At 42.8% G+C, this 72,089-nt stretch overlaps 1 protein-coding gene and 1 long non-coding RNA gene across 2 annotated transcripts; both read right to left on the bottom strand.

The window, feature by feature from the left end:
• Positions 1–15,631: 15,631 nt before the first annotated feature.
• On the bottom strand, positions 15,632–31,174 carry LOC140002230 (uncharacterized). The gene is made up of 5 exons (XR_011808483.1): positions 28,865–31,174; positions 24,866–24,967; positions 20,371–20,430; positions 16,913–17,094; positions 15,632–16,039 (listed from the first exon to the last, which is right to left on the bottom strand). It is a non-coding gene; the product is annotated as an uncharacterized lncRNA (long non-coding RNA).
• A 7,511-nt stretch (positions 31,175–38,685) lies between these two features.
• On the bottom strand, positions 38,686–71,649 carry ELOVL4 (ELOVL fatty acid elongase 4). Its single transcript, XM_027454956.3, has 6 exons — positions 71,347–71,649; positions 56,059–56,246; positions 52,923–53,003; positions 46,436–46,607; positions 44,565–44,692; positions 38,686–43,597 (listed from the first exon to the last, which is right to left on the bottom strand). Exons 1-6 carry the CDS (start codon positions 71,444–71,446, stop codon positions 43,322–43,324), a joined length of 945 nt encoding a protein of 314 aa, XP_027310757.1. The 5' UTR covers positions 71,447–71,649; the 3' UTR covers positions 38,686–43,321.
• Positions 71,650–72,089: the final 440 nt, after the last annotated feature.

Here is a 72,089-nt window from a genome sequence, read left to right as displayed (position 1 = left end):
ATGTGCTTTCTTACAAGCCAAGACACCTAAAATACAAGTTCTTTTAAAGTAAACCATAGCCACAGCACCATTTTCAGTTATTTAAATATCTAAATATTAGTTACCTTCCTTCAAAATTAGCAGTGTCATAGAGATCATAGCAAATCTGTAAATACCTTCTCAACCCCACTACCTCATTAGTTGGCTTTCTCACTGAATAAATACACCATCACTTTATTGATGTTAGTTCCAATCCAGCTACTGAATGCATCCTTTGGCTTTATTGTTTCTGGTTTTTGTTTTTAATTAAAGATGTTTTGGTTTTAATTAAAACAAAGCAAACAAACAAAACAAAAACAAAAACAAAAACAAAAGCAACACTGATAGACAGACAGGAATGCAATTTAGCTCCACATGAAGATACCCAACTGCATGTTCTTACATGTGAGCAAGGTACGCAAGCTCCATCACAGCCAGAAGAGTCCTAGGGAAGGCTCAGTTCAGCTGCCTGTATCTAATTACCTAAACCTGGATCCAAATCCTATCTTCCATGGGAAAGATAGCTAATTACTGTACATTATCCCATGATCATCTCTGATGTACCAGCTATCACAGTTTCCAGACCTCCAGGGATGCATTTTCTTTCTGCTTGTCCTCCTGTAGATGACTCCAGTTTTAATACAGTCACTGTGAAGGGGATTCTAGTCACTGTCTTAGATGATCGAGGGAAATGAGAAAAAAGTCTGCTTTAGGTCATTTAGCAGTGGATATATTTTAGAGAAAAGAACTTATTCCAACATAAAATAAAAGGACAAAGCCTAATTTTGTCTTACGGGAACTCTGAAAGTCCGAGGTATGTTCAAGAATATTCTCCCCAAACCTGTAGGTTTACATTATATTAATCAAACTAAAATTGATCAATAAAAATAAATAAGATCAAAAATAATAATAATGATAAAAAATGAAAAGATTTAACTTTATACTTATTTTTACTGATGTAACTAAATCTCAAAGGTGATTCATAAACAGGCCCCAAGCATCATTATCTACTTCAAATAAGTATTTGTAAAAAACATAGGTGGCCTAAGGAAGGGTATTGGGCAGCAAAATCCACAGTTGCCAGGTGCAGAAATATTTCCCCATAACGCAGGGAATGACTCTGACTTTTGCCATCTTTACAGCAGAACAAACAATGCATGAGCACGAGCAAAACAGGAGCTGTGGCATCAGTGGTGAGCAGCACAGTTCCCAGCTTTTGAGTCCTAATACAGCACCAAAAAAATGCATAATGAACACATCCCTCTGCACAGGGCTGAATTTCTATTTGACTGAACATCTACTTGGTTCTGATAAAGTACTAAGGTGGTTGTGCCTGAATTCACCTACCAGGAGCAGAGCATCCTTGAAATGTTCTTGAGGGAAAGACAAGAGAGCCAGGGAACAGACGGATGTCAGCATTCCTTGAGAAGTGGCTTTTAACGAAGAGCATTTAATGAACAGCAAGCAGTGTGTGTTACAGACTCTGTGTGGTTTAACTAAAAGAGGCCATAACCCTCTGGAGTTTACAAGTGCTTTGTATGAACTGCAACAATTTGGCTGACATCTGCCTTTACAGCAGAGTTCCCTTAGCATCCAGCTATTCCAGTTTATTCATAATTAAATGACATCAGAGACATCTGCTTTAAAAGTGGAAGCAAACCTTCCAGAGCGGTTACAGCTGCATGGTCTTTATTTTATTTTCAAAGCAGTGGGACCATCTTCTTTTCAAATGACCTTTAATTAATCTCCTTTTTCTAACTATCTCTACAAATAGTGCCATTGTCCATGTCTTGTTACCACAGTGAATTACTGAACTAGAAACAATACAGAATGACCTTCTTTTTGAGATGAGATTACTGGGGATGGAGCTGCTTCTTCATCAGGACCAGCAGCAGGAAGGAAAGAACAGGAGAGGCAAGCAGAAATAACATCAATATTGGCAATGATAACCTTTAAAAGTCTTTCCTATGTGGAAATGGAGATCAGGCAAGAAAATAATGAAGTCTTTATTGATACCAGATCATAAATAAATAAATGAATAAAAAATCTTACATTACTCATCGATACTGTACTATTGAGCTGCCATTTCACCTGGTTTTACTGTTGGGAAGGAAGATCAAGTAAAAGGATCAAGTGACTCTTTTCCCACTGGCCAACTCCTTTTGTAAAATGTTTTATAAATGATATAGAATATAGAATCATAGAATATCCTGAGTTGGAAGGGACCCTTAAGGATCATCAAGTCCAACTCTTGACACCGCACAGGTCTACCCAAGTTCAGACCATGTGACTAAGTGCACAGTCCAATCTCTTCTTAAATTCAGTCAGGCTCGGTGCAGTGACCACTTCCCTGGGGAGCCTGTTCCAGTGTGCAACCACTCTCTCTGTGAAGAACTTCCTCCTGATGTCAAGCCTAAACTTCCCCTGCCTCAGCTTAACCCCGTTCCCGCGGGTCCTGTCGCTGGTGTTAATGGAGAAAAGGTCTCCTGCCTCTCGACACCCCCTTACGAGGAAGTTGTAGACTGCGATGAGGTCTCCCCTCAGCCTCCTCTTCTCCAGGCTGAACAGGCCCAGTGCCCTCAGCCGTTCCTCGTACGTCTTCCCCTCCAGGCCTTTCACCATCTTCGTAGCCCTCCTCTGGACACTCTCCAACAGTTTCATGTCCTTTTTATACTGTGGTGCCCAGAACTGCACACAGTACTCGAGGTGAGGCCGCACCAGCGCAGAGTAGAGCGGGACAATCACCTCCCTCGACCTACTAGCGATGCCGTGCTTGATGCACCCCAGGACACGGTTGGCCCTCCTGGCTGCCAGGGCACACTGCCGGCTCATATTCAACTTGTTGTCTACCACGACCCCCAGATCCCTCTCTTCTAGGCTGCTCTCTAGCATCTCATCGCCCAGTCTGTACGTGCAGCCAGGGTTTCCCCATCCCAGGTGCAGGACCCGGCACTTGCTGTTATTGAACTTCATGCGGTTGGCGATCGCCCAGCTCTCCAACCTATCCAGATCCCTCTGCAAGGCCTTTCCACCCTCATTCGAGTCCACAACTCCTCCAAGTTTGGTGTCATCAGCAAACTTGCTCAAAATACCTTCTATTCCTACATCCAGATCGTTTATAAAAATATTGAAAAGTACCGGCCCTAAAATGGAGCCTTGAGGGACCATGATGATGCATGGAAATAAAGTTTCTCCCCAGGCACAGGACCTGTCAAACATAATTTTGCCTGCCCACATTCTGGAAATGAAATATCACTGTTTTTGTTGTTGGTGGTGGTCGTTTTGTTTTTCTCAATACACTTTTATTTCAAAGCTAGACCAGGTTTCTTCTACATTTTCCTCTGCTCTTCCATTGACTATCCTGGCAATAACATTTCAGCTTCATGTAACTGCTTGTCTCAAATTCGCAGTCAGTGGCATCACTCCTCTAAGAAGGCCACTGTTCATCTGTAGGGATGAGAGAGGGCACCCAAAGCTTGTACTCGTACTGGAGTTGCTAAAATAAATTATTTACAACCTTTGAGGAAAATAACTGCACATAGCAAGTACTTTTCTCAGAGCCTTACAAAGCAAAATTGCATTGCCCCCATCAGATGGCAAGAAATGTGCCAAAATGTTTTGTCTTTTACTCTTCCCTTTAGCCAAACCCAGACTTGGCCAGTTCTCCTCAGAGATGTACCCTCCATAAAACGCGTTTCTCCCTGAAATGAAGCTGCAGTGCTCACATCCACACAACAGAAAACCTCCAAGCAGGTTAAAACCCTCCAGCAGCCTCACCTCCAGGCAGACCTAGGGCCCAGAGGCATTTTGTGTAGTTTCCCATCAACAGGAGGTTGCACCTGCCCCATTTCCCTACCTGTCCTTCAATGCCCGTGCCGATGTCCATGGATGGGGACCATGGCAAGACAGCACATCTGCATGGAGTAGGATGGTGTCCCAGGAACATGTCCATGGCAATAGTTTGTGATGAAGCAACTACGGGAGAGCAGGACACACTGTGAGCACGAGAAGAGTGAGAAAAACATGCTGCAGGGTGAGCTTTGGAACACAGCTGGTTTGTGTATGAGAAAAGACAGCGCTTGAACTCAACTGGAGCCAACCAGAGGCACCAAGGCTAAAGTACAGTGCCGTGTCTCAGAAAGCATGCAAGGTAATCAGTGCGAAATCAGCTAAGTCAAGGGGAATTTGGAATTTCTTTTTGGTGAGCAGAACCTTGCAAGAGCACCTGTGCCTAGGAAACCAGACCATTAGTGCCATGTAAAGTTGAGTTTGCATAAGTAATAACATCAGAAATACTGAACTTGGAAATGGATACAGCAAAATAGGGTAACTGTGTTGATATATGGGGAGGAGACTGGGTGGAGAAATGAAAGTAAAGGTGAAAAAGAGACAAGGAAGGAAAAGAAAATGGAGAAAAAGATATGAAATAACCATTGAACAACAAATAGTGTGACATTTCATGATAGGATTGTGGACACCTACAGGTAGCACTGAAGCTGATGAGCATATCCCAATCCTTTTATCCCAAGATACTGGAGGAAACACCTTGGAAAACATGCTGGACTCTCCATCAGGTCTACGTCCAAAAGACTTGTGTGGGAGGGTAGAGAGGTGGAACCAAACGGCAGAGCCCATGGCATGGAGGGCACAGGGAGGGGTGGCAGAGCTGGATCCAGTGGTGGTTGTGTTTAGAGAACAAGCATGCAGGTGATTAAATTCTAACTCAGAAATCATACCTAAAAGTGTGAAGAATGATAGAACTGCAAATTGGTGAAAGTGCTATGCTCTTATTTAATTAGTTTATTGGTCAAGTAATTGGTTTATTAGTATGGTGATGGTTAACCAAGCCAGTGACCTAATGGGGAGAGCTGGCCCTTGAGGCAGCGGTAGGCCACCCAGCCCAGTGTTAAAGCATCGCCACAAAAAACAAAAAGATCAGCAGTACAGCCATGCTATTTAGTTCTTTATTTCAGGGCAGGAGCCATTTGGCATCAGCAGGATGGTGGCAGGTAGTTTCTGTTAGATGAAGCTGGGACATAGAGTTGAAAGAAAACTGACACATGGAGACCAGGGCTGCTGAGGGGAAAATGAGAGTCTCAAAAGTTTGGGCAAGCTGGAATGGAAATGACCAAGGTGTTATCTGCCAGGCAGCTACAATTTACCATTAGAGTTTTCAGTCTTGTAAATAGGTAAATAAAACTGCAGCCAGTCACTGGAAAATCACAGTGCTACCACCCACTCTAAAAAGTAAATATCCTAAAAAAGTATAGTATCACCTATTCTAATAAATAAATAAATATATAAATAATATATATATATATATATATATATATATATATATATATATATATATATTACATGGGGTTTTGGATATTGTTGTTGCTGAAAAGCCATCTTTCATTCAACAGGCATTGCTTAATGCATGTTCAGTTAAGGTGAAATACTTGTTGAGAGGTGTGTAGTTAACTTGGATTTTCCTCTTTACGATGAATGGTGATGAAACACAGATGCTTTTAGAAACTCGCAAAGTAGTGTTCATCATTTATGAGCTGGCTGGTACTCTAATAACACTGAGTATTTTCCCATTTGCTGTCTGCTCTGGCAGACAGTGTTTCGTCGCTCCACACCATCATATCAGCAATGCAAAGGTCTCCGCAGTCTTGTGCATCAACCCCAAAATACATGTGCTGCAAGGCTCTCATTGGGTTAAGCAATCAGAAACTCTCCAAGCACGCCTGTAATCTGCTTACTGGTTAAGCTGGTCTGGAAACAGGCAGATGAGTTCTTTCTGACCTTGCCACGGGGGTCATTTCAGTACACACAACTTTCGGAGGGTCTCACGCCATGCAAAGGAGGCATGCAGGCCCTGCCCAGAGCTGCTACTGGTGCATTATCCAGAGACGGGTGATCTTTTGCCGGTGTAAGAGTTGAGAGGAAATCTGAGTAGATGATAGTAATCTGCTGTTAACTTGAAGAGGCTGGCAAAATCAACTAAAGGCAAACCATTGTTTTAGGAAAAAGGTGCATTTTCTAGCACTATTAATAACACTGAATTCAGACAAAAAGCAGGGGTTTATTTTCCATGGTTCTCATTTAATCATGGAATCATGGAATACACCGAGTTGGAAGGGACCCTATAAGGATCGTGGAGTCCAGCTCCTGGAACTACACAGGTCTACCCAAAAATTCAGACCATGTGACTAAGAGCACAGTCCAAACGCTTCTTAAACACCAATAGGCTTGGTGCCGTGACTACATCCCTGGGGAGCCTCTTCCAGTATGCAACCACCCTTCTCAGGGATTGAGGTGAATGACCTGTAGTTCCCTGGACCCTCTTTCTTGCCCTTTTTAAAGACAGGAGTGATATTTGTTTTCTCCCAGTCCTCAGGAAACTCTCCGATTGCCATAACCTTCCAAAAATAATCATGACATTGCCATGACATTGGCCAATGTCCTCAACACTGGTGGGTACATCTCATCAGGTCCCATAGAGCTGTGTATGCCCTGTTTGTTGAAATGTTCTCTAGCCTGATTCTCCTCCACAGAGGTCTGCTCCAGACTTTCCCTCTGGTCTTGAGGACATGGGACTGCTAAAAGCTGGTTTTACCTGTAAAGACCAAGGAAGAAGGCATTGACCTCAGCTTTTTCCATGCCGTTTGTCACCAACTCTCTTGTCCCACTCATCGGAAGACCTGCATTTACACTAGTATTGCTTTTGCTGTTGATACACTTTAAAAAAATGCCATTTATGGCTTTTGTTTTGTCCCTCACCAGATTCAGATCTGGAGGGGTTCAGCTGACCAGTTCTCTTTCCATCTGGATTGTAGATCCCTCCCACAAAGACCACCTGCGTTTAATATTATCAAAATCTTTTACTTGTTTTCAGTAATTCTGTATCATTTTCTATAATATTTTTTCTGTTACTGACATCCTCCACATTACATTTTGTCGACACTGTACTGTGGGCAGATACTTGTACATGACTGAGAAGATTCCTCACTCATTTAGAAGATAAGCAAGAATAAGCAAGCTGTTGCAAGTTAAAAGGCTCCAAGTTCATGTTATCATCATTTATGCCTAACACATTTTTTTTTTCCCTAAGGGAAAAGAAAGGGAAGATGAGAAAAGTTGGAATTTCTTCCTGCATGTGTACCTTCATTTTTTGTGAAGTTGCTCAAAATGGATTGGAAGTACTCAGCAGAAATATTTGCCTACTTGAACTCTTTTATTTATTTATTTATTTTCATGGATTTGAGTGCCGTTTTGCTTTGTTTTGTTTTGTTGCTTTTTGTTTATTTTTATTTTATTATCCCTGGGGAAATATATTCTTGCAGTTATCTTTGTTATACATTCTCTATGTGGACACACAGTATTACAGAGGCATGAACTTCACACTTGAGGGAGATCAGTAGAATAAAACCCTCAGATATGTTTGTGTCCCTGTGTTGCCCTGACCGTGTGATGATGACCTTCACATTGCTGTTGCTCTTGAAGGGACTTAGAGTTTTTTTGCTGTCTCACAGAGTTTTGTACAAGATGCATTTCTTTTTGCTGTGATGCTAGCTTGAGAAATTCTCACCCAAATGCCTTTGCCTGAGGCCATTTGTTCACCTTCTTGGTTTATTCATCCAGCCCCCAGGCACTACAGTTTGTTGCCACTTCAGCAGTGCTGCTATAAGGCTTATTTTTAGCTCTCCCTCATCTCACATTTACAGTTTGGACCTCAGTGAATAATGGAAGAACTGGGGACAGAACATGAATTGGAAAAAGGGAATATTGGCACAGACAAGTGGTTTTAGGCTCGAGCAAGAGTGACTTAATCCAGCTTTGCATAAAGACAGTCTATTATGCAATTATGACTTTGGAGGTCAGCTACTTCTTCAGAGGGTGATGAAGTATACACAAAACTTATATTCTGAAGGATTGTTGTTAAGTCTTTACCCTACCAAATCTCTCAGTTTATCTTAAGAAAAAAATAATGCTCCTGTGAAATGAAATCATACTCTATTTCTCATCATATTTCACATACAGAAATAAGAAATCAGCATGCGTGGGATGTGGAGAACAAGGATAGAGTCCCATATGTTGGGACCCAAGAATGCTTGAATTTCTGTTTGTTTTTAAGCTGGATTTGGTAAAGATTTGAGCAAGATTTATTCACTGTTTTTCAAGAATTACACTCCATTCCCAATTTAAAAACATTCCTGTGTCTTATCTGTTCAGCTTTGGAAATAGATTGAATTATTTATGCCAGTAGCAAACTTCATCCATTCCCTCTCTGCTGACTTGCCCAGACATTGACACAGAGCACAGCTCCTTACAGGTCTCCCCGGGGAAAAACTACACATGCATCCATCAGAGAGGTTCAATACATCTCAGTATGTGGGAACAGCCATCTGCTATGATTTCTGGTGTTTAAACAGACCTCTATCCATTCCAACATTGCGTTCCTTTCTTTGGGCTCTATTCTTTCAATAGCTTCTCAAGAAAAACACAGAAAGCTTTTGAGAAGCAAAGTAGAGAAGACTGCCTTGCTGACTTTTGAGACACTCCCTTTTAAAAATCATTTACTGGGTTTTCTCCTAAAGAATCCTCACTTCTCTGAAAATACAGATTTTTATTTTTCTCCTCAAGCTTGTGGTATTCTGGCTTGATGGGACAGCTTGGCCTTGGCTTGGTTGCCCACACAGAGGTGTCTGGCATGATAGGATGCCCCAGGCACCCACCTGCCTATGTCCTGGGCCACTGCCAACAGCACCCCACAGCATCTCAGAGAGCCTACAACATCTTGAGTGACATGAGGCACTACTATGTGGGCAAACAAATCGTGCCATTACTGTTCTTTGGGCACTGAGAGATGGCACATAGTCCTTTGGTACTTCTCTGTTGAGAGGCCTGTGATGGACCAAACACCACAAGTGCGTACTCCAAGCAATCCCCAGAAGGTCCTCATTAAGACTTCTCACAGATTTTCTTTTCCCCAGCATGATGGGAATCTCTGATTTCACCAGCTGTATACTGACCCAGAGTTAGTTTAAGATTCACACTTGAACAGAAGCATATGGATTAGTTCTTTTTAGTCATTTATTTTTATCTCTAGAGGTTCCAGTATTCTGATGTGCTGGTTTCTAAGTCCTGATGCGATAAATATGCCTTAGCTTGCAGACAGCCCACAGTTTTGGCTTGTTTAGTAATGTTCTTCCTAAATATCCACTGAGAAGAAAGAATTGTCCGTCTATGAGTCTAGTTTATTTGAAGTCTGCTAACAGCTTCATTTCAATATTTTTTTTTCTGCTCCAAAAATCTGCAAATAGATGTTTATTTTTTTATATAATTTCTCCAATAATGTTTGTATTTTTACTTCTTTTCTAGACTTCATGAGACTATTTATCAAGTTTATATTTCCAGCTTGACTTCACTAAGCTTCGCCCATGTAAACCTCATAAAGTTAAACAAGGCCAAGTGCAAACTGCTGAACCTCAGTCAGGGCAATCCAAAATGTCAATACAGTCTGAGGGATGAATATGTGGAGAACAGCCATGTGGAGAAGTACTTGGGGATACTGGTAGATGAAAAATTGGACATGAGCTGGCGATGTGCTCTTGCAGCCCAGAAGGCCAACCTTACCCTGGGCTGCATCAAAAGAAGTGTGGCTAGCAGGGCAAGGGAGGTGTTTGTCCACCTCTGCTCTGCTCTCATGAGACTCCACTTGGAGTGCTGCATTCAGCTCTGGGGTCCCCAGCACAAGAAGAACATGGGCCTGTTAAAAGATGACCAGCAGGCTGGAGCATCTCTCCTGCGAAGAGAGGCTGAGGGGGTTGGGGTTGTTCAGCCTGGAGAAGAGAAGGCTCCAGGAAGACCTTATGGTGGCTTTCAGTACCTAAAGGGAAAGCTGGGGAAGGACTCTTTGTCAGGGGGTGTAGTGACACAATAAGGGGCAACAGTATTAAACTTAAAAATAAAGGTTTAAATCAAATACTAGGAATAAACTACTCATTATGAGGGTGGTGAAACAGGTTTCTCAGAGAAGCTGTGGATGCCCCATCCCTGGAGGTGCTCAAGGCCAGGCTGGATGGGGCTTTGGGCAACCTGGTCTGGTGGGAGGTGTCCCTGCTCATGGCAGGGGGTTGGAAATAAGTGGGCTCTGAAATCCCTTCCAACCCAAAACATTCTGTGGTTCTACGATTCATACACTTGTACTTCACTTCCTTGGCATCAGGAAGAAATGACATTCAACATGGGTTTGTTTGTTTCGTTTTGTTTGTTTTTATTGTTTACTAAAGCCAAAAGTATCTCAAAAGTGGGTGCCACTGACTGCATTTCAAAATGGAGAAGGCTGCAGAAAAGCAGGTCTGTCTGAAACCTTTTCTCAAAACATTGTGTATATATATATATATTCTAAAAAACGATTGTTCACTTCAAGTTCTAAATTAAACAAACCTTACTTTAGAGTAGAATTGATTTTCTGTATCAAGATAAGAATTAACTGCTAATAGCACGGTGTGGAAGACTAATTACTCCAAAGTAGATACAGGATAATCAATCTGGACATCTTTAAAGAATGTTGAAATTTATTTAGCCTTGGCCAATTTATTCAATTAGCTAAGAAAATACAGCAATTTAATACAAAATGTAAAATAGTGAAAATTCCATAAAAGGTTTTACATCCTAAAATATCATTTTCTGAAGAAAAATGTCACTCAGAGCTGAATGGTAGATGAAAGGTGATCATGAAATGGTTTACCAGAGGGGATTGGCCAAGAACATGCGCTGCAGCAGGACATGCATGAAGTTGGATGCCCAAACGACGTATTTTAGAAAGTTACAGCAGAAATTTAAATCAGCGGGCACACAAGAGCAGAAATGCTATCTAATGAGAGCTCATATTATTATGTCTACCCCTGTGTTTCTTCTAATCCTCTGTCTCCTCTCTGTCATTTGTTCTCTATAACCATTTTTATATCACCTAAAAAAAACGATACTGTGCTTTATATCTTATATCTTATAAGCAATATATATTTATATCTTGCTTTATATCACCTAAAACAAAAACAAAACAAACAAACAAAAGAACTGCAGAGGGAGATTAGGCATCTAATTCCTTCCTTCAGGTGATAACGGCTGGATAGGAAAGAGAATTGTGAGTTCTGCCCCTCAACAGCGTGGGAAAGATACTTCATGCTTAACACAGCATGTAGCAGGGCAGCCTGTTTAAGAATTATGTTTCAATATTATTCACAATTTATATTTGACCACCTTACATCCAAAAAGCACAGAGGTGAAATGACTGGCCTACACTCCGTGTGGAGGTAAGATATGGCTGTGTCCCAGGCAGTACTGCACAGGCTGATCTCCAGGACCTCTGCTGCTGCTACTGTGAGTCTCTTGCAAGGAAAAAAGGTTTTGGCTCAGTCCCATCTCTCACAATTGAGTATCAAATGAGTAGCCTAAATGATCAGGTACCAGATCCTAGGTGGCTAAATTAGATTATATTTTGTTACTTTTTATTTCCAGTGACATATTAAGATTTATTGTAATTGAGGAAGATTATGAATATACAGCTACAAAAATTTTATCTTGGAAGACCATTTAATCCACCCTCCAGCATATAATCCAGCCTTGTCTCAGTAACCTACAGACCTGCCTATGGCACAGACCCCTCCTACTCCCCTGGTGACCCACTTTCCTAAGGGCATCCGTCTTTTATAATTGCAGCTTTCAAATCTTAAATCCCATTGTCGTTTACAGCTTCTTCAACCTTCCATTTCTTGGCAAGTAACTCAAAAATCAACTTCTCGTTTGGAACATGTGCCATTCTTCTAATCCATTTTGCATGATTTTTCGTTGACTGCCACAGATAAAGCAGCATGAAAGTAAGCTGCGTGATTGAAAGGTATCTTTCATAAAACCAGAGGATACAACCCGTGCTCAGCGTTTCACTGAAAGCTCCACTCTATTAGCACATGTTATCTCTGCTGGAAAACAGTTACCTTGCTTCTCTGGGTGATTTGCTCCTGTGAGGGATTCTTAGTGCAGTCACAAAGAAATGGCAACGCTGGAGCCTGCTTTTCCTTGAAAGACAAAGTTATTTCAAGTAAAGGATCTTAGTTCTGAGACAGGTTCAAAAAAAAAAAAAAGTTTACTCGGCAGTGCCTATTCCAACACCAATCTTCATTCCCATTCCAAATGCTTTTATTTCAGCTATTTCCCCTGATCAGCCCTAGAGTATGAGGAAATCTGTATCCCATTTCACTGTGATTTTAGATGCACTTCTGAATTCTCCTGTTTTCTTTTCTAGTCAGGGAAGTAAAACTAAGATCAGAGAATTGTAGAGGACAGTTAGCCTTCTTTAGCCTGGAAGACATGTACCCAAACCTTGCTGCACTTACCAACGAATATAGAATTAGAATAGCTCAGTTGTCAGGGACCTACAAAGATCATCAAGTCCAACTGCCCAACCACTTCAGGGCTAACCAAATGTTAAAGCGTATTAGTGGGGGCATTATTCAAACATCCCTTGAACACTGACAGGCACAGGGCATCAACCACCTCTCTAGGAAGCCTCTTCCAGTGTTTGACCACCCTCATGGTAAAGATTTTTTTCCTAATGCCCAGTATGAGCATACCCTGGTGCAGCTTGGTGTCATTTCTGCACGTCCTGTCATTGGTGAATGAATTGGTGGAGATTCTTTCCACTTCAGCTATAATAGCACTACATCCTCTGTGCATAGCCCATACTTTTTTTCTCTTTCTTTTGGATAAGTTCCATGTCTCAGCTCTAATTTTCAAATTACAGGGAAGCAGAATTATTCAAAATACATATAAGAGCAGATTTGGAAAGCAGCGTAATAGCATGTGCAATTTTGTTTGCATGATAAACATTAGCTGTTTGCTTCTTCCATGAAGACTAGAAAATCTGTTCTAGCTGAGGAGGAGACATAAGGCACGATACCTTAGCTGAGTGGCTGAGGTGCTGAGGATCCGTGTTTTGCATCCCACTTACATTACTGTTGGAGATGCTGCTGGAGGTAGCACTGGAAGCTATGACCCTGTGTGCAATATTCAGCTAGGAAGATAGCTTCGAGCAGTCCAGTTTGGTATAACCTACTGGTCTGAAAATTTGCCAAGGAGCCGATGCACTCCTGTGGGTTCAAAGCCTCTTAGGACAGCGATGGGAACCGAGCTCAGGAAGGGTGGTCTCCTACAGGACACTGGGCACTCCTACAGTGTTTTTTTTCAGGGTCTCAGAGCATCTGTTGTGCTCTGAAATGCCTCTGGGACAGGCCTGGTGGGTGAAATAGTGAACAATTTTTCCATTTGCCAAGTGGTGAACACCCAAGGTGGTGCTAGGTGTTATTAGCAAAGATGATGCTACAGAAATCACTGTGTCCCAAAAGCAGGTGGTAGAGGTGTGGTCATCATCTGAAGGGCCAATATCTGTAATTAACCTGCATCTACTTGTAGTTAGGCAGTGCTTATGTGAGCCCTTGTTAGGAACAAGTTCATGTGCCAAATCAAAAGATATTTTTTTTGTACCAAACTGATTCATGATGAGTTGAAAATCATATCCCGTATGTCTGTGCTTACAGGGACATGGAAATAGGGGTCTTGGGCTGTCTTCATGCCCTTTCTCTCCCTTATTTGTAACGTTTATTCTGACAGACTATACTGATAAGAAAAGCCTATCCAGGAACATCAGTACCTGAACCTCCTAATACTCAAAGCCTTCTTTTTCCAGCCCTCTCATCTACAGTACCTGTTATAGGCACAGGTGCCTATAAAGTGCTGAAGGAATCCCTGGCCATGGGAGGGCGGTGCTTCTAGCGCTTCCACAAGTCACATCAACAGAATAGTCAACACTTTCTACCCAATAGGTTAGAGGGAACAATCTGTTTCTGGACCACAGAGAGGTTTTGAAAAGTAAGACTTTGGCTATACATCCCCATACTCCTGAAAAACACTGGCAGTCATAGTGCTGACCTCTTGAAAGACTGTAATGTACTTTTATTGTTTTCTTTCAGCAGTTTTTTCAGACGTGGTTAAATGGAGCTCTTTGCATATAGACATTTTATAGAAGCTCTTCTTTAAGTATGTTTTTGGTACAACAAATATAACATCAAAATTAGTAACCAGGACTAACCCCATCCATCCTTCTGCTAATGGAAAATTAGAAGTGTTGGATGACCTGGCTGCATGAAAGAAACAACAGATCTGGAACGACTTTTATTTTCATAATGGTGAACCACATTACAAGGTAACCTTTAAAATTTGGGGGGTTGGGAATTACAGGACAGTTCTGTCCCTTCCAGGGTCCCCTATTCTTCCTACACCAGCGTGGGGGCTGATGCAGCAGGAGGCTCGGTGGCCTCCATGGTCCCGTCCCCTCCTCAGGGATGTGGTGGCAGAGCAAGGTGCATCCTTGAGCTGCCTGGAGGGCAGCGCTGGGTTTGGGGGCTCAACACAACCCTGTTGTTGTAGTTTGAGGTGCTACAGTTTTAGCTGCAGGTGTGGTGCCTGGTAGTGGGTGTTTTTCATCACAGTGTCCTTCCTCTTCTGAGAGCCAAACAGAGGAACAGGGAGTGCTGGAAATAAGCGTAGGCGACGCTTGCTGCTATTTTTACTTATATCCTTACCAGCCTGCCTTCTTTGTCCTGCTGAGCCCTTTGAATTAACAGGAGGCTTGGTGATGCAAAAGGCAGAACTGCAAGTCACAGCAGTTCTTATGAGCCAGCGCCCCTAAGCCTCACTGCCGAGTAGGTAAAGGATGGTGCCGCTTCCCACAGCCAGCTGCCAGAGCAGCACTGCAACATTAAAGGCTGTTTACTTCTGACATGAATTTTGGAGCGACGGTGTACTGTTCCTGAGCATTATTTAAATAATACCCAGTGGTTTGTGTGAGCAATGTGGGCTCGTGTGATGCTCACAGTCTCTGTCATCCCCTGATACCTGCTTATGGGAATCATTAGTTCACATGGGGGAAAAAAGAGCCTCTGACTTAGCTGACTTTATTTTCCATCTACAGCTACAAACTCCCACCTAGACCCTGCCATCTTCTGCCTATCTGGGATAATATTTCTGTCCAGCAATGTGCATATGAAAATGTAGATGACCCCTTCAAACTATCCCCAAATTACCCAATGGACCACCTCTGCCAGGTACCTCCTCTAGGCCAGGACCAGTGGCAGCTCCCAGGGGTAAGAGCTAAGCCCACGGGGAGGTGCTGGAGATGGGACACGCACCCCTGACACCCTGCTCTTCAGGGACATGCTGCACCCATCGTGTACATGGACTTCTTGGGGGGAAACGGCCCAAAGAGCATCCCAGCACACAGCTGCTTGTGAAGCAGAGTGTAAGCAGTAAACAAGAGGGATGAGATAAGGTAAGTATCTAAGCTGCCTTACTTGTGAGGACGTACAAGGTAGAATTTATCTCTCATGGGATAGTCTGAATGACAGTGACGGGGGCATGGAGCTGGCCCCCATCAGACACCTCCTGTGTCCATGGTCACTCGTGCATGGCAGAGCACCCCTGGGCTGGGATCTGCACTGCAGTGAGTGACCTGGGGGACAGGGTACTTTTCAAGGACAAGATTTTCAGATTGACGTGGGTTTTAGAAAGACACCTGTGTACTTCGGGTGAGCACCTGGGCCTTCTGCTTGGCTCAGCAGACAGGCTCTGAAAAAGGCTCTCGGGTCAGTGGGACCTTGCAGGGTTTGAAACCTGTAGATGCCAGGTTTGAAAATCCTCCTGCAGATGAATAAGGAGATAAACTCTGAGCAGCTTAGCAATGCCAGGCTTCCCTGGGATTGGGGAAGGGAAAACAGGGGTGGGTGAGGGCTTCCCCCTCCCTTGGGGCAGGGCCTTGGGGTGCTCGGGGCTCCTGCGACCTGTAGACCCCAGGCCGTGGACACTGACAGTGATATCACCTGCACTGCAGGTACTGGTCCTTCCCTCTCCTCCATTCATCAGGTGGATAAGGCAGAATCGTGTTTCCTTTACGTTCTCTTAATGGCACTAATCCCTGCAGGAATAAAAATAAATTGTTTGGTAGATTAATGCAAACACTTCATTATACGACCGCGGTATTTATGTTTGGACCTAAATGGTTGTTTTTCATCAGTGGGAAAATACCTAACACATCCCTGCCTATTATTAATCATCTTTATGTTAAGAAAGCCTTTCCTTTATGGATATCATGTACATGTTGTGTGATTAGGCTGTTTTGAAATGTGATGAATGGAAATTTTACCTTCATTCTGCCAAGGAGGTGATTTTTATACCCAGGTGCTATTTATTTTCCATCATGGATAGCAGGGGCTGGCTGCATGGATACTGATGGGATTGTGTTATTGCTCTCAGCACTCCTTGTGCTCCTCCAGCACCTCCTCCTCATCAAAAGTGTTGCCCCAGGCCTTATTTACTTCATGCTAGCCAAACACTCTGCCAAAATACTAATTTCCTAATACTTTTTTTTTTTCTCCCGTGGCAGTCATTATCCTATAACGTTGCTGCAGCACAATCACTAATTAACTTATCTCCACGACATGCTTGTGGCAGCGTAGTGGTGCCTCTGTCCTTGTTTCTGGTCCTCCTGGGGCCCAGCATGACCAAAGCAAACAGGCACCCACCAGCAGCCAGCCCTGGGCACGGTCACAGGGTAGGGAGGAGGAGGAGGAGTGAGGAGGAAGCTCTGGTGAACTTCACTCAGGCAAATGTAGGCTATGGACCACCTCTTTTGGCAAGATCCTGTGCTAATGCAAGTGTGGAGAAGATGCTTTATGTGGGTGCTCTCCATTTCGGACTGGGAGCACTGGTTTTGGTACCATGGGACTCAGCGCCGTAACAAAACCCATGGGGACATCTCCATCCTCCTCATAGCTCCTGCAGCACTCACCTGCAACCATCACAAACATCAGAGCAGTGAATTAGATTGCTGGTGGCAGCAGACGACATCTGCATCATCCCGAACAAGATGCATCTTGTTTTATTAACCAGCAGAGCCAATCTCCACCGCTCCGTCGGCAGAGTGCACATGAGGTGCAGCTGGCAGGACACTGCAAATGGGCAGCAGCAACCCTGAAATCAGCAAAACCACCATGCCCTGTAAAGCTCTGCTTACCAGAATTGTGCCCACATCCTCATTTTATGGATCCTTGCACATTTGGACTCCAGCCACTGCATTTCTTTAAAATATTTAGTTTTATGTGTATAGATGCTCAGCTACAGTCAGATTCTAATTAGATGGCATTATTTAGAAATGCAATATTTCCCAAAAGATGGCATATGAAGTGTCTTGCTATGGTAATTGGTGTTTTTGCTCATTCCTAGATTACAGACATTATAATTATTTCACATCACCATCCTGCTAGTTGGAAAAATCTGTTTACTTTTTTTTTTTTTTTTCCTTTTTTTTTTTTTTGAGGGGGGAGTGAAGGGGTATGAGAGGGGAGCCACCAGCTGCTTATTTATATATATATGGGTTTGTTATGCTGGGAGAAAGAGCAATAGAACAGCATAGCATCTCATTTCACTTTTTTTGTCTTCTTGTCTTCTCCCAGGATATGCAGTAGATGCCACCAATAATAATTATGTCTCTGTCCCTTCCAGGTGTTTCAATTTTTTCCCTTAATACAGTTGATATACAAACAACTTGCATTGCATAATCAATAACTTTACAATGTCTTAGGGTTTGTGTGTTTGATTGTTGTTGTTTTTTTTTTTCTTCTTCTTCTTCCTTTCCTTTCCTTTTTTTTTTTTTTTTTTTTTAATATATAATTATTTTCTGAACGTATATTTCCACTGTTTTAACACTGAGTCAAGCTGGTTGGCTTTTGAGGTGATATCACTAACCTGGCTTGTACAGCTGCTAAAGTAAACTTGGAGAATTATAGTTGCAACTTCTCTAAGATCTTTCATGTTGTTTTTTGGGATCCATTAGGATAACAGTAAAAAAATACCCTTTAAGATGTTACCTCTGTTCTCTACATTGTGGTTTTCAATGGAGTTAAAGATCAGTGTTCTTGGACCGTTACTCCATGGTGTGTTAGATTGCTTTGGGGATAAGCTCTGAGCAATGAAACTTCGAATAAATCAAACATATCCTGCAAAATCCTCTCATTCTCCTAACATGTTATTCTCTTCCAAATCCTCAGCTTGATTTCATGGTCACAACTGCACTATCAGGATGTCTCCAAATCCAGAGTTTACACCATTTTCAGCCACAAAACATAGCTTCTCCTTTTTTTGACACTTTTTAAACTGTCTTGCAGTCACCTTCAGCTCCCCAGTGTCCGTAGTTTTTCTTAAGGGCAGGGATATTTTGTCCAATGTGTACAGCAACTCTCACAAATCCGGTGTCCCAAAACACTCCTGTCCCGTGTGTCCTTATTAATAAAATAGCTGTGCATACAGATAGGCTCTGAAAGAGATTTTTGGCAAGGCTGTTGGAGGTTGCAAGAACTTCTTTGTAGCAAATCCTTGCTGTATAAGTAGAAATGCAGCACTTTGCTGAAATCCATGAATTTTAAATTAAGCACCAACCTTCTCATCTGTCATCAAAATTGTAGTTCATAGAAACTCATCTGACCAAATATTTCAGATGTGGTTTCATTCTCCATTTTATCACTGCCAAGCAAGAATAACAAGCTTTGGAAGCTTAAAAAATGAGATTCCCCAAGAATCTTTTGGGACTAGAGATGGGTAAATCTTGAGATAAGATCTAAGCAACAGTTTTGAAAGTGTCATTATTTTTTTTCCCTGGAAGAGCTCATTTCAGTATAGCTACGTGTTTTGATGGCTGCATTCTGGACCCGAGGTGTGTGGATATTCAAAAGAAGCAAACAGGTAAAATACAGCACCACGGCCTTAAAACAGGTCTCCTTTACCTGCAGCACCGATGTCAGATGAGGAGGGGTTTCCTGCACGAGGATTGAGGAGGGCAGAGCTCTGCTCGTGAGCCCAAAGTGTCCAGGTCATAGAATCATAAAATCATAGAATCGCAGTATGGTTTGGGTTGGAAAGGACCTTAAGGACCATCTAATTCCAACCCCCCTGCCATGGGCAGGGACACCTCCCACCAGACCAAGCTGCCCAAAGCCCCATCCAGCCTGGCCTTGAACACCTCCAGGGACGGGTCCCAGCATGCTGTTGCAGTACAGACATGTTGGTGGGAGAGATTGAGTGTTTCCATCACTCTTTCTGTGGGAAAGAGGAAGAGTTTCCCAGAGGCTCCCAGATCTGGCTCATCTCCATCAGCTCCACGGGGATGGGTGGCTCTCTCCAGTTGGCAATAGCAGGGTGTCCTGATCTCAGAAGAAGCTGGCACAAAGCTTGCTCCTTGGTACAGACACATCCCAAATATCCTTTCTTGAGTTGCTCTACATCAGGCTTGTAGTTACAGCTGTGAAAACCTCCAGCAGGGACTCTTGTGGGTTGGACTCTCGAGGATCACTTGAACAATGTGGAGGAGGCCAAAGCGTTCAAGAGCCAACCGTATGGGACAGCCTAAATGTGCTAGTGTAAATGGGAGGGTGTCACAGAGACCACCTCATCAGGACCCCAGATGACAGACCAGGCACCCTTAGAAATGGGTCTGGACTCCTTCTAGAGCTTGTGTTATTTCACCAGCAAACCGTTTTGCATTTTTTCATTTATTGAGGTGTTTGCAATACTCCCATCTTGTGGCTTAGACCTCAATTATACTTTCAGTCTTCCTTTCAATCCTCTAATTGATTTCTTTATTTCACTCAGAAATTCAATGGACATGTTTATAGTGGTAGAAAAAAATGGAGCCAAGGTACTGGACCAAATGCTAGCAGGTGATCGCACACCACATTTAAATGTGGGCACATTCCCTGGCATGGATACAGAAAGCACCAAAAAGCAGGATCCTAGAGAGCATGCAGGAACATTTTGGGGACAGCTTAGGACACAGATTGCTTCAGCATGGACAGGGACATGATGTTGGGGGTGAAGGGAATTTAGGGCATTTAGTCCTCTGTGAACTCTGCCAGGCCACCTGAGCACAAGGTTCCAGTCCATATAATTTACTAACAAAAACAAGGCCACTGGGTCCAAAATAGTTATTCTCTATACCTCTCTCTGAGTATATGCTATCCCCAAGGGAAAAAAAGCCAAGTCAGCCTGGCTACAATTGTTTCACCATAAATAGCCTGTGAGGTTTGAGGCAACTTACTTGGATTCAGATAGGTTCATTTCAGTGGTGGTCATGCTGGTCATTTTTAAAAATTTAAGAAGTTTAAAACATTTTTAAAAATTTAAGAAGTAAATTTAAGAAAAATTTACCCCTCATCTTTGGGTGCCAATATACATTTCTATAATTCAGCCTCTTACCTCTGTAAATCTCAGTGTTTCCTTCTGTGAGGATACTTCTTTATATTGGGGTGGTCTTGGCTGGAAAAAACAAGTAAATGAGCAAAGTTACTGCAGCAATAGAATGTTCAGTTGCATAACTATCATCAGCTTGATTGATTAATTAGTGCTAAGACAATTGACAGCTCTTTTCAGATGCTATCTACATGGCCTGTGTTTGTATGCCATGAGGCAGAGGGGTTCTGAGATCTCAAATGGTGTAAATCAGGCAAACCTAATCAGATTTTCACAATTTGGCTATGTGGTTAAAGGCCATTACATTTTGTTTGTGCTTTCTGTTTAACGAGTTCTGCAACTCATAAATGCTATAGGTAACTCTGTAATCATGGTCCGAATAAACAAGAAACTGCTGAGGCAGAACTGAGGAGGTGACATGGGGCTGGGAGTGCTGAGAGAGCAAGGAGGATGGGAGCCATCAGAGGGAACCTTTGTCCAATGGTAGCCTGGTGGGTAGTATATCTGGTGTCTTCATTAAGCCAGCTGCTAAATTGTGGGTAATTGCTGCTCTAAAATGTGCTTTAGGCAAGCCTCTGCATTTATTTACTATAGGCTCAAGCAACTTAACTGTACCCCGTGTCAGTATTTGACACAACCAAGTCTGCCCAGGCACACACTTCACTAGGAGTTTATTCTGGGTAAAGAGTTTGGGATGGCACGTTACTGAGCTAAGAGGCAATATGTGAAAGGGAAATTAATATTTATTCAGAGCCATCTTTAATTTGTTCAAAATAGCACGGGTTTTAAGTTCTTAGGGCTCCCAGGGTGTCTAATACATTTTAAATGCATGATAATGAATTAAACATTCCAAGATTTTCCCTTTCTCATATTGATGTGGGTCTGAGGGGAGAAAAAAAAAAGTTGGATTTGTTGTTGGTGTTATGTAAGGAGACTTGTCTGGACTTTTACTGCCAGTGCAATTGCTCCCTTGGACCTATCCGTGTAGGGTGATTTGTAATTCAGCACAGAATAAACTTCCTTGGCTTCACATAATTGCTCAAATTTTTATTTGTCAACTGTTGTAGATCACAAGCATTTTCAGTGCTGCATAGACAGACAAATGCTGCTTAAAATAACCCATATCCTGCAATTCTTCCCTCAGGAGCTTATCCATGAATATTTTCAGTGTACCGATTAATGAGACCAAGTTTCCCCCTCCCACTCATCTAATTAAAATATTTAAAAGAATACTAGGCAAATGTAGACTGCCTAGTAAGTGACCAAATATGCTCTTCTCTGTACTAGCCAACTCTTTTTCATCTTGGTTAAACAGGGGGAGAGGAAATCTCAATAAATCAGAAGTCTGCTGCTGTCTAAATCGGGGGTGCTGTCCTCCACTGAAGAAGATAAGCTTTGATGCTTGACACAGGTGTCAGATTGGACCAAATATTATGAAACAAGTGATGAAATAGGCTGCAAAGTTATTGTGCGGTCTAAGTTGAAGAAGCATCTGTTGCTATTGGATTTTTAAAAAATTAATAATCGTGTCTGCCAAAATGGTAATACTCGATAGTTCAGCCAGAAATGAGAAGTCCCAGAGTGAGAATTTCAGGGTCTTGGCATGAAATCTACTAACCTCACAGCTCATATGTGATAAGCATGTCTGACGTTCAGTAATGGGATGTTACGGCAGGCATCAAACGCAGCCCATTTCAGCTGCTCACATGTGAATAATGCAGACTCTTCTTGTCAAAGTCAATGGTCTCTCTTCATCTGCTCATAGTTTTTTGATACCAGCTGCACTCTTAAACACAAGACTAATCTATATATTCCTTGGAGTAGTATAAAATTTATGAGAGAGCAGAGTGAACTGCATCCAAATGGGCTACTCTGTGGCTAACAGTGAACAAAGGAAAACATCTCTACAATGATAATTTAAGAACCCTAATTTTCGTATATAGGGACGTGATATCAATGGGCAGATGTGTGTTACACTCGGCACATGTAAGAAGGTACGTTTGGGGAGGTATGAACATGAATACAGAGCAAGAAACAATGACTTCTGCTACAAGTACAGCTCCTGCAAATACAGGCACACATACTGACTTGAAACTACCTTTGAATGCACGTGTATCTTCATTCTCTATGGCCTTCAGAAACAGGATGGAGCATAAGTGCCTTACCTCTCTGTCAAGAGAAAGCCCTGGTGCTGACTGAGGAGATAAACACAGAGTGGGAACGAGACAAGGAGGTGGACAGGGGGTCCCACTGGAAGAGGGTGCGTGAGGTGACAGCAACATCCAAGGCCCACCGGTCATCTCCCTGCAGAGGTGGCACGCCAGGTAAGGATGAGAGAAGGGAGAAAGGATGGTGGGAAAAAACACCAGGAGAGGCTGGGTGGGAGGAGGAGAAGGCCATGCGATGTAGTGATGTGAACTGGATCAAGCCTGCCGTGCGCCCTGGTGCCACCAGCATGAAGGGCAGGGGCTGAAGAACTTTCTCCTTAGTTCACAAGCAAGCCACAAAGAGATTCTGATGGAAAATTATATTAAAACTGTTGATTTTTTACTGAAAAATAAAAGAACTAAAACCCATTAGTCAAGCAAATGGCACTCTCAGGAACTGGGCAGTGTGGGAGAACAAACTGATTGCAGGAGCTGTCTGTTCCCCCTATGAGTCTCAGCATTTCGAAGTGTACATAATACCCAGCTTTGTTATTTGTCGGCCTTTTAAGTTGGAATTGAAATACAATTAAAATTGCACTTGAGAGAGCCATACATTTTAATTAACGGCCTGCATTGCTGAGAAGTTGGAAAACAAAGAGAGTATTGCCCACTCATAATGAGTAAATCAAGACAGATGCGTTCCCGGCTGTTCATACATCAATATGACGACATAATCTAGTAAACCAAGAAACCCATCCCTGCTGTAATATCACTTGTTTTGCTTCAGAAATTCAGCCCAAAGGGTGTGTATGATAAGTCGAGTGCCATTTGAGCAGGCTTCAATTTTTAACAATGGGACAAAATGTATCTGAGGGAATGGGCTTCTCCTGCTGCTCTCCAAAATCAAAATGTTTTGCTCAGAGAAGAAATTGCAATGCCCTGGATGCAAGAAAATGGCCAAAAGCTACCAAGAACACCTACATAGTTCTTGGTTCATAGCCACCAGTTGAGTTGCATGAATTCAGAGACATAGAGACCTATGTGTCCAAACCAATGAAGTCCTCAGCATCTGTGCGTGTAGTAGGAGATTTGCATGTGCATGGTGGGGAGGTTGGGTCTGGCAAAGAAAGAGAAATTTGCAGCCTGGTTCATATCACCTCTGTCTTTTCATTAAATATGGCTGTAAAATATTTCTCATCTGGAAAATAATCATTTACCTATTTTATTTCATTTTATTTTCAGCATTTAATAGCTCTTTTTAAATGCATCGACCAAGGTTTTCCAGCAACTGGCAGCCATAGTAACACGCACCCACTTCAGGGCACATAATTTGTTCTGGAGAGCAGAAGAAGGTGGGTGGCCTTTAATCCGCACCTGCATATTCACTGGGGAACAAGCAAAGCTAAAGCACTTCATCTTCTGGGAAGTCTGTTTTAGAGTGCAGGTCTCCTGGTTTCATCTCAGCGGAAGCTGGCACGTCGTATTGTCACTCGTGCTTGCACAGTGAAGCCCAAGCAGACCCGTTCCCACTTTGTTTTCTGAAGTACCTAAAAGCTGGGGGGGGGCAGGTGCACATGAAAGGCTAATAGTGGCTGGATCAAAGGCACCTAATTAGAGGCCTAGATAAGTGTGCTGAAGTGAGGGCAGGGGATTTGGTTGAAACAAAAAGACACCGCAATTATTAAAATAACCAACATGCTGTTTCATAAACCATGAAGTACCACGTATTTGCAGTTATGCTGTGCTCTGAACTTTGATTTACTTACTCAGTTGTGGTTTAACTGGGACTTTTTATAGCAAGACAAAGCAAACATAGTCAATCTAGCCCCCACATCTATGTGCTATCATTGATGCCAAAGAGAAAATCCCCTTCTGTGATGATCAAAGACAGAAGGTGAATTTGAACTTTCCAAGAACCTGAGGTGGAGCTTGGATAAGAATTCAGGATGAAAATAGCTTGAGCTTTTGTATCAGGTACATAAAGTAACACGCTAAAAATATTAAAAAATAAATTAAAAAAAATCTCCCAGTCTTTTGTCATGTCTCCAGAGCCTGTTCCATCTGCTCCCCACCTCAGAGCACCATCTCAATGACCACCTTCAGCACATCGGCTGCGTTTGTTCTGCCTGTTCTATAGGTGAAAAACATGGATACCTGGATACCTGGTGGCCTGCAAAGGCTGCCAGAGCCAACGGTATGTGTTGTGCCAAAAGCCTGAGTAAGGTACCAGAGATTAAAAGGAGAGAGGGACCTAGAGAAATTTCAGGGGAAATCCTTGTAATCCTATCTGTTTTTTTATTCTATTTAGCAGTTCCGCATTAAGCCCTTAAGTTCACCAAGGAGTTAACTCCTACCTGTGAGCAGGCATAAGCTTCAGGCAGGATCTGTTTTAGGCAGGTGATGTGCCAGTGCCTCCCAGGACAGCAGGTGTTGCTGGATTGCTTGAGTGCCTATGGCTTAAAGATAAGTTTTTGGAGGGATGGGGGGGGGGGAGGGGAGAGAAAGAAAAGAAAAAAAAAGTTTTTCAAGGTTTGAGATCTGGCACAAGATAAAAAGCCAAAGCTAGACCCAAATGGGAGGGTAATGGCCCAAAATATTTAAAAAGACAGTCCGTGAAGGAACAGCGGAGACAAAGCATCAGGGACTGACCACAGCCCCCATTCCCCGTTCCCCTGCACCACTCGGGGGGAGGAGGTGGAAGAAGGAGGATCAGGGAAAGGTCTTTTTAGTTTTGTTTATTTGTTTGTTTTTGTTTTGTTCTGTTTCTCACTGCTCTAGTTTGTTAGTAATAGGCAATACATTTCTCTAATCTCCCCTATGCTGAGTCTGTTTTGCCCATGACAATAATTACTGAGTGATCTTCCTGCCCTTATCTCAACTCTTGAGCCCTTTCCATTGTATTTTCTTCCCCTTTGCCATTGAGGAGGGGGGGTGTGAAAGCAGTTGTGGTGGAGCTCAGCTCACTTTTGCCTTCCTCTTCTTGCTAAAAAGGATTTTGGGGTGCCATCCACTGGGACCTTTGGTCATTGTGTCTGCTGTTCTCTGCCTTGGGTAGATGTGATCACACACTTCTGCACGCTGCGGCTTAATGGCTAGGACAACAAGGCTCAAGCCACTCCAGGGAAAGAGGGACCTCCAGGAAAACAAGAAAAAAGGACTCCAGGATGGCTACAGTGACACCCTCGCCCCACAAGCCTGGCCCACTGGTCCCATGCAGGACCATGAACAGCACTGATAACACCTGAAATTTCCCCATCGTGGAGCATCTCAGGGAGGGTCTGTCAGCCCAGGTGGCAAATCACTGCCCCCAAAGGCTGTTTGGGATCCCACAACAGACCCTAACCTGAGACCTGACTTCAAGGCATTGGACAGAACAGGTTAAGTGAGAAAAATGCCATTAGATCTTTAAAAACAATATTGGTGAGCAGCCCTGAGCTGTGTAACAGAAAGAAAGCCCAGCACACGGCTCCGATAATCCTGTGATATTTTGAAGAAATCGTGCCCCCTGCTGATTTAATTAGTTTTTTTGTAGCTTCGGCTCTAAACCTGGTGAGAACATTCAAACATACTGATTAGCGTTCAAGGTCAATAACTCAGATGTCCTGCTGGATAGTAAAAATCTTCTCTTTCAACCCTGAAATAAGATGCTTATTATTGATTTTTTGAAAGTAGAAGGCAAAAAATGAATGGCATATCCTTTCAGGGACAGCTTTTTCGAGACCATTCCTAGCATTTTACATGCCCTTTGTAACATTTAATGGAGAAATAAAAGCCTGGAATAATAATATGAACAGAAATTCATGACTAGGGAATTCTTCAGGTTTATAAAGCCTCCGTGGATGTATGTGACTTAGCTGCATGTTAAAATCACCTCATCTTCTAGCCTGCCTACAAAGGACATTTATCAGCCACCCATTTAAAATAATCACGAGTGATTAGCACAATAAAAATAGATTGCCCATGGAACAGCGATCACTGTTGTTTTATGAGAGGATTGCTTATACTCCGATATCAACTGTGTCAATGGCCAGCAGTATAAAAAATACGTGTTTTTAGAAAACCTCAGCTGTGTCAAACCAGCTGGCACCGAGGTCACCCCCAAAGCTTCTCCTCTCGAAGGTCAGACAGCAAAAGTGGGAAAAAGGGGAAGGAAACACAGTGGTGTACTGTCTGTCATGACTGACTTGGGGCCCCAACCCCGGCCAGCCCTGGCATGCAGCGGGACTGGACACCAGCTCCTGCTCTGGGCAAGGGGCCACCAAAACCCACCGGGAATACAAATTGTCCCGTTTCCATCTGACGGGTTGGAGAGGTGGTACAGCGATGTTCGTGCTGGATTTGAGATAGTCCAAGCCTCCTGTCACCTCAGATCCTGCCTGCGGGTACCGTGCTGTCCCCTGCTATTGTTAATGCCACTGTCAGTGACATTTTCTTTCGGCTCTCCTCCTGCAGTCGCCGGAATACAAACCTCCCTTCACTGGAAGGTCATTGAGTACCCTCTAGTGGATATTTTTGGAAAATATATCTCAGCCATTTATCGGTCTCTCGAGAGTTAGCAGCAGCTCTCTGGAAAACCTTGTATTTATAGTTAAGATACACAGGGGATGGATTACAGTAAGTACAGCACATACTAAAAGTTGCAAAGACAAGAGCTCCTTCTCTTTAGTGAAATCAAATATGAAGGGCAAACAAGATTAAGAATCAATACTTCAGAGAGAAACTGCTTGTTTTTTGAACTGGTAAATGTGGTAACACACAAGGGGAAAATACCTGTAAGGAAAGATCAATCTGCCACTAGCATCCATCTTCAGGTTTTGGGGTAGCGTGGGCTGGCACTGGGTCCCTGGCATACAGTCACCAAGGACAGGCTGGAAATCACTGCTCCTGGGAGGAGCAGGGACACATCCTCCTCACTCTTTATAAATTTGTGTTATTAATCACCCCTTTTTCTAATTAGCTAATGCATTTAAGATCTTTGCCTCCCACAAACTGTACGTGGGAGCCTTCACAAACAGCCCAGCTCCCTCCCAGCCGCTCCCTCACTTCTCCTTCTCAGCAAGGCAGGGGGTGAAAATGGGATGAAAAAACACTTGTGTCAGGAGAAAGACAGGGCGATAAGGTAATTTACCAGTTACCATCATGGGCAAAAACAACCTGACCTGGGGAAAAATAATGTCTTACCACCTAAAATAGATTTGGACAGTGAGAAACAAATGTTAAATTGTCAACTTTCCTTCCCCTGTTTTCCAGACTCAGCATCACTCCCTTCCCAAGTGCTCACAGGGAATGGGGGCTGTGGTCAGTCCCTGATGCTTTGTTTCCTCCACTCCCTCGTGGTCACGCTCTGCCCCTGCTCCCCATGGGGTCCCTCCCATGGGATGCCATCCTTTGGGATAACCCTGGGCACATGGTGCCTGCAGCACCCAGCGTGCCTCTTCCTCCCCGTGTCCTCCTCCTCCCCAGACCTTGGTTCTCTCTCTGTTATTCCTCACTCCTCCCATCCTCCTCTGCCCACCCAGTGCTTTCTGCCCTCAATTACAATGCTGCTGAGATGCCACCAGCCTGGCGGATGGGCCTAGCTGTGTGCAGCACAGGTCCGCCCCTGTGGCACTGCCAGCACCTGGACCCCCTGTGCAGTGGGTCAGCAGCAATTCCAGATTTCCTCCCAGGCCACAGAAGTTAAAACCGAATGGCAGGGAGTAGCAGCCACCCGAGGAGGAGCCTTGCACCACTGACACCTCTCCTGCCACAGCCACTTCTTCAGCTCTACCAGCCACTGGCCCGTTAAGGCGGCCGCCTCTGACACGCCTCACCGATAAGGCTTTTGCTGAAGCGTTGCACGGTGCTCAGCCAGCAGTTTTGTGGAAGAACAGACATCTGTCTACACCCAGTGCTGACCTGCAATCAAGAATCCCATGCCTTGCTCCTCTCCATCCCATCGAGCAGCATTCATTTCTGTTCCTGCCATTTATCAGCCGAATCCCCCTATCAGCAGCCTCATCATTTTGCCTCGGGTTGATGTCAGACTACACGTCTCACAATTACCAGGCTCATCTTTATGCCCTTTTAACAGTGGCCTGATGTTAATACCCTGTAAGGTTTCAGTAATTTTCCTTGTATACCTGGATGTATTCTCAATGAAGATAAGTGGGCCAATTATCTCCTAGGCAGACCTTCCAGATCTCCTGAGTATGTAGCAAGAATTAAACATGTTTATGTGATAAATGTTTTTAATATCTTCATTTACCATTTCTTTTATATGTCACTTACATGATTTTTCTCTCATTTTGCTTGAATTGAATATACCATCCTGTTTCTTTCTAAATATATTACAGAAACATTAAAAAACTTACCTTTCTTTACCTCTTCTCCATCTCCTTCATAGGGAGTTGCTGTGGCTGCTGCCCGCTGATTTTTGGGGAGGTCCATCGGATTTTGCTGAATTTTGTGAATTCTCATTTCTCTCCTGGAGCACAGGATCCTCAGTGGCCTGCTGGATATTTTGCAATGGTACAGTGCCTCTGGTGGGTTAAGAGATTTCTGGATCCCTCCTGGTCGTATAGTGCCAGTTCACCTCCCTTTTTAATGACATCTTTTGTTGGGGAGATTTTGACTGTGGTTTCTGAGGCTGGACTTCTGACGTTATTCTTATGCTAGTCACTGGTCACTGCTGAGCTTTAGTTTCTGAATCACATGGTGGATGTGGTTTTGCTTTCACTGGGAATCACCAGTATTTCCTGCCAGCCGTTGACTGTCCATTCATCATGATTTAATGCTGAATATATCCTATAGGTACAAGAAGAGCCAGTTTAGCCCCAGATCCTCTGTGTAACCTCCTACCTCTGCTCCTCCACAGCCTGCCCTGTCTGACAGGAGCTGGCACACCTCCACCTCCTCGGCCCTGTCCCTGTTTTGCCCAGGCTTCCAAGCAGTGAGCATTAGCTGAGGACACATCTTCAGAAACAGGCAGGGGTTATCTGAGGAGCTTTGCTTTCATTTGGAATTGACCCCAGTCTGAGCAGAAGGACGTCTTGAGCCAAATTGTCTCTGACCCTGTGCAAAAAGTATATTAAGTGGGAAGATAGGCGACAGTACGAAAAAGAGGCTGGAATGGGCTGCAGGATGAGATACAAGACATAATTATATTATTGCAAAAAATAATGTTTTTTTTTGTTTTTTTGTTTGTTTGTTTGTTTCCTTTGCTGCAAAAGCTCAGGCAGGTGGTGCCACGGCTTGCTCTCCCCTGTCCCGAGTCAGGGTGCTGCTCTGCCTCCCAGGGCAGGGCACACAGGCAAGTTTCACCTTAGAAACCACAGGGACTTAAAAGGAAAATGCTGAAAGATGGGTGCAAGAGAGGATATGTGATAAAAGTTATTCTTGCAAGGAGCAGATTTAATTTCCTGAAGTAAAAGTCTCCAGAAAGTGTGTGACCAGATTTAGTCTTATATTCCCTAATCCAAGGATTTTCTAGCTACTTTGAAGCTTCTCCATTAATGCCACACTTTAGTGCTACTGCACGAGCAGTAGCCCGATGATTTTCCTTCTTAGCCCCTTTGATACAAAGGATCTTGAGCTCCCCAGTGAAGTAAGAAGTGATAATACCGCTATTTTAAAAGCAATGAGTCACCTCAGTTTACTAATAATGCGTTCAAAATCTGGATCATTTCTAGCTGGTTTTTGGCCAGGGCTCTGAGACACCTACAAGGCAGCGTGGGACTGCAGGAAGGCTTTTCCTAACTGTCAGCAAATGCTGAAAGTGGTTTCCTAGTGAGCCAATTCACACATAGCCGTGGCTTTTCAGACACTCTAGGAGTATTTATCTACACTATAGGATTCTCACGTGGCCTCTCCAGAGAGCAAGCAAGCCCCTGGTTTTGGTGGATAAGGGGAAAAAACCTTTTCTTACTCAACAGGCTTTGGCAAGTTTCCTATGGCATCATATAACATGGATGTGCAGGCTGTAGTGATGGACGGGCTGTCTGCTTTACAGAACAAGCAGAAATGTTCATTTCTGCATGATCTCAAGCACAAACAACTGTAGAAAAAAATATATATATAAAATGAAATAAAATAAATTGGCTTAGCCAGCACCTCAAAGAGAGTGAGCAACCACCCAAGGTAGTTTTCATGAGATACCTGCCACCTTCTTTTGCAAAAGGCTGCTGGAGTGACTCACGTTCTCGTCTACTGCCATGCTGGATTCATTAATAGCGTATCGCTCACTCTTTGCCCTTGGATCCACAGCTTCAAAAGGGCTTTTAAAAGGGCTTTTTTTTTTCTGGTGAGGGTGGGGGGGAGTCTGTGGAGCCTTCTTTCGAAAGAGAGGCGTTGCCACCCCATGTCCCGAGCAGCCGGGCTGGCAGCGGGACGTCGCCCTCCTCCCCGGCGTTACTCATCGCGCTCGGGCTGGCTTTTCCTGGTGCCTGCTCCCTGTGGAGGGCTGGAGTCGCGTCCTCCCTCCCCATGGGCGAGAGGTGAGGCGCCCAGCCCTCAGCCAGCCGTCGGCTTTCCTGGGTGCTTTTGCTGTTTTCCATTTAGGATGCAACAATTTAGCGCTGCTCCCAGGGCAGGCTTCAGATTTACCACCCTGGCCATGGAGGACCTCCAGGTGTAGGCACCCATTTCGTGGCCATGCAGGGAGCTGCATGAGCACCCATCTTCCATGCCCTTTGCCTTCCCACGCTGCTTCCCTGCTGCCAAATCAGTCGCTCACCCTTTGAAGAACCTTCAGGCTCTTCTCCAAAAAGCATTACCTTTTTCTTTTAAGGTTAGTGCAGATGCCTCAAGCCACCGATGCACTCAGCGAAGCCGCTCTGCTGGTTAAGTTCACGTCACGGCTCTTTCATTCCTTTTCCTCTCTTTCCAGAAGTGACAACTTTTCTGTTTGTACTTCCATTGCGTCACTCCCCCCTCCACATCTGCCCTGCATTTTTTTGCCTAACAGCATGTAATTAATCAGCTCAGGTTTGTAATAAAATACGACGCCCGTTTAATAGACTGAGTCACCAGCGGCGCAACGCAAAATTAGAACATGGGAAGGATGGTGGAGGAGATAAGGCTCGTCTGTCAGCAGGAGAGGGGCCGGCCTGGGTTGCATGATGCTCTCCAGAGGGAACCCGTGCGACACCAAGACTGGATCTGTTTGTGTTTCCTCGTCGCTCGGTGATGCTTTGGCAGGTCTTCCTGCAGGAGCCAGGTTGGTCAAGCCCTTCCATAAACAATGGGAGCGAGCATAGGATGAGGACTGGATCTGGGAATCAAGTCAGCAACCACTCTGTAAAAACAGCTGATGGCCAGTGCTGGGCTTGACATGCTTTGGAGTCACATAGCAGCACAAACTTTTCCCTCACATGGTTTAGAGATGGTCAAAGCCAACAAGGAGTCATCCTTGTGTGGCCAACAAAGGCTTCACAGGCTATACACCAGTAACTAAAGTGCTGTATCTGGAAATGCTCCTCAGAAAGACCAGGAAGATTTTGGTTTCTGTACAACACAGGAGTTGCAGAACAATGCAGGAGCAACACAACAGCAGATTAGGTTTATTTTAACATCAGAAATAAATAACAGCCTCTCTATATGCACTCTAAGGTGTGGTATCTTTCAAAACAAAAGTATTGGCAAAATGAAACCTGCAATGTAATAGTTTCAATAATGCGAGCATCTGGGTGTGTATATATACAGATAAACATAATGAAAGTGAACACTTCTCATTTTAAGGTTAACCCAACTGCAGTGTAAATTGAAAGCTTTTGGGGCAAAATCATTTTAGCTTTATTTTGTGCAGTTCTTGATATTTCCATGTGACTGCTCTTCAGCTGTTTGTTAGAAATAGCTTACCAAGAAACTTTTATGATGCAACCTAATTACATCCCAAATTATTATTATTTTTTTTTTTTACCTGTAAGATTTTAATAATAATGAACAAGATGGTGGGCTTTGGGGTTTCTAATCAGTTAAATTCCTGTTTCATGCTGCAGAAAGTGATTAGGTCTCTTGTTGAAGAGCAGAAACTGCAAAAGCCGTAACAGTGCGAGCCATGGAGGCTCACAGGTACGCTGTGCTGGGGTTGTTCTCTGTGGCTGCAGAAGGAACAAGATCAAAAGGCAGCGTCATCACTACCCAAGTTCTTGCAAGTCTTATTTCTGGTTGCTCACCGAGTATTTCAACCACTTTGTAAATGGTTGGTGGTTTTTTTTTTTTTTTAAATTATAATAAAAATTAATGGAGAGCTAACACAAATTACCTACCCCACTTTTTATTGTTTAATAAATCTCCTCACTTTATAGAGCTGCCAGGAGGGATAAGGCTATTGTTAAGACATGACACTACGCTGCAGAGAGGGTGTCTGCTCAGAACTTGTTCAGTCCGCTCATCCTTGCCTGTAGCTGCTGGAAAACACGCACAGCTCCTGCTGCTATGCAGCACGATAGCCACCCCAGATAAACTATAGGGCTTCGGTTTCAGTCTTCTTTCACTTAGGGTAAAAACAAAGAAAAACAAAACAAAACAACAAACTAAACCAAACACTTGAAAGAGGTCTTCAACTGGTGTAGAGAAGCTTTTTGTGATTTTGGGCACTAGAAAAGTCACTCTTAGTTTGCCCATCAGTTAAATTTTTAAAGCCAAGGAGGTGGAGCTGCAGAAACGCCCTGCCTGTTGATGCCAGAACATTATTTAGCTCTTCCTTAGAAAACACCAGCAGCTGGGAAAGGCTCCAAATTTTCCTAAGAAAACACTGCAGTGATATTCATCATCAAGCTGGGTGTACCTCTGCTAAAACGTGTCTGTCCCCACACGGTGTAATCTGTTAATAGTTCACAGACTGTACAAAACCTGCCACCTAGAAAATATTTTGCAAATCAACTGAGTCTCCAGCTGTTGGGATCTTCTCTTTTCCTGTGAAATCACCCATAATAGAAATCCAGTACCTGTTATTTTTATTTATTTATTTATTTATTTATTTATTTAAAATTTTTGTTCAGTCATTCCAATAAGACCAAAAGTAAGCTAAGCTAGACCTAAGGATGAGGCCACTGGTGAGGATGTCATCATTTCATAAAGGGGTCAATGTCAAAGACTTTTATGATATTTAGTTCTTTTACCTTCTACTGGACACAATGACAACTCTGCTGGGTATTTTATCTAAACAATAAAGAGAAACAAGTGTTAAAAGAAACACTGTTTTTCTTAGAATAAAGAATATTAGTAAGCAATAATAAAGGGATTTTTTTTAATTTGGCCACTTCTGCCACTAAAATAGCAGAGGGCACAAAGAAAACAGTAAGTACCAAGCTCAGTCAGCACAATTCATGGATTGACCTTATTACTCAATACTGAAGAAAGAAATGACACAGTTGTGCTGAGTGTAACGATATTTTGCTTTTAATTATTATCACTTCTAAATCAAGATTTTTCGCTAAAGAAAAGAGCTGCGTTTTATCCTGAATTCAGATCCAGAGCACACTGCTTATCAGGGCATAAATTTTGCCAGGTAACTTTTGTGTCGAGCACTCTGCTTACAAATGGAGCTTTGCTCAGCAGGGAACACACTGTACAACACTCTGTGCTCCTAACAAACAAACAAAATAAGAATCCCATTGCCTCAAGGTGCTGTGCTGCCAGTATTACTACACCAAAATTTAAATTGAGATCAGAGCCCTAAGGCATCTGCCAGGCCAAACCAATACATTATTTTCAGCATCCTTGCTTTGTGCATCTGTTCATAACTCAGCACATGTTCCTGCCCTCCACGGATAGTATGCATCAAGATATGATGTGAAGAAAATAGAAGAAATATTTTCTCCAGATTAAAATATCTACATAGGCCCCAGGCAGCTGCTAAAATAACAGACAGAACACCTTACAAGCAAGTAAACAAATTCTTCTCATTTAATGCATATTGAGCAATGATGTTGATATTTGCAATGAATAGTCAAGATCCCAGTGCTGCTCCCTGGTAGCTGATGGACAGACCACAGGCTCAAAAAGCCAAGGACTTGAGGTGTTGAGAGGATGAGAAATTGTCTGAAATGCTAAAAATTATCTGAACCCTGCCGTTGCAAGGTAATGTGAGCCTAAATATAAAAAATATAGGCCAGCAACATTTAGCATTCAAACTGTTGTCTAAATATTACTGACAGTACAAGGGTTTTCGTACATCAAGACCTCTCCAGTACTCAATGGGCTTTAGACAACGCCTTCCAGATCCAGAAGAGTCGCAGACCTATGAGACAGATGATTTATGCCAACTGCTTCTCCTTGCTGAACCACAGTTGTATTCTGCAGGTCTGGTGCAGCCAAAGCCACTGAAGAGAATCTGAGCTACAGGTCATGCACATACAATCTCCTATCTGAGACCTTACCAAAAACATACTTAATAAAATGGTAAAAAGTGAGAAAAAAAAAAAAATCTTTGCAGTCATTGCGGCACAAAGCAGGCTTTTCCTCAGTAAGGAATCTGCCACAGCCAACACTGCACAATTTCAGAATACACTGCCAGCACGTGTCCTGGGGTCTTACTGAAGTGATTACAGCATTATTGCAAAGTCTTTAAATATATGTATGTATACCTGTATAGAAAAAAATAAAACCTTTCAGCTCTCATTTTTCTACCATTCTCTGAATTTCTTAGTGCAAAGTGAGGTCTTCACAGTGAGTGAACTGTTAAGGACTCTGTAACACCAGGGAATGTCCTTAGCTAGTGAAAATTCTCACTGAACCAAGTGAAAATTTGCCTAGAGAAAAACTGTTGCTTGTGCAAGAAAATATTTGTACCTGTTACCTGAATTTGAAATACTAAAAAAAAAAAAAGACAGATTTTTACATAAATCTTCTTTTTAAAAAATTATATATATATATATATAATTTACTTATTTATTAAACTCTGGTCACAGAATAGAGTAGCTCGGTATAAAACCTGACAAAGTGATTTTGTAAGGTAGTACATTCTCCCTCTCTCACCGCCACAAGCTCTGGTTAGGGGTGCCCACAGCACACATTGTATGATAAAATACAAAACTGGAGTTTCTCCTTGTGTTTTTATTATTAAGCTGGAGGAAAAATTTAACGAGAGCCAATCCTTTCAGCATACTGAAACCAACTTCTACATCTTGCTGTAACCAGAACATCCAGTTTCGCAGTGATGCTTTCAGAGCATTATATGTGAAGTGCTGCCACTGCTGAGCCTGCTAAGAGTTATTAGGCTGCCATTAGGCATGTCAGACTGTAAGATAAATCAATTCAAATGCCCCAGTGACACCTCACAGCAGGAAATTATTTCCTGAATACATGCAGCATTCTTCATTCAGTGGGAAAGTCCTGTAGCAGCAGCACAGAGGCAGGCACAGTGGTTTGAGATGGCTAAGGGGGGGAAAGGGAAGTTTTCAGTACAGCAACTACCTGCTACATAAAGCCTCGCTTTCTGAAGAAATCCAAAAAGAGGATTTTTTTTTTTTTTTTCCTGTTTCACTGGAGTATTTCCAATGCTCTTGGTTTATGTAAGCAACCAAGACCTGAAAAAAAAAAACAAAAACAAAAAACAAACACAAACCAAACCAAACACAAAACCACAACACTCTACTCTACAAGTACTGAATCCAGATCTGCATTTCCTTCAAACTATCTTAAGTTGCTAGTGGAAAATATTCAAACACACAAAGTTGGCATCTCGAGAGAAGGCAGAACTGCCAAAATTTCCTCTTTGGCCCAAGGACTCCTGCTGTCCCTTCTGCCAAATGTGCAGAAACCAGGCTTCCTAGTGGGCTGGATGGACCCAGGTGCTGCTCCCCTCGCCCAAGTAATGGAGGTGGTGCATGAAGTGAGGCTGTGGACTTGAAACCCTTGGCTATACAACACCCTGAAACCTATGGTAACATTTTACTCACTTGCAACTATCACAAGATCTTGCTGTGAAGTACACCCCACTTTGAAATAACTCAGGACATTTACAGAAAAGCAAGCAAGCCATAACAGGAGCTCTGCAATACTGTTTGTTAGCAGTTACACTGCAATTTTCAACTTCTTAGAGCTTTGTGCTGTTTTAATATCTTCAGAAGCTCTGAAAATACTATTGATCAGAGAATCCAGAGTAATATTTATTATTTATGACTTCCAACACATGCATTTGTGGTTAAAGATTGAAGGGTCCCCTATTTTTATTTTTATGTTTTTATTGTAATTTAAGAGAGAAAGCATTTTTTTAAAGTACTTCAGGATGTACTTATGAACAAGTACACTACTTGCATACTGTTACAGCATCCATAAATAATAAATACGTAGCAGTAAGAGCTGCACAGAAGTCATCATACTCCTGCAGTACCTAGAGGCAAGGTCAAAAAATGAGAGGAGCCACCACTCCACATCCCCTAGCCTTTGTCCCAAGTTAGTTCTTGTGTTCGTCAAGTTTTCTCTTACAAATACACTCCAAAGGATACCAGCATAAATGCAGTTTGCTGATGAAACAAATGTATGAGGATACCATCACAGACATAGCAGTTCTCAATCTGAAGGTAAGGACAGGCAGCATTTATCTTTGAATCACTTAAAGAACCAAAGATTTCTTCTCATTTAGCAGACTGAACCCTATCTGACAGGGATTTGGCAGGCAGCAGTGAATCCATACCAGCTTATATTGAAAGGTAAATAGCTTCTTACCTCAAATATCCTCTCTATCCATCAGTAATTGGTGGCTGTGTTTTAAAACCAAGAGGTCACCAGGCTCTGCACAGCAGGTACTGCAGCAGTCAAAGCAGCCGTGATCATACCCACCAGTAACAACTTGGTCATCAAGTAAAATGGGACATCACACCAGGCAAGTACCAGAGGAGTGTGTGTGTGTTTGCTAGGCTACTTGAAATCTGAAGCCTAAAAAGATGTGGAAAGAGAGAAAGTCCTGCCTTGGAGTAAGTACCTCACTGGCATTTAAATCTCCAGTATGTGCTCACCCAGCGTCTGTTGTGATGGCGCCAGCAACTGGAGCTGAGCAAGCAAGCCATAAAGCCCTTCCCCTAAACCCAAATTTCCTGGAAGAAGCAAGTGACACAGTAAAGAAAGCCCAACATGAAAAACGAAAGGTCTAGTCTATCCTATTGAATCACCTGATGAATCTAACTTAATCACACAGGCTTATTTTCAATTACTGGTATGGAACAAGTATCATGGAAAAGATGCCTGGGCAGAGTGCCCACCGCCAGCACGTTAATCATCTGATGAGCAAGCCCTGCTCTGTACGTTTTGTACATTTGCTGGGAGGATGCCAGCACGGAATTGAAGCAAGAGTTGCAAATGATGTAAGGAATAATTGACCACACCACATCTTGCTATGATGGCAGACTTGCTCCTCTACTACCTGACGTGCAGCGTCTGGTTGCACTTGGGTGCCAGGAGCGTGACGTGGGTGCAACTCGCTATGAGCTTGATTAGAGAGGTGATAGTTTATGGACTGGCTGTGAAGGAACATATCACACACAGCAACATGTAATTGTCAATTCCACCCCCAGTCAGAAGCTCTTGAGATTCCCTGGGATGAGAAGAGAGATGGCGTTAACACAATGCGGTGTCCAGCAAAAGCTAAACCACCTGGCTTTCTGTTGCGTCCATATGGGTCAATACTTCCAAGACCAACAAAATCAGTGGCCTTAAATGCAGAATGCAGCTTCACTTACCATCACCTTCTTCAAACAGGAGATGGAAGACTGCCTGAGGTCCCACAGCCAGAACCACCATACTCAGGCATTACACCCACCTTGCACTTTGCTGCCCCTTCCCTCCCTCCTCTCCTGCAGACCCAAGGCAGGAGCCCCAGCGACGTGTTGTGCTAGGAGAGCTGTCGAGGTCCATTCCAACCATAACCTCCCAGGCTGGAGATGGCATACAGACCAAAGCTGATGCAGATATATGCACTCTACAGCCAGAATATATTCCAGGAGGCTTGTAGGGTAATCAGGCATCTTATATACAGTTAGTCCTGCAAGGGTACTTCAAAGCCACTAGATTGATTTTGGGGCAATATCCAAATTTACGAAGTCCTCCAAGCCTGAAACTAGGAGGATGTACCAGAAAAATGTCTCAAGCTTTTGGGCTACTTGACAGACTACACCAACACAACCTGAGTGACAGTGTAAAACGAGCAAGTAATTCAAAGATGGGACATTTTGCAGGATGCACAAAACCAAACTCAAAACAGCATGAAAAAAGTAATGTTTATTTTTGTTGTTTACAAAAGCATTAACACCTTATGCAAAAGAAGCATCCTGACCCACACATTTCCCTCATCCTCATGGGATGTTGGCAGAAAGCAAAATTTTTTCTGTTCTTTAGGGTTAAACATCCTCTACTCACGTACATTGGAACCAACCACCCCACTGCCTGCTGTGGAGCTCTGACTGCTTACATGAGCAGAGGCCACCTCATCAGAGCACAACACAGCAAGATGTCCCAGCAGCGACTTGCTCCAAGTACCCAATTGTCATAATCTGTGCTGCCACGATGAATACACCATCCAGATACTTTCCAACCACCCTGCTCTCCAACTTCATCTGAAACAGATCTGATTTATCTGATTTTAAATACTTCACACATTATGACCGAACCCATGCTACCATGATGCAAGGCTCAACTTTATGCACCATGAACAACTTCACTCAAATTTTTATTTATTTATTTATTTTAAAAGACAGCAAGTGTGCTCAGAAGTTGACTTAGGAATGAGGTCTTTCAGCACAATAACTATTTGTTCCTTTCTTACCTGTCTCCCCAGCATCTGAATGTCAAATGCTTACTCTAAAGAAACAAGGTCAACCTGAAAAAAAAACTTGCAGTATTTTTATTTTGCCTTCATTGTTTTGTCCTGTTCTGGAACTGGAAGTAGGTAATGATCAAATAATCCAATAGACCATGCTTTTGAACCTACAGAGAAACTGTTATTTATTTATTTTTAAGTAAGTGTTATCTTAAAGTATGTGATCGCAATGACTTTGAAGACTTACCTGAGCAGATTAGTCACACTGTTTCCCCCAAATGATCCCTACTCGACCACAGCATCATTCCTCAGCTCCTCTGAGTTGAGCCCCTCAGAATCTACACCTGACACCTCAAAATAATTACTACAGTGGTAGAAGTAGCTGTGGCTTGTCCATCATCCTATGCCTAAAATGACTGACAAATACTATTCACGTGTGCAAGACCGATACTGAATCTATGGATCAATGAAAGTGGCTTCGTTCGGCTGTCTGAGCTGTAGGAACTACGCTATTAGCTCCGGCCAACTTCACATCAAGGAAATATCATTTACCTCACATGTTAAAAGAGCCTGTTAAGAACCCATATGTGCGTGTATATATACACAAAAACACACATACGATGTATGTGGGCATGTATGTGTATATATACAGAATTTCAATTTATTTATTTTACACTGAGCAAAGTGCTAAAAGACTCCAACAACTGCCACAGCTAGAGATGAGGCTAAATGAAATGGTATCACTTATATGGCATCAAATGATTGTATGATTGGTCCAAGAGCTTCAGAACTGTGAGCAAATAACTATTTTTCAACAGCAAAACCCCAAATGTTCCCAATGGATTGGATTGAACTTTTAAATAATTTTGAAGCATTTAGAAAAAAAAAAATCACTCTGAAAAAATAGTTGTTTTTTTTATATAATTTAAATTTCAATTCTGTGTACAGCAAAAACATTTTTACACATACACTCTTACTTTTGTGGCAAAATTCTGAAGAGCTTTGGACTAAATGATGACTTTAATGAATCTGGCAGCATCTCACATATGCATCATTACCTCAAATTTTGAAAAAAGAAAAAGCTGCATAGTCATAAACAGAAGTATTGCACTCTTGACCATGCCTATAAAAATGCACATTTAGTAAGGCCATTATATTCAAGATTAGAATGGGACTCAAGTCATGAACAATCCAATATATTATAAATAGACCTAGGAAAGCCATATAGCAGAAGATTGACTCAAAAGAGCAGCATTGCAGCAACTGAATACATGATTTCTTTTTCCCCCCATTAAACTGCTAATCTCAAGCTGGGTTTTTCCACATGTCCAGACAACATGACGTGTATCTATGCATGCATTCTCACAATGCATTGTTTAATGTTTCTTTTTAATTTTTTAAAAAGGTACCAAGTGACCCAGAATTTGGGGGATAGGATTCTATTCGAGTTCTGCCAATAAAGTTCAAGTTTTATCAACTTTAAGCAGCTTCCATGCACGCTAAGGGGGAGAGAAGATTTGACTTCCAATTATTTTAAATATTTGCCAACATGCAAGATATAATTCTTACTTTACAAAGTGTAGCAAAGGATATAGTTGAACACGTACTAGAATACTTCTCGGTATGCTCTCTTGGAGCTGGATCACATTAAGAGTATCAGTTTATCCAATCTGGTTTACAGCAATAAGGACAGAGCAAACAACCAATTTAAACACAAAACAAGGAATGACACAGATTTACAAGTTAGCTGCCCACATCCCATGGCAAATAGAAAGAAGCTACCCTTTGACCACAGTGGGGTAAGCTACCCTGAATTTACAAAAGGGTAGGAATCTCCACACCAGACATTACCTTGGAGTAGCGGGTGTGCTGTAAATCTGCTGTCTAACTTGCTTTGCAGTTATTTGCTCCTTTAGCCATTCCAGAGTAACACAGCCAGCCAACATTTTGGCTTGGTTAAATGCAGTGGCATCTGTCCAAGAAAGAAGGATAGACCGTGTTCCCTCTTCCCCATGCCACATTAAACAAACAGAGTTATACAAATGCAAAAAAAAGCATCATTACAAAGGCTGGAAGAATCACGAGACGCAACAGATAGGAAAATTAATGGTCACATGCATTACAGTTCAGCAGAGACATTCTCTAACAATCTTATATTCTGCCATAAAATCCACGTTCATGGATATTACCGACGAACCACTCTTGCAGTTGAATCAACTCCAACATTAGGAATTATTTCCCAGTAGAACAGATCATAACCAACCTTTTTCCCTACAACCTGCTTTTTCAGGTTTAGATAGTTTCCATTACAGTGACAAGAGACAAACCCAAGACACAAAAGATGTTTATAATGTGCAAAACAGGTCACAACAGGTGAATGGGTATTTGAGATGCACAAACTTAGATGTGCCACACACTTCAATATCTATACCTAGAGCTCCACGTACATTCTTCCTGCAGTAATGGTATCACTTGCTAAGGATGAACTTACATCGAGCAGTGAATGTTTCTGACCAGAGCTGGGAAGAATGCATTTCCACAGCAACAACACAGCTCTTACAGTGGTGAGCAAGGACCCTGGGAGCTCAGGACATGGTTTCTAATTCAACCCATCTTTCTCATTGCATCCTCAGCAACTAAAAAACTTCTCTTAGTAAGATCACATTTCCCTTCCATATAACTCTCTTTATATTTTCTTCACAAAAGGAGTTAGCCCAATAAAGTACCAAGTAAGATGAAAAGCTGTCTAAAAGAGACTTCTACTTTGTGTAGCAGTTATGACTGAAAAATGATTAGCAGAATTGCTTTGTCAATTAGGTTGAGAAGAGCCAAGAATATTTTGGGACTAGAGTTTCAGCAGCTCATCTCTGATATTCACATTAAAATGGTGGCCTATTAGCAATACTTTGCCTGCAAGTGTCTAAACAAATAGGGTATTGATGGGCATCAAGTAGTAGCAGCATTTTCAGCATTTTGTTTGCTGTATTTTATACTGTATTACTAAATTCTCTCTCCCCCAGTAAAGTGACTGTCCCGTCAGTATGACTACCCATACACACTGCACTTCTAAACAGAATTACACGTTGTTTTCTCCCCACCATAATGTCATCTGACAATTTTCAGCATCAGCACTACAGGTTTAATGCAGGTCACAGACAACAAGCAACAGGCCTACGGTAATTGCTTGCTTCACACAACGTATTGTTTCATACTTATAAAATCTTAAAATGTCATCTTCACTTAGCCATACTAAAAATACCACTCCAAAATTTAAGTTTATTTAAGTTTACATTAAATTAGAATATTGATGATTTGACCAAAAAATACCTGAAAAAAAAAGTCCCTTTTACTCCCACAGGAAATTATTTTTTCTGCTAAATTCTTATTAACAGATATGTATATTAGAGGACTCCATATTTCAGAAATCAGTTATTTAATGCTCAATATTCTTTCCAGCAGATGAAGAGGTAGGTATATTTCCACACAAGGAAAAAAAAAAAAAAAAAAAAAAAACAACCGAAAAACTGTAACAGACACTAAATTAAATCAAGTAATGTCTGAAAAGTCAAACACTGTTCTGACAGCACATAAACATGATGTGTCTGAAGATGCTTTCCAAGGAAGACAAGAAAAGTTGCGCATTCTGATTAGATAATACATCATAATTTGAAATTTAATAATTTTCTGGAAAGAAAACACAAGTATCCAAATGCTACTTCCTCTGTCCCTCCCTCCCTCCCCCAAAGAAACGTGGGTGCCAATAAAACTGGTTGTGTCAATGATTGTTTTGACTTTTGGACTGCTAAACATGGAATCAACTGCAATTCTTCCTTACTTTCACCAACACCAGCAGTCTACAAGTTTACACAGAGACCATGTGTGTGATAATTACATAATTACAATAGAAATTCAACTTTTTGTTCTTAAAACAATCTTCATAAATAATGAAAATATCTGTGTTCTAGCTCTTCAGTAACCTAAGGTTAATTGGTACAGATAGTGTTTTTTTCTTCCTTTTATAAACCAAACAGTAGGTTCCTCACTGCCAACAACGGTTAAGGCCTGGATCGAGTTACTCTCCTTTTGCTTTTCCCTTTTTCTGCTTTTTTCCATTTTCCACCACTGGATTATTTTCCGCTTTGCTTACTCCATTTGCAACAGCACCATTTGCTATTTTGCCATTCTTTACAGGTTCCTTGGGCAGCTTATATGTCCGATAGTAGAAGTTACCAAACAGGAAAATGAAGGTGACAGCATAGAAAATTACACCCCAGTGCATCCATTTAGGGAAAGGACAATCAATATAAATAGACAAGGCTGTGTGGCCAATAGTCACATGGAACTGCACCTGAAAGACAGAAAACACGCAATCAAAAAACAGGGTTGGATGTATTTTGTGGGTCTGACTGCACTGATGTATACCAGGGTTAAGTTATGAAAACAGATGAATAGGATGGTGGGGGAAACTATATTGGGCTGTCATACCATGCATCCCCCAACACATGACCAGAAGCATCAACTTCATTGCACTATCTGGCAAGAGTTCTCAGAATGAGAAAAATGAGAAGGCACGAAGAGATCTGGATTTTCTCTGTCTATTGAACTTTTTAAAATTCAGTTGAAACAATCCATAAAGCAGTATCAGTAAATGCACAAAATTCTTATCCATGCTGTGCAGTTTCTGAGACATGAAATCAATACTTCCATACTTCTACCTCCAGTTCTGTTTTACTAGCCCTAAAGTACATTTGAAAACTAAAAACTAAATAAATAGACAGAGACACTTTCAATTGCAACTAGATTTTCCTGTATCAGGTTACTGCTGTACAACAAAGCAGATCGCAAGCTTGTCTTTAAGCTACCGTGGCAATTTCATAGGATTTAGAATAGGATAGCCAGATGTAGTATTACTGCCTGGTAACTGACTGCTTCCATATGTGGGTGCGGAGGAATGGAGTCAATGCCAGCCTAAAGCTGAGCTGAAGTCATCTTTAGCACTTTTCCAGTGTAATAATAATTTTTATTATGTCACTAAATAACAGTGATTGTTTTGTGAAAATACAAATCTTTTAAAACTTACAAATGCCGCTGAGCAGTAATAAGAGTTTAAGAACTTTTCCCACAACAATGGTTGTATAATTAGGCAATTATTTTAACTGCTTAATTACATTTAAGAATATACTAATTTTAACTTGAGCTGTGAGCATCAGGCAACTAAGAACTTTTGAAAGGGACAACATCTGTTCCAAAGCTCTGAAGAAAGAAATCTACTTAGAGATAATAATTTCTGAGATAAATGGAGAAATTTCACTTACCAATTGCAATATGGTCAAGTATCGTTTCCACCACAGGTATTTCTGAAATTTAGGGCCACAGGCAGCTAATCCGTAATACATGTACATAATGACATGAATAAATGCATTCATCTGAGCTCCAAAAAAAGCTGTCCAGAAACAAAAGAAAGATTTTCATGTACTTTTGAAAAAAAAGAAAAGAAAAATATCTATTTTAGTATTCATGTGATAGCAAACATTATAACACACAGGGCATGTCTGGCTTCCATCCTTGAAATATTCAATTGTAGAGCATAGACCTGATAGCTGACATGTACGGACACAAACAGCTGTCTGTGCAATTAGTGTGTCACGACTTTCATGGAACTTCTTATGCAAAAGCTTTTCATAAAATTTTGTTGAACAGACGTAAATCACATGGATTACACATTACTTATTGTAGTATAAGTATGATGCTCCCTTTGCTAAGGGAGTATTTGACAGCACAAAGTATAAAGCAGTTTCAGGTTCTGAACTTAAATCTGTTAAGCCGTAATTAGATGTGTAAGGTTCACAACTCAGCAAGAAATCAAGAAACTCACGTGGCAGTCTGAGTAAAGAGGCCAGAAAATAATACAAAGCAATACTTCACTTATGGCTGTAAGATGTTTAAGGGCATTGCAAAATGAGTTTGTCTAAATAGCTCATCTTTAGTTTCTTTATTCATGACTTACAATATCCAGCATTCTTAAATCAATGTATAATATCTTTTACCAGAACGATCGATGCTGGAAGCAAAGGCATTTGTTCCCTTCGCATTAAGATCTCTTTGCTCTGTCAAGATTAGCAACCATTTAACAGGAATAAACTATATCTTTTTAAGCTTTTCCTTTTACTACAGAGAGGATCAAAATGGTGGTGACGTATATAACATTAGGACAAGGCAGACATTAGCTGCTGAAATCATACAACTCTGATTCCCATGTGGTTAACTATGTGTAGACCCTGTTAGTTAATTTATGATAGATCTGCCTGTGAAAACAATATGCCACCTACTAGTATGAGACATCTATGTTAACTGAGAACATAAAACTCACATACATTAAGTATCAGTGTGTGGTTAGACAAAAAAAATTATTCTTCACTGTCCATTATTTTCAGTGCTGTAAGCCTACAAAACACATTACAAACAGAACAGGGTCTTTCCTTTTTTTTTTTTTTTTTTTTTTTTTTTTGAGAGATAAACAGGGCAAAAGGTACACTGCAGGAAAGGGAGGATGTAGCAAGAACAATGGAATAAAGTTCTTTGATGTTGGTCTTAGAAATAAAACAGGAAAAAATAGACTGATAATGAATTAGAGACTGGTGTCATTAACAAGTTTTAAAAGTTAATTGACAGATTTATTGGCTCACCTTCAAGGGAAGGTTTCAGAGTTTTATATATGCCTTTTGTAGACAAAAAAAAAGAAAGCAAACCCCAAACTCAGATATAATGCCAAAATAATGTCTCCGTTAACTTCATTACATTTGCACACAGATTGTTGCCCATAATTAGATTTTGCAGTTCTCTGTATCTGCAAAAGTTAAAGTTAAGCAAGACACGTTCATCTGTTTCATACAGAACAAGGATAATTTTGAAGACAGAACTTCAGGCTTGCAATTGATGCCCATGAGGAAAAAAAAAGTTTTGCAATTCATTAGACTATGGGCCCTGGTATCTATTTTTTCCTCCCCCACAGTTCTCACAGATGAAGATCATACACGTTAAATCCACTGCACTGCTTCAGTGCTATTTAAACAACCTTCTGTATAATAATGTTAAGTCTAACACAACTTTTTTCCATTGATCCCAAACAATTATAATAATTGTCCCTTACGTCCACTCAGAAGGGTATGGGAGGAAGGGAACTCACCTTGTCCACCTGCAACCCACTTAATACCAATCCACCACAAAGTGAACATGGTGAAATGGTGATAGACATGAAGGAAACTAATTTGGTTAAATTTCTTCCTCAGGATGAAGAATACTGTATCCAAGTATTCAATTCCTTTGGAGACATAATACCACCATAAAGCAGCAGCTATCTGTAATTAAAGAAGAAAAAAAAAGGTTTTAGTGATTCCAAATTGAATGGAATAAAATTATCTCCATCTAGCTGCTGCAAGAGAACATCTCTGCCTTCCTCAAATCCTGGTAAATGTTGAGATGGAGTCAAACATCTGATGGTATTAGAGTAACAACAAAACAATACTTCATTCACCTACTCTGAATGTAGTGGAAGTAGTATTCTGAGGATACTGCTCACAAATTGCTGCTATAAAAGAGCTAACAGAACTAAAAGCTTTACTATCTCTGAGCAGTTTACTCATTATGCATAAGGAATTTGTGTCTTCATTCTGTGTCTAAGCTTTGTGGCAGCAGACTACCACAGGGCTTCCCACACTAATGAAGCAACACTTTGATGTGGTCAGACAACGAGGCAGAAACGTTACCATAAAATGAAAATGCAAGGGCTGAAACGTTACATAAAATTCATTCGCTATCACAGGCACATTGGTAGGAAGATAACAAATCAGTCTATAAGCAAGGCAAGGTAAAGATTTTACATCTGTTAGGGCAATATTCAGCCTGGAGAAGAGAAGGCTCCAGGGAGACCTCATCGTGGCCTTTTGGTACTTAAAGAACACCTGCAGGAAAGATGGGGAAGGACTCAATCAGGGAGTGTAGTAACAGAACACCGGGTAACGGATTTAAGCTAAAAGATGGTGGGCTTAGATTAGATATAAGGAAGAAATACTCTGAGGGCGGTGAGGCCCTGGCACAGGCTGCCCAGAGAAGCTGTGGGTGCCCCATCCCTGGAGGTGTTCAAGGCCAGGCTGGATGGGGCTTTGGGCAACCTGGTCTGGTGGGAGGTGTCCCTGCCCATGGCAGAGGGGTTGGAAATGGGTGATCTTTAAGGTCCCTTCCAACCCAAACCATTCTGTGATTGCATGAATATTCCCTGCAGCTTCTTCTAGTCTACCCAGTCTCCCTCTCTGGAAACCAGCACTCCCCCAGTGGCTGTGCTCCAGTCAGGGAACAGAAGAAGCGAGATCAAGGGAGCCAGACAAGCTGCAGATATAACCCACCTATCCAACAAAGCAGTGCCACACACCCAAACATTTTTCCCTAATCCACCAATTAGGGTAGATCTTGCCCAAGATGCAGCGTGAACAAGGCTTCCTGCTGAAACCGGAGCATTGCTGCACCAGGTTAAGCCCAGAAGCTCTGTGCAGCAATTTGCTAATGCCGTGCTATGGGGATATGCTGTTAGTGGGGATTCCCTTCCCGATCCCAAAGCACAGCAGTGAGTGTAGTTGCTGGCAATGTAAGTCAACTAGCTTGTTATGCAGGGTGGGACCAGGACATATCCCAGGCGGTGACTCACACGTAGAATAAATAAAAATAAAAGGCAGGGGGAATGAAAGCAGCACCACCAGCAAGGAAAGCAGGCAATGGCACAACACATTCCTATTTGTAAGCTGTTCACTTCGTCTTCTTCAGACTCATCTGAAGGCAAATCAGACTTTCTTACCTTAACATTATGTGAAGTAACTCTACCACCCCCATGGTCCCCGGAAGACAGAAGAGGAAAATTAAGAGAGCAGCAGCTTCCCTTCCCAAATACCCATGTACTGTGAGATTTATGGGTATGGGTGAGCGAGAGGAAGGGGCATCAGGAGACCAAGCAGTACAGAGCAATGCTACAGCCCTGCGTGGAGTCTCCCTCCGTATCTCCAAAACAGCTGGAAAGGAACACGTCTCTCCTTGGACGAAGCTTGTCACAGCCGTAACTGGACGGGTGGAAGTTTTAAACAGGGATTACAGTAGAAGAAATAAATAAATAAATAAATAAATAAATAGAACCAGCAGCACAGGAGCAGTGGAGTGCTGCAGCTCTGCATTGCAGACTCTGCGGTTTCCCAAAGGGACTGCACAGCTTACCGATGCCAAACTGCAGCCTCCTGTGTATCCATTACTCAATAGACATAACGTAGCCGACTTCGCATCTCAGGAAGAAGAGGCTGATGTTGTCAGTTTTATATTAAAAAATAAATTTATATTGAATATCTGCCAAAGTTGGAGAGGTGCCCGACGAAAGAGAAGGGACCCCCACGGACCTCGGAGCTCACAGCCACGCGGTGCAAGCCGCAGGAGCTGTTGGTGCAGAAGTTGCCCAACATCCAGCACAGCTCTGCTCCTGGGAGAGGGAGCCCTGCGCCCAACACCCACACCAAGGCTTCGTCTCACACCCATGGATTAGCATAACAGCTCGGCATCTTGCACAGATCTTTGCTAAAGCTGCATCTTTTAAATAAATTAAGATAAGCATCTCTTCATCTCATCAGTTGACAGCAGAGACTTTGGACCGTGCCCATAAAATGACAAGCTCAGGTTCTCTGGAGGCCCCCTGCCTGCCGAGAAACTTGCAAAGGATCAATAGGGCTGCCACAAGCAAACTGCCAGAAGAGCTCTAACCAAGCTGCTGTGTATTTTGTTAAAGGAACAGTGGAATAACAAGCTGTACTTGCAAATTTATGATACAACAGAGCAACACACAAGTGGAGAAAAATCCAACAGAACACTTAGATTTCATGCCCAGGATGCCACAGGTTCACTGCACACTTCTGGGAAGTCATTTAATGCACTTTATTCCTCCTCTTTTGAGTTCTACCTGCCTTGCAGAAAGAAACAATTAGAACCCAGGGATCAAAATCAACCGAACTTTTTATCAAAATGCTTCCCATCACTTAAGAATAAAAATAGCCTCCTTTTTCTCTCTCTCCTTTTTTTTTTTTTTTTTTTTCCCTTTCAGGATTATACCTGCCAATTTTTGTGTTTGTATAGATTTTTGGCCTAAAAGCTCTTTTGCCTTCCTCCTCCTATCTTGAAGCTTCACTGCCCTTCACTCTCACGACTGACGGACTTCAGGTACTGAACTACCTCAGAGCTCCCAATGACTTACGCAGGCATTTTGATCATTAGCTTACAGATGCAGAAAAAAATTGAAGCAGATATTATGTGCTTTGCCCCAAGCCATGCATGCAGTCAGTGATGGGGCAGAAAGACAGCAGAACAATACACAAACTTCCCCATTAAAGCATCAGAAGTTCCGACCTAACCCATGGTCTCTCTTTGGACACAGCATGAAAGAAAGATGCAACTTAAAAGAAAATATGCATTAAAACAGGTGAATTCCTGAAATGAATAATTCTGGTCATGACCATACCATTTCTGGCAGTTTTCATGTCCATCAGCCTAAGTCTGTTAAAACACCAGATGGCACAGAAAGATTACATTACAGCCTAGGATTAAGGGGGTCAACAAGAGGTCCAATCCCATGACCTCTGCCTGCTGCAGGGTTTTTAAGCAGAGAGCTGTTTTAACACGGGGCTCTGTTCCTGCACCATCCTTCCTCATTTGAGGTTGGAGATGGTTACCCATTAAGGAGTTTGAAGAGACAGGTGATTTTTAGCAGTTAACAATAACATGAAAACTTGTTAGTTTATTTTTAAAGAACTCACTTTCCCCCTCCCACTTCACTTACAGAATTTTGTTTATAGGAAATGACTATTTTATTAAGTCAAGTTCCCTTTTCATAGAAATTTGTTATTTTCATAGTAAGTTGTTATTATTTCACTTGAGGAAACTATTCAAGCTACAGACATACATACAAACAATGCGAGTAAAAGCAGAGCACAATTACAACCACAGCTCAGCTTAGCAATTACAACTGGTATGCTTAAAACTAGGAACTAGTTCACCCCAACTCCTAATTCTCAGCTCTCCAGAAATGCTAACCAAATAGATGAACCTCGTTCTGGGAAACAAGAACACACAGACAAGCAGATGTGAAAGTGACTATTTACGGATGCTAACATGTCTTAATTTAGACAACAGTGGGAAAGTGTTCACCCTAAATACTGGAGCTTCCAAAGGAGTACTCCAAAGCATGGATTTAAACCTCATCTCTGCACCTATATTATTTTGTATTACTGTGTATTTATTAACCGTCGGTGAATGCCAGAAGCTTGATAGAGTTGAAAACATACAGCTGAACTCCTGGAAGGATGTCCCCTTTAGATCCAGCACAACAAGGAGGCCGTCTCCAACTCAAGAGATCTGAGAGCTGCAGATTGCTGGGGTTGCACTATACAAGGGCAGTGCCACCACGTGCCCAGTCTTACACTGCTCCCTTGAAATCATTTGGCTAAGGTCCTGAGACAAGATATGGGTTGGAAAGGAAAGACTCACTGTCACCCAGGATAGCCAAGCCTTTGCTATGGGACTGTTCACCACATCTTCGTACTGCCTTCAGGAAAAAAGGATGGCCCCTCATTTCGAGCACGACCTTTGGTCAAATGGGGCCATTACATGGGAAATTTGTAGTGGCAGTTTCTGCATAACAGGAAAAGATACAAATGGAGGTCATGCCAAGACTTCTAAATTTCCATTCAGATCACCGTATGTGATTAGTTTTTACAATTTTCAGTATTTGCTACAGCTTTCCAACCCCTGCAATGAAACTATGTATGAAGCTGCTGCTCTCCAGATCATTCTCTACAATGCTTTCTGGGCTCAGTGCTGTTTACAATTTTCTTTATCTGACTAATACAGGGCCCTTTTACTCACTTTCTACCAAATAAAGTGACTGCATCTGTAAATCTGTTATTGCAGCATTCCCCTTCTGAGAAACCCTGCTGCCAATAAGTACTAGACATTTAGTATCTGTCTCTATTAAAACGGTATTGAGGGATGTGATACAAGGTTTATCAGTTGTAAACTTGAAACTGCAGGAAGTTGCCCACACTTTGATATTTGAAAATTACTTTTGCAGGTTTATATTAAGAAAAAAATATTGCAAAAGGTATCTTGATTTTTTGTTTGCTGACAATGTATGACAAGCAACACCATACCATCTAAATGCAAAGCATGATACACTGTAAAGCAGACCCAAAACTTATCCTAGACTCCTCAAAGTACACTTGTAGTTCTCCTATTTTTCTGAAGTGAGAATTTACTCAGAGCTACCAGATAATAATGATCAAGATATGGGTCTTGAATGACAACGTACTGAACAATTACTGCAACACTTGAGAGAACTCAATTTTCCCTGCTTTCCCAGCTGTTTTTCCCAGCTGTTTTTCCTATCTGTTGCAAATTGAGTGTTACAAGGCAGAACTTTAGAAATAAAGATTATTCAGATCCATAAGTTTGCAAAATCTGGAAAAGCCGGGAAGCACAAAGAACATATATCAATAGAGCAACCTATTTTTTCCAGTAAAAAAAAAAAAAAAGGCTACAAAAATCCCACAACCTATCAAGCACTGTTATACTTTAATAATTTTTGTTTTTAAAAAAATCATTAACAGAGGTATTCTAGTGAATGACATGGTAGGTGCGCAGTATTGGCAAAGAAGAAAGACAAGTGACTACCACTGGGTCAATAAAAACCTACAGAGCTGTTCAGCAGTATCATCCATCATACAGAAGTTGTAAAAATCAAACCTGCTCTTCTCACTACCAACCCTGACACTTGCACAGGCGTTTGAGTACCTGTGAACAGCCCCTTTGTTGAGAAGTATTTTTCAAAACCCATTATTAACATTTGATGTATTTAGACCATAACATGCTTTCATTGCATTTTCAGGAACGTGTCCTAATCTGTCGAGGATGAAACTTGCAAGGACAGCTGCAAGATTCTCAAGTGTCAGCTCTGCCGGAAGATAAGGTTTAGCACACGAGCTAGTCAACATTACAGAAGTTAACAAGCATCTGCACTTTGATTTTAACTTGAATGCTTTCCAAAAAACACACATTTGAAATCCAAGCTTCTGCAATGAAGTATACTGATAATACATTTGCCAGGAGCCAGCAAGAGTTCATGAAGCCAAATGAGTAAAGGATACAAGAAGTTGCCTCACCAGTGTGAATGAAGTGCAGCTTCAGTACCTGCTGACAAATCTGGCTGGCTTTGATCTAGAACTACACCTTCACTGCGGTTACGCTCTATCATAAACGGCAGCACAGGCTTGCTATCTAAGTATGTGTATAAAGCTTATCCTGGATCATACAGCCATGGATGAAGTCAAGGATGGTATCTTCAAGACTCTCCTCATTTGTAGCAGTCAAATGAAAGTTAGTGCAGATATGCTGACGCGCTGTGATTAACTCTGCTATGTGCAAAGCAGTCAAGCCTGAAGCGGTCTGAGAGAATATAACGGGATGCTGTCACGGCAGACAGCACAGCTTTGGGAACACTGTTTTCAGACAAGACTTTAAACATCACGTAGTGTTACATATTACATCCACACATCCACAAATACAAAAAAAAAAAAAAAAAAGAGATAAATACTCACCCTAACTTCATATACATTATCTGAATAATCCACAGTCTGGCAGACATAGCTGTATCCTCGAGCTCGTGATGACAAAAACAGCTGAAAATATTAAAGTCACATGTGAGGGGAAAGGTACTATATAAACTTCTTATTCAAAGCAGTTGTCAGCAAGTTTCTCGCTACTTCAAACTTACCCGAACAGAAATACTTAAGTGTCCTTATTAGTCCTGAGAATACTACTGAAGAAAGCCAATATTTAGTTTTATCAGCCTGTTAACACAGTGCCCGTTTTCTTGTATATTAAAGAGAGTACTCATTTTTCCTTGCATACCTTTGACCAGATAATTAGAGCCCTGTACAAATTAGTAAGATTTCCAACATGACCTTAAGCTATTCAAACATGAATCCTCCCTTAGAGGGCTCTAGATTCAGAGGCAGAAAATACCTAATGGCTTTCACTATGAATGACAGAGATGCAAAAGCCATGATGTATTAGAGTAGAAAGAATTCACTCCAATAGACAGGGATTAGATAATTTGGATCTACTGTTCTTAGAACAATGTATCTATCAAAATCCATAAAGGAAAAAAAAAATATAACCAGAAAAGCTGAACAAACAATGCTGAGCACCCACAAAACATACTGAGACACTGCATTAAGAGAAGAGCCCCAGTTTGTGCCAACAGGAATGGCCTAAAGCACACCACGTGCTCCTGTAGGGACGCTCCAAACAAGGTGTGGTGCAAAAACCTGAATAGGAGAAGATAAACTTGACATTTAAGCAAGCTCCCATTGGAAAAAAAGAACACATGCCTACAGCTGTACAAGGCTCAGGTAGTACTTTAAATCTTGACGTTCATAAATGTTGTGATCCAAGTTTGTTTAAAGCTGGGTAACCCACCCTGTTAAGGATCAAAAAGATAGCAGCGGAGCAGGCGTAACTCGAAAACTGGGAACTGTAAAACTAAAGGAGGGTGACACAAGAAGATTTCCAAAATAAACATGGGCAGCCACTGACTATTCTTATCCCTAACCTGACTTCCATCTCATTTTGACTGAACTTGAAACTAACACAGAAACTAATAGGTTTCTGCTGCAGTCTACCAGGTAATTTCACCAAGGATTTTGCTTGGCAAAGACAATAAATTGACTTCGGGCTGAAGCTACTCCTTCAAAATGAATAAATACAAGATTTTGTGGCAAAAAGGGGGCTATAGGCATCTGGGACTTCTGCAGGTTCTGAGAGAAGTTTGTTCCTAATCTGAAGTTGAGTCCAATCTGTGAGCATCTTGGGCTAAACAACCTGGCAGTGCTTTATGCATCTTCTTGTTGTTGTTTTTTAAGTTTTAATGCATGTTATTGAAGATGACCCAATGCAGTTTGCAATCAGGATGAATATTTAAATATCATGTAAATTTAAAACAAGATCTATGGATCTTATCAAAAGCATTTCAAATGCATCCAAATTCTGTTCTCAGCAATACCTGGAAATTCTAGCCATGCACAAAAACCAAACAGGGTATCATTTTACTCATACCAATCACGTTACTCATGGGAATTACAACAGTGGCACACGGGTACTGTAAACCTCATACAGACTGAAGTAGAATTTCCCTGGCTTAAAGACAACAATTGAAAAGTTTCATCTGTCTTGAGAAGAGAAGGAGACAAGTCAACTTCTATTACAAGTGTCATATCAGTAGTCTGGCTCAAAATCCCTTGGATAGGATACCAGGAAATTAGAACCTGCCTGTACCTAAAATTAGGAGCTTTCAGATTATCAGCAGTAAACACATTCAAACCCATTTTTTTTTTTTTAATGAGAACTCAGTAGTTTGGAAATGCTATGCAAATGCATGTATTATCCAACAGAGGTATGCACACAAACTGACCACAAGCCTGGTGTAATTCAACTTATAGATAATGCATACTGATTTAAATTAAAACAAACAAACAAACAAACAAAAAAGACAAAAATGGCAAAACCAGTGCAAACTCTTTTCAGAGGAATTTCAATTTTAATCTGCCAAGATTTTATCCATTTCCATAATTATCCTTGGGTGTAGGCATTAAATTGTTTTATCTCTAGCATTTTATTCCTTAGTTGCTTAGCGCAAGGAGACAACTTGGAGAAAATGATGATTAAGGTGTGGTAGCTAGGATTAGTTTTACTGAACCATGTCTTAAAAACTGTGTGAAACCACTTAGTGATTTTATTATAGCTCTGGGCAGGGTCAATATACAGAAGATTTCCACTTTTCCAGCAAAATACAGCATAGACCACCCAGAAAAGAGTTTTGCGATGCTGTAATTTAAACTGTGTTATCTGTTTGCTTACTCCTGGAAACGAATCTTGCAAATTCATGATCAGAGGCCTTCCAGGAAGAAACCCATGTGAGCAAAGTCACAGTAACATAAACTACTCCTTATGATCAGCTACATTTTGAACAACTATCCCAGAATAATGTTTTCCAAGCTGTTAAAGTAATCCCACTTCGCTTCTGCTGAAGAGAAGTTTCCACTGCATTGTTACTAACCACTTCTGCTGTACAGAATATCTAACAAAAGGAAAAATGCAGCACACTGAACTTTATTAGAAGTAACATATTCAGAACTCTGCAAACAAAATGTTAGAAGACTCAATACTTTTATTTTTATATAAAGATACAATTCATTTTATTTTTATTCTAAAAAATCTAATTTACAAACAAGATACTTTTCTTCAATACGATATACATTTGAGTTTTTAAAAGTGATTAACACATTCAAGAAACCAACTGAAAGTGTGATTTCTAATAAAAGTCTGACACTTTTTAAGATTATTAAAAAGAACTGACAAAAAATAGTTATAAATGTTAAATCCCTATGGATTTCAGCTAGTCTCTCTGGTACTTATAGTAATATAAATCTAAATAAATACTATCCTGGACTAGACAGTGTACAAGTTCTTTACATACACCCATCCAGTACATTTATTCACAAACACATTATGCCTAACTAAAGAAATATTCATGTCAGAGGCAAATCCAGTTTCAAAAATCTGGGCCAAATCTTCTTCAACAGACACCATAAACACACAAGATTATTTTTCCCTTGCAATCTACAGGCACGCAGACTGTAATAGGAATTCCCTCCTGTGAGAGTGCATACACACCTCTTTGAAAATGAAGAAGTTGAGTAGAACCATTCCAAAGTTGTAAACAACCAACAGGAAACGTAACTGGAAGGGCTCTCTTGTCTTCATCCATTTGGGGCCCAGCCAAACAGTGAGGAGATAAATAGTGCTTATAGTCAGTGTTGGAAATGGAGACTGCATCAAGGGCCAATCATCAACACGCTTGTCTGGGGAGGGTGAAGCAAACAGAAGGAGTCAGAAGTCTGAACAAAATAAATTTCATCATCATTTTAGGCACTCCATTTGTTAAATATTATTTTCTCCCAGAATAGCTGCATCAGCTATTCATATCAGCTCCATAAAAACACAACATGCTCATTCTTTCTAAGAAGTTAAGGAAAAATAATTAAAAAGAAAAAAAAAATCACATTACCTCACAGAGAGATTCACTATGTCAAGCAAGCTCTACTGTCCAATTCTACAATCCAATACAATAAAAAAACTGAATCAAGTGAGCCCACACTCAGCCCAACCCAGTCATACCCCCAAAAACCATTTTGCTTGCAACAGTCAGAGACTGCAGCAGCAACATAACCAAATATTCAACACCACTACAAATGGAAGAAACAGATTTGGCAAAATACTTATAAAATTAAAGGCTTTTGTTAATTTAAAACTAGGCATTAAAAAGCCTCCAATAGTTTTATACCAGCTGTATGATGCCAAACACCTATGCTATTTGATGTATGTCAGTCTGATGTGTTTCAGACAAAACAGTAGCGACGTTAATGAAAAAATATGAGATAAAACAGTTCAGAGGGATGGTCCCAGCATCTTTTTTTTTTTTTTTTTTTTTTTTTAAAGACAGTCTTCTCAAGTCACTCATTGGATCTACAGTTACACATACTCTAGAGCCCAGAATTTGCTGTATTAAGTCCTGGATCTATAACAAGAAAGCACTCCTTGCCTGAGGAACCAGTGACACATAGTATTAGATGGTTCTGCTACACTGGAAGGATGGAAGATTATAGAGACATTTCCTTACTCAGTGTATCATTTTGCCCATAGTATGAAGGCTTTACCTATTGCTATAACTTGAGATTAAAGTAGCTATTCCATAACTAGCAAGCCTGCAGCCCCCCAGGTGAGTGCAGCAGGAGGGCAGGAGGTGCTGCAGGCAGGCAGCAGCAGTTTCCCTGCAGCCTGTGCAGGGAGAGGCCCCTGGTGGAGCAGGCTGTCCCCCTGCAGCCCATGGGTCCCACATGGAGCAGATCTCCACGCTGCAGCCCCCCCATGGGTGGAGGAGCCCCCGGGGGAGCAGGTGGATGTGGCCTGGAGGAGCCTGCGGCCCATGGAGAGCCCCCGCAGGAGCAGGCCCCGGGCCGGAGCTGCAGCCCGTGGAGAGGAGCCCACGCAGGAGCAGGGGGTCTGGGGGGAGCTGCCCCCACCCGTGGGGGCCCCGTGCTGGAGCAGTTTGCTCCTGGGGGATGGACCCTGTGGGACGGAGCCGTGTGGGAGCAGTGCTTGAGGAGCTGCTGCCTGTGGGCAGCCCCCGCAGGCTCAGTTGGGGAAGGACGGCATCCCGTGGGAGGGACCCCACGGGGGGGGGGGGGCAGGGGCATGAGGTGATCCATGAGGTTTGCCATGAGGTAAGCACAGAACAGCACTGCCATTCCTCCTTCCCTACCTCTTTCTCATTGCCCTGGTTGCTGTTAAGACTGTGAATTTAGAACCTTATTTTAGAAGCAGATTTCACGAGACCTCCCATATTTCTAATAAATCTCACATCCTGCGTTCTACAGAAAGACAGCCTGCCTGACACTGACTCATCTTGCTTCCTGTTGATTTTACAATACTTAACCTGCAAACAAGATGCCATCAGGCCTAAGAAGAAGTGGAAAAGAAATAAAAAACAGTCTAGCTGCTTCCATTATGACTTAACAGCAGAAGCAAAAAAAACAAGAGAGAGGCTGTGTCCTCACGTGTGGAAACCTGGCTGTGGAAACGCAGGCAGTGAAACAGAACTGAAGGAAATGAGAAAAGTCACCTTTTACTCTTCAGCAGGTCCCCGAGACAGATACTTCCATTACAGTATAACACACTGTGCATAAAACATGAGGACAACTGCTGTACAGCACAGCACAGAGTACTGAGCCACAGAAGAGCTGCCCCATTTTCCAGAGCTCACGGACTACTACGCACCGAAATGGAAATCGCACTGCTGCACTGCAATTAGCGCACAGTCCTCTCCCTTATGCTTCTGTTTCCACTTGCTTGGCCAATCGCTCAACAAATCTGAACTTAAAAATAACAGGTAGCACCACTTAAAAGACAAAAGCAAAGAAAGAGATCCTTGTCTTCCACTCGGTGTAAAACAGTGGACAGAGATTCATCTCTGCCGAGCAAGAACAAAGGCGTCACTTCTTAATTAAGAGGCAGCTCTGGCAAAAGCCAACACATGACATGCTTTAATCAGACCTGCATCTCGTTTCAGACACTGCAGTGCACAAGGTGTTAAGGGCAAGGAAAGCAAGAGGACTGGTTGCCTTCCTGGCCTCTTTGCACTGCGTAAGCAATATGAAAAGGTAGGGACACAGTCATGAACCCGGCTTCTATTTTCTAGTATAGTGCTTTGTGGGGTCCTGACTGCTAAATCAACAATACGAGAGACGTGAAACTGGAAGGAGATTAAAATTCTACCCAAGAGATTAATATTAACATCCACTGCTGAAAACAGGAAAGCGTGACCTATTTCAGATGTCTTTGTGTGTCAGGAGACAAAGATTTCACTTATAGGTGAAAGGACAGAGAAGGGAACAATTTTTATTTTATTTTATTTATTTATTTATTTATTTTAAATGAAAGCTCTCTTGCAAATGGGCTTCTCCTGGTGCTTCATCAGAACTGTCAGCAGTTATTTCACCTGTTTTCCTGGAGAATGCCAAAAGAAATATTTAGTTCTCTCTCTCACCATCAGAACAGCTGACGCTACACTTCTGTACCTGTGTGGTAGTTTCAGGCTGTTCCCTTCCCTCTGTGCAGGGTTTCTGGCCCGTGACCCACTACAGCTCAGGCACTAGCCTCCTCAATGTACCTGCATGGAAAGCACAGCTCACTGATACGGACTGCACACCTCCCGGCCCAGGGAATCCACCTGACTGGCATTTTGGTGACTGTAATAACTAGCAGGGATAATTATAACATTTTGAACATGAAACACCCGTATGACTACCGTAGGCTTGAGCATTCCCTCTGAATTCAGTTCTGGAGTGTAACCTGATCAATCAAAACAGAAGCATCATATTTTTTTTAAGGGTATTTAGGAGACCATGCATCTGATTACCTTTTGCTAATACTGTGAAATCAGAAAACGTGGAAGTATTTATCCTAGAGGCTGCGAGATTTGGGAAAAAAAATGCACACACACACACAAATCGTTTATTATGAGATCCTGCCTGGACAATACAAAGTAACTTGCTAAGTTTTAGATCAGTTCGGTACATCATTCCTGTTGCACAGAGGGTATTACAAAAATGACTTACTGCCAGTTACGGGGTAAGCCTGCAGTTCCACACAGAAAACACACGGTTACACATACACCCTTGTTCCAATTTGCTTTTCAGGTAAGCGAGCAACTCTTTCAAACCAAGACAAATTAAGGCAACCAATTAAGTGACAAGCCCTCCAAGCAACTCAAAAAAATAACTAAAACAAAACAAAACAAAAAAACAAACAGCAAACTTGTTTTCACAAAAACAGTGGAATTTTGTGTACTATTATTCACTTGTGCTGATGGCCACAAATGGTTCTGCAGACAACAAGAGAACTGCGATAGCTGTAGGGGACGTGTAAGTGTATTAAACCCTGCATTATTTTATATACCATCAGTGCATCATTACCTGAAAATGAAAATAAGCATGAAATAAAAAGGCCATCTCCCTGAATTAAAAGAATCCCTCCAATGCTTTGAAGCAAAACGCCCAGTGCCTTCACCTGATTAGAATTGACAGAGAGTGCCTGAATCTTGCAGGGGATTAATGCGTTTGTCTTTCAAAGCCTAAGACCCAGATTCTAATTCGCTCACCAAATGATTGTTGTCATGGCACAGCCTGCAGTACAGTGCTGTTTTGGAAGGTGGCACATGTTTTGGACCACACATGTAAAGCAGCACCCAATTGTAAGGCGAATTCAAAGTAAATTAAGGTGTCTTTCAGTGGCAGAGTCCCAGCAGGAACACGTTATGTAAGGCAAGAACATGAAATCTTTGCACACACAAGATCTGCCTGTCGTTTTGTGTATCTACATTTTTGAGTCTCACATTGCAAAGCCAGACAAGAAGCAGAACATATCAATTTGGAATTGCCCCAAGGCACCTAATCTTGCAGGATTTAATTTTTTAATTATGTGGGGCAATTAATGGGAAATATATCCAGGAAGTGCTCCAATTTCTTCCTCCGGTGCAAAGGGAAGAGTAGAACCAGTAAAAAGGAATAAATATCCTTGGTAACGTCCAAAGAGGACACAATGAAGCTCTGTTAAAATATGGAAGGCAAAAAGATGATGATCTTCAATACGTAAGACTGCACTGATAGTGATCTAGAATGAAAATCATTAGAAACTTCTTTGAAGCTCACTGTGTTTTTATATGCAAATGCTTCTGGTATAGGTGATTCAGCATTTCCTTGCCAATAGGCAGGAGTTTAGATGGTTATATTCTCGGTTTATTACCGAGCCTACAATCTTTTTTTTTTTTTTTATTTTTTTTTATCAAGAAGTGAATTTTAAAGAATGAGCAAAAATATGCATCAGACATTTATCAGGAGAAATCCTGAACTGGTGCAATGACGACTACCTCTGCATTTAATACCAGCTTTAAAAGAAATTAACTGAAATACATGAATTTGAAATTCCATGCATTCACATTTGATTTACGAAAATAATTTTAAAAAATCCATGCAAGTTTTCAGCTGAACAACACACATACTCGTTAGCTATAAGGTCGCTACTCACTAATTTATCTGGAGAGCCTTTCAAAGTTATTAATAGCTATTGATACTATTCTCAGCGCAAAGACACTTAGAGTGCCAATCCAGCACACCCATCTGTCCAATTACATTTGTCAGGACACTGCAGAAGTGACGGTGACTGCTTAAAAGTGGTTCTCAGCAGTGAGAGTTCTCCGCAGAGCTCTTTATTTTAAACAAGCAGCCCGCCCGAAGCCCAGTTGCCACTTTAGGAGAGATTCCCTTAAAAAAGCAGGATTTAAATTCTGCAGTGTAAGGAAGGCAAACCATGTAATTATTGTCCTACAAACTACACCATTTTATTAATCAAGCTATTTCGCTTCTCTTGTTAGCTCCAGGAGCACTACAATTGAGAGGCATCACAAAACGAAGACATGCATCATGTAAGAAAACACGTGAGAAACAACTCTGTGCATCTTGTAACAAAACATTTACAAAGCTTTTCTATTTCTTCACAGTATTTTAGTGTTCTGCTCCATTTTTTTCTTTCTGGTTAGCTGTTAATATTCCATACAGCTTATTTCTCTATTTGTGGGACTGAGCCAGGATGTGCAGCACAAATGCAAAAAATTACAAGCGAATAGAACTTCACTGCAGCTCTCCAGCCACTGCAGACTAGGTCAGCTGAAACTCAAATAAGCATCTATGTGGTTAGGCCCTAAGCTTTTAAATTAAATGGAGCAAGGTGTCTGAATCACTTAGCAGTACGTTCACCGCTACTGGCTGCAGAGATTCCAAGAGGAGGAGGAGGAGAACAAAAAACAACAAAACCAAACCCACACGCCTCAGTCTGCCACAAACCAAACCCTCAGAGCATACAGATATGACCTTGCAGGTCTTTTCCAACCTTACTGATTCTATGATATGATACAGGGAGCAGCCGAAGCTGCAGATGTAAGCTTTAAAATGGCACAGAGCTAGGGCTGCATGCTCTAAGAGAAGTACCCAAATCTAATACCAACAGAACTAAGTCTCCTCTTAATTTATTACAGCTTTAATAGAGCATCTGTGTGGCTTGAAATGAATTATTCTTTAAAAAGTTCTCCAGCAGTTGAATTAACTTGCCTGTTTTAATACTGATTATTCACTGCACGTATTGCACTCTACTCCTCAGCCTTCTTTATGGGAAATGCCACGATAAAGGACTGAAGCCAGTGCCCAAGCAGGACTCCTGCAGCCTGTCTGAATCAGCAAGAAGTCTGTATGGGCTCTGAGGAGGGACAGCGCAGGCAAGCAGAAGGACTGGGACATGAGGAGCGTCCAGTCTGTGCTTATTTCTCACCCATTTATCCCTTTATCTCACCCATCACACTTGGCAATGCCTGCAGTTTTGGGGCACTACAGGTATTCCTAAGGAGGCTGGCAGCATCAAAGACACCTGTACTTGACACAGCAACCTAGTACAACCCACAGGACAGAGGCCAACAGCCCTCCCTTAACTCACTTGTGTTTTAGCCAAGTTATCTCCCTCAGAAGAGTTTCTCTTCACCACCCGGTAAGTATTTCCAGAAGCAGTGAATCCAGCAGCACACTAATGCTGTAAAATGTTAATTACACCCACTGCATAAATTTGCTCCCCGAGTCCGAAGGCATTGGAATTAAACGTTAAGCAGCCAATTAATCACACTTTTCTCTGGTAGGCTGATGACTCAGCTGTTATCATTTCCCCCCTCTCCCCCTCATTTGGGTGCTTTTAAGCAGCTGTCACTCACTGGTTTTGTTCACTTTGAGGTGTATCTTGCAATCCTTTCATCATTTTCATCTCCGGATCGCCTCCAAACATTTAAATTCACCTCGCACCTGTTTGACAGGGGACACCACGTCCTGCACCAGCCACGTGCCTGCCGCTTTCCCTCTCAGGAGAATTCAGTACTATGGCTGCTTGCAAAGCCACAGATCACACATGCACCATGCTGTACGGACCACGGCTCCAACAAGGCAGCAGGACCCCATTTAAGTGGCTTTTTGGCACAGAACAGTACGAAATGGTTGCATTCGCTTTGATCTTGGAGAATGAACAGGAGTATCTGAGTTGAGTATTTTGTCTATGCTCCAGCTTTAACCAGCTCATTTGTTCAGGCTGAGATGCATCAAAATTTCATGGCAAAGCCGTTTTAGTGTTTTAGTTTGCTGTTTCATAGCTTGTTAAGATGCAAGAATGAATAACAACAATAAAATGAAATTCTCATGCACAACAAATAATGAAAGCACTTACTCCAAAACAAAACAAAGACAACCCCCCCAGACAAAAACAAAACAATTAAAAAGTTTGCAGATGAAGCTGTACCAATCCTGTCCCATCCAGAAACGAGAGGTGCCTGCCCCAAACCAGAAGGGCTACAGCCAGGACTGACAGGTACTGCCTACAACCACCTGGGGCTTTGCCTTTACTTTTGTGGCTTTGTAATTAACTATTTAGCCTTATGTAAAGCTATACACAGCAACACGTGGACCTAGCATAAAACCAAACCACCACACAGCTATGAAGAACGTCTCCTGCAGCTACTAAACACCTGTGTAATATGCGTGTATTTCATAAACTCCCATTAAAGTAACAGGGATGCCTAATCCCAATTTGTTGTTAAAAGGTCAGGTGCATTGTAACAAGCATTTCAGTCTTCTTGGGACTCCCGTAATTCAGCCACTAATATTATATTTATCTTTCAAGCCTGTACACAGCAATTACAGGATTCACTTGTCTCAAGACAAGGATAATAATGAAATCAAGCTCAGAAATATCAATTTACTATCAACTCCCAGGATTTTCAACTCTAAGAGGCTGCCTTACTCAAACTACTTTTGCCTTACCTCCTCTGCTGATTACGATTATTTGTGGGGACAGCACAAACACTCTGCCTCAAGGAATAACAGAAACACAAACCTTGCTGAAGCTTACACAAGACGTGCAAGATTATAAGCCCTCAAGGCATGGTGTAGCCTTTTGTTTGTCAAATCCGACTTTTTCAAACACCACGAAAGCCAGACGGGTGCCCAGTGGAGTGATACCTGTGTGCCTTTTCTTAAATGTTACAAGTTACAGAGCAAACAGATGCGAAAAGAAAAAAGAAGCCAAACAAAAAACACAGGCTGCAATTTTAGGAACTAGGTCCAGAGCCCTGTGACCAAGCCCACATCCCTGTACTCCTATGGAAATACCATATAAAGGGGATGACCACAGAATATTTTTTGTCCATAGACAGATTTTTATCAAATTCCCTCAGCCAGAAGCTAGCATCCTCGTGAAATGTAAAGGATTATTAATAGCCGTTTATTAAAATCTCCACTTATCCACTGCAGAGAGATGTTACACACTCAGCACTCGCAGGGCACGGAGGCAGCACGGAAATACCTTGCCGAGGTGCTAACGCAGCAGAAGGACAGCAGTGCTTAACTACACAGCGAGCACAAACAACCCACCTTGTGGCCCTCGAAATACAGGATGATTTGGGACTGCAGATGAATATTTAGAGACACCGAGGTGCACTGACCGGAGAAAACCAGAGAATATTTGCGAGGAGCTGCACATAAATGCCTCTGAGAAACTGCCTGCTTTGCCTTTTTTTTTTTTTTCCTGTTTGCAACAGCACGAGGATGCTGCTCCCCAGCTTTGTTTTACAGAAGGATGAACAAGGTCAAAAGCTTGTTTTGAATAAACCTACAAGAGGAGTTACTGAGATGTATTAGCTCTTATCTTCCACGCTGAGGGGCAGAAGCAAAGCTTACAGTAGCAAGGTACGGTAGGTCTTCTGTTAGGCTAAGACAAGGACATCAGCCTCCAAAGAAAAATAACGCTGCAAACCAGAATTTGTTTCTTCAGCATGCCTTTGGTATCAGCAAGAATGGCAAATCTGGGAAAAAAGTCTTCAGATGTTGTTTTTCAGAACACAAATGGAACAAAGAAGAGCTCCCGTACCCAAAGATGGCCAGAACAATCACGAACACCTGAACCTGTCCCCAGGAATACCAGGAACAACATCAATCTGGCTGCTAGATAGCGCCGTATCCAAACAGCCACTGCAACGAAGCCTCTGCTTCTACAGTCGTGTTACCTCTCATGGCAGCACACAGCCCCCAGACCTGAGCTCCCTAATGGTTGCTGAAATAGTTTCTCACTCTTGATCAAAAATTCAGATGACAAACTGTGAGTAGACAAAGTAAAAGAAAATCTGGACTTGGTCTCCGAGGACTTTGGGGCACCCTGTGTGTAAGTATTTCTATTGAACACATCTGTTCCAGTAAGCTACTAAATGCAGAATGCAAACTCAGGAAATATGGTTACACAGCCTCCTATTTGCAGCCCAGGTATTTAACTTAGCACCTGTGCTTCCTTTTTTTTTCTTCCCCTCTACAGGGGGGAAGCCCTTTAAACCCTTTAAAAAGAAGGTATTACAACAATAATACAGGAATGGAAGGACATCAGATTGTGTGTAAAGGAATAAGACTCACTGGCCCACCTGACAGGTGAAAGGAATGGTCTACAGGCACCCTCTTCCAGCAATATCCTAGGAGCATCTAGAAAGCTTTTGCTATAACTAGCAGAGGCAAATGATTTACAGCCACGGAAAAGACAAAAGATAAGAAAGTATCATGGTCAATCGCAACATCTGAAGCAAAATATGTACAAGAGATAGTAAAAGACTTCTGAGAGACTGCAGAAAGGTGAGAGGAAAAGGAAAATGAGATGGAAATAAACCAAATCATCTGAACATGAGGGGATGCTGCCACGGAGGAGCGTGTGTGGGAGGTGGATGGATGAGAGGGGCCAGTGGGAGTCTCACGGCACGAGCAGACAGCACCACAGAGCACAGAGGTCTCCAGGGCAGGAGCGAAGGATCCAGCCAAGTACCTGGAGACAGGAGCTGAGCGGCAGGCACACCAGTGAGTTACTCTGACAAAACCAGGAGCAGTTAGTGCCCCGGGCACGCCGTTATCTTGCAACAACCCCAAGCTGAATTGGGGCGGCTTAATCCCCCCCACCTCCCGTAACAGAGAGGTAAACCACCTCGTGTTTATCTTGAAGCCAAGCACACCACACGGAGCTAATACGAAGCACACGGTGTGCTCAGTCTGCCCCTGGGCCTGCCCTGCAGACACTTATTGCCTTACCTCTGCCTTGGCTGCAGTCCTCAACCCCCCCCCAGGGCTGCCACAAGCCCTCAGCAGGCCTGAACATCGCACCTGCCCGCATTTACATCCTTAAAATGCCACAAGACCTCGAAGGCCTTACGCTCAGAAGCACTCCAGGCTTGACGAAGCTGAGCAGAGCTGTAGCCGTGTCACACCTCAGATCCAGAAACCACCTACCCACACCCACACCTTCCTAAACTCAGGCACAAAACAGAAGCGAGTCCCTTTTGGAGTGCTGTGGTAGCTTCAGCTTTGGTTTAAAATACAGCCCACCTTCAGGCCACTCACGTTTAACCCCATTTATCCCAGCTCTGAAGCTCTTCAGCACACACCACCACCTTTCCCCCCTTATTCTTGCACCCTAGCAAGTTCTTCCCAAGGTTTTCTCAATGCCTGCTTGCAGCCTTTTCAGTCATCCACCTTTCATCCAAGTGCTCCCTTAATCCTTCCCATGTGAGCCCAGTAACTCCAGGAACCTGCCTGGACTGGCAAAAAGCAGAGTCCTGCCTCACCCACGTCTCACGGCTCCTGGTCTACAAGCCCTTAAAAGGCACCACATACCACATTTCCCACCTCTTCCTCTGCTGGTTGTCCTTAAGTTTCCTTTGCCAGCTTCTTGTGGTCACACAGGGCAGTTTAATACAACCTCTTCTGGACTGCCACAGCTTTACCCATTGCCCTGCTACATCCCCTCACTACTGGCACGTAGCTTCAGCTGGGAAACGGGATCTGCCAAGATCTCCACAACAGTAATTTATGGTATGCTGCAATTTTATATATCCAGCCGTTTGGATCAGCTGCGGTGGGTGCTACGGTCACGCAGTCAGCGTGGTTAAATCATGTAAAAGGCAGTTTCCTCAACCTTTTTCAAGGAAACTGCTTTAATAGTGTCCATAACATCTTATTTCCTTCAGAGATTTCGAGACATGGTATCTACACATGAGAAGGGATCTTCTTCTCCTACCCAGTTTTCACAACAGGATCATCCCTTCCTCTTTCCATGTCGTCCATGCCTTTCATTTTGCTTCACGAATTTGCTAATGAATGTTCAAAGAGAAGTTTGTAGCGCTCTTTCTGAAGGTGCTGAAGGCTTTTTTTCTCGTTTCATCCCTTTGCTGGAGCTGAGAGTTGCAGGCTACCTACAACTCCTCCTTCCCCCTTTGGGAAAGGGATGTCTGTCACCTGCACCTCAGCTTTGCTTCTGGCTACGTCCTCGGACTCAGCTCTTGAAGCTTGGTGATCCAAGATCTCCACACCGAGACCTCCACTCCAGGAATTTTTGGAAATACATTTCCATTAGCTGTCTTTTGAGTCCTGCAATCTGATATCTTCTGATGATGAAGTGTTGGTAGAACATCCCCCAAACACCCAGCACATTATCTCTGATACCAATAGCTGGCTCCTCTACACCAAGGAAGCCCCTCCTCTGAGAGGCAGGATGCTTATTGAAATACACTAAGCAAATTGGGATGCTCCTGGTCCTTGGTGTGGTTGGCAGTACACTCACATGTTCCAGCCTTTAACATTTACTTCTGCAATCAATTTCTCTCTCTCCATCTTCGGCTTCTGAAGATTTTTCATTGGGATACTTCTGGCTTCCAGCTTTGGCACAGATCTCCCACTGCGACAAGGCAGCTCACATCATCCCACTGTCTGCCAAACACAACAGCCACCTTTCCCCAGGTATAACAATCCAGGATCCTTTGGCCATAGTCGGTTCCTCCACAGTGAAAAGTGCTGTTCCAAAGCAGTCCCACGTGGCCAGGGACAGCCCTGCCTGCTTTTAACTTTGAGCTCCAAAAACAACCATTCTCACCCAGAGTCCATAAATCCTGTTTCTTCAGCTCGATACATCCACAGTAGTTCCTCTATCTTTTGGATAAAGGGTTTCACACATCTCTCTTTCAGGCAGTCTCCTCCCTAAATGTCAGGGGTCTCTTCACCCACGTTTTGCAGATGTCCACGTTCTGGGCTTTGTCCTGAGTTATTCACCTTAATGGTTCTCCTGGACTCTGCCTGGAACCTCCCTCTAAGTCATTTGCTCACTCATCTAATCATACCCTTAATCCTTCCTGCCCAGGTCTAACCCCAACCAGCGAGCTGAGCCAAAAGAAAGATGCCCTGCCCCATCCATCACACCTTACTGGTCCCATGCCCTTGCCCATAATGGCACAGAATTTCCTAGATCATATTTCCTGATAACAATTGTTCCCCCAACCACCTTTTTTTGCCTCTTGATAACTGTCAAAGCCACGTTTTTGCCCTTTTGACCTCTCTGTGAAGTTTATGGCTTCCCAACCCATCCTCAGCCTTCTCAGGCAAATACACAGTGACGGTAGATTTCAGGCTTTCATGACAGGGGTCTAAAAAGGCAGTCAAGGAAGGAGAGGAGAGGAGAGGGGGGAAAAAAAAGTATTTCAAACAAATTAACAGAGAAAAACACATATTAAGCATTGCTAAGGCTGAACATATATATTAATGATATATATGGGGAAAAAAGAATATTGCTAGCATTTCCAAATGCAAGGCTGAAAAAACTGACCACAGTAAAACAAACAAACAGCATCTTCTTTGGACAGCAGGCTTAGTATTAAAAGTTGTGACATCATTCAAAAAAAATCCAGTTAGGCTTATCATATATTGAGCCTTTTGGGGTTCTTTCTGACCTCAGAAAGGGTTGGTTGCTTTTTAACTGTCATAAAGCAAAGGAGGAAAGACCAAATCCTTACTGCATAAAAATAAAGAGGCACAAGACTGCGCGGGACACTCTGGCACAGTCGCATGCCGTCCCATCACAGGAGCATGGGATAACAGACAAAAAAACCTGCTGGCAGGACAATCCAGCTGCACGTCGACAACGGGGCTGAGGACAGACCTGGGCATCCAACAGAAAATGGAAGCAAAAACTGGGGAATAAATAACTTTGGTTTTATATGAATGGGAAGTTTTTGTGTAGGAGTAGTAGTGGGAATAAAATTTCTTCACATTTTATTGTGTAATTTTGCTGTGTAGTAGTGTTTCAGTATGATTTATTGTGTAATGGTATTGCATGGCATCATTGGTTGAGCAACTCTGCTGCGTGGTATAGTTTTTTATTTAATGATATTGAAAGTTGGGCAATGGTCTTGCATGCCATAATTTGTGTTGTCTGTTGAGCAACATCACTGCTGTTCTTGACACAAAGGTGAATTGCATGGATTCACACAACAGTGCCGAATTCGTGATTTTAACATACATTCGCTCAAAGATGACAAATAGAGACAACGTCTTGTTCTGAAGGAAGACACGTGCAGGAAAGCTGCAAACTGAGCAGGTATTGAAGAGGAACTTTGGGCATTAAAATATGATTTTATTACACAGTAGTGCAGCATTGCCTCATAATGGCACTTTCTTATCCGGAGCTACATTGTAGCTACATTGTGTGGATACTGCCTTTCATATACCCATCCTTGACCCTAAGAACTGCAGGAGGACCTGGTTTCTACACAAGGCTGTGTACAAACAAGAATGGTGACACAAGTAGGATGTGACTTAGCCTCTGTCCAAAACCGTCCTTGCAGGGAGTCACTGAAATTCGGAACCTGAAATTCTCAGCACCTTACGCAAAAGGTGATTGATGCACTCCATAGCGGAACCCCACATTAACAGCAACACCACTGAACTTGGAGCAATCATTTAGCATGGGATTAGCGAGGACTTGGGCATATTCTAGATACCATCACAGTGGCATCCTAACACTGCTTAAGGCTCTCCAAAGCAGTGCAAGAGGAAACAAAATTTCACTGGATGGATAGTATTAATGTGAGTTACTTATCTTTACATTGCTTACATAAAGGAATCCCTCCTTCTTGGATTTTTTTTTGTTAGTGTTGTTTTTTCTTTTTTTGGGGGTGTAGCTTTTTTGGGGTGTTGTGTTTTTTGGTTTTTGTTTTTTTTTTTTTCGGGGGAGCACTTTTGCTGACAACAAATGTAGTCTGCAGCTGAACTTAAATGACACATTTGAAGTTCAGAAAATAGATCAGAACTTTAAATCCTTTTTCAGACAAAGCAAGTAATCTGTAAGGATGTCAGCTTGGTACCCACACCTATTTCTATACCCATCCGAAACTGCTGCTGCCTGGCTGAGCAGCATCCCTCCTGCATTACCCGGGAAGCTCGGAGCAGGTGCCTGCAGCACGAGGCCGGGCGAGCAGGCGCTGGCAGATTACCCGTAGTGCTGCTGCAAGCATTTTCGTTTCATCTTACAGCCCGGCAGGCTGCACACAGCGAAGGAGAGCGATGCACATAGGCTTAGCAATCTTTAAAATACGGCAAAACCCAGAGGATAGCTGGGAAGGCTTTCCATGATAAAAAAATAAAAATAAAGTGAGCCCCTCCATCTATAAGATAAGATTAATTCCTTATCTGGCAGATGGCAGAACGGAGGGGGGCGGGAAAGCCAGGGCTGCTGGTGCAGCAGCGAGCTCCCCGCCTGCATCCAGGCCCCAGGTTTTTGGGTATCGGGCTGCCACAAGACACCTCGGTGGCCGTGCTCACTCCAGCGTGCTCCGTGCATGCCCAGGTTGGAAGGAAACAGCCCGGATCGTGGCACAGCCGGCTGGAAAGCGATGGAAAGCGCCTGGCTTGCTGCCCCAGCGCCAGCAGCTCCACATCCCGGGACCATTTTCTCCTCCTTCAGCATCCTCCGTGCCGGGTGTCAGCGCGCAGCGAGCCCGGGGGACATCAGAGCGAGCCCCCGCGTACTCAATATTGCACATTTAACATTATTTAGCATTATTTAAGGCCGCCCCACCCGCACCGCCGCCCGCAGCCACCTCCCCGCGCAGCTCGCCCGGCCTCCACCATTTGCCACACGCCGCTGCCAGCGGGCTCGGGGCCCGGCTCGCCCCAACCAGCCGGCTGCCCACCGGCTGTGGCGACCGAGGGGAGCCGGGGGAGGCTCCGGGGACACGGCTGTGAAGCGGGGAAAGGCGGCACCCCCTGTGTGGGGGTCCCCCCGGTGCCCCCCACACAGCGAGGAGCGGTGCCCCCTCCCCGGCCCGCCCGCCCTGCCGCCGTCGCCTTGGCAACGGAGCCATTTTGAGCGCGGTGCCGCTGCCCCCGCGGGCGGGGGGCGCCGGGCGCGGTGATGGCGGCGAGGCTCGGGCAGCCGCTGCCCGGTGCTCGGTGGCGTTACCTCGGATGCTCCAGGTCCAGCGGTAGAACTCGAGGGTGTCGTTCAGCACGCTGGACACGAGGCCGGCGGCGCGGGGGGGCTCGGCGGCAGCGGCACCCATGGCGAGCAGCGGAGCCGGCAGCACCTCTCTCGGTTGCGTGCGTCCGTGGCTCTGCGCCGGGGCTGCGGCGGCCGCTGCCCTTGTAGAGCCGGGGATGTGATTTAAATCTCTATCTCTCGGTATCTTCCCTCCAGACTCCGCCTCGCTCCCGTCAGCGGCTCCCGCGCCCCGCGGGCAGGGAGGAGGGCGAGGAGGCGGCCGGCGGGGGGGGGGGAGGTGGCGGCGGGCGCAGGCGCGGGGCCGGCCCCGGCGGCTGAGGGGAGCAGGTGCAGGCCGAGGGGAAGCCTGCTCTTGCCTTTTATTTTATCATCTAAATAAAATTTTTAACAGAATTGGGAATAAATCCTTCAGTCTCTTGTTGTTTTTTCTCTCCCGGGGCCTTCCCGCGTCGCGCGGTGAGGCGCTCGCTTCGCCTCAGGTGTTCACCTGTTCGCCTCGCCTCAGGTCGTCCCTGCTGAGGCGGCGGCGTTTTGGTCATCTTCCCCAAAAAACCTCACCTCCCGCTGCCTCCCCTCCCAGCACTGATACGAGCAGACCTCTCCGCCTCCCTGTCCCGCTGCTGGCGGTCTTTGTCTTTCCCTGACCAGCATCAACCCACTCTTCTCCATCCACTAATAACACGCATCTCGCACCTGCACGCCCT

The sequence above is a fragment of the Anas platyrhynchos genome, chromosome 3, assembly GCF_047663525.1.
Source record: "Anas platyrhynchos isolate ZD024472 breed Pekin duck chromosome 3, IASCAAS_PekinDuck_T2T, whole genome shotgun sequence".
Taxonomy (NCBI): Eukaryota; Metazoa; Chordata; class Aves; order Anseriformes; family Anatidae; genus Anas; species Anas platyrhynchos.
The sequence above is the reverse complement of the archived record's forward strand: the minus strand, read 5'-3'. Positions and strand labels throughout refer to the sequence as shown.

What these genes read in the sequence shown, in the direction of transcription:
- ELOVL4 (XM_027454956.3), bottom strand. Translation starts at nt 71,446, where the DNA reads ATGGGTGCCGCTGCCGCCGAGCCCCCCCGCGCCGCCGGCCTCGTGTCC. An exon ending in CTGGACCTGGAGCATCCGAG is followed by an intron (nt 56,247 to 71,346) that starts GTAACGCCACCG and finishes CACCCTCCCCAG; the next exon opens with ACAAGCGTGTTGATGATTGG. An exon ending in ATAATGTATATGAAGTTAGG is followed by an intron (nt 46,608 to 52,922) that starts GTGAGTATTTAT and finishes CTTTAATTACAG; the next exon opens with ATAGCTGCTGCTTTATGGTG.